This window comes from Pan troglodytes, chromosome 16 (assembly GCF_028858775.2).
Source record: "Pan troglodytes isolate AG18354 chromosome 16, NHGRI_mPanTro3-v2.0_pri, whole genome shotgun sequence".
In the NCBI taxonomy this organism is placed as follows: Eukaryota; Metazoa; Chordata; class Mammalia; order Primates; family Hominidae; genus Pan; species Pan troglodytes.
Window position 1 is genome coordinate 91,709,488 of NC_072414.2, and position 72,089 is coordinate 91,781,576.

Below are 72,089 nucleotides of genomic sequence, written 5' to 3' on the forward strand. Positions count from 1 at the left end.
TATATTCTTATTAGTTTAATTATAGCATCAGCTGCATAATTATACTACTGTAATTATCAATCACATTTTAAATTTATTTTTAATAAGCTTTTAATTTTTAAAGTTTTAGATTTACCAAAAAATTACTAAGATAGTACAGAGACTTATATACAGCCCACATCAAATTTCTCCTATTAACATTTTTCATTAATATGGTACATTTTTTACAATTAATGAGTCAATATTGATCTATTATTAATTAAAGCCCACACTTTATTCAGATTTCCTTAGTTTTTCTCTAGTATCCTCTTTCTGTTCCAGGATCCCAACCACAATAATATATTACATTTGGTTGTCATGTCTCTATAGGCTCCTCTTGGCTGTGACAGTTTTGCTGGTCTTCATGTTATTGATGACCGTGATAGTTCTGAGAAGTACTTGTTAGGTATTTTGTAGAATGACCCTCAATTGGGATTTGACTGATGTTTCTCTCATGATTAGACTGAGGTTATGTGTTCTGGAAAAGACCACAGTGGAAAAGGACCATTTTCATCACACCATTTTAATGACATGTTATCAACAAGGCATATCGCTGTTGATTTTCACTTTGATTACTTGGCTGGGGTAGTGTTTGTCAAATTTCTCCACTGCAAAGTTACTCTATTTTTTTTTCAATTTTCATATGGTGTATTGGTCAGTGTTCTCTTAGAGGGACACAACTAATAGGATAGATATACATATATATAAAGGGGAGTTTATTAAGTATTAGATTACACGATCACAAGGTCCCACAATAGGCTGTCTGTGCCGAGCTGAGGAACAAGGAGAGCCAGTCTGAGTCCCCAAACTGAAGAACTTGGAGTCCAGTGTTCAAGGCCAGGAAGCATCCAGCATGAGAGAAAGATGCAGGCTGGGATGCTAGGCCCGTCTCTCCTTTCATGTTTCTCTGCCTGCTTTATATTCGCTGGCAGTTGATTGGATGTTGCCCCCCAGATTAAGGGTGGGTCTACCTTCCCCAGCCCACTGACTCAAATGCTAATCTCCTTTGGTAATACCCCACAGACACACAGGAATCAACACCCTGCATCCTTCAATTCAATCAAGTTGACACTCAGTATTAAGGATCACATACGGCAGTCTTTGGAAAGAGGCCCCTATGCACAGCCCATACTTAAAAAACAAGGAGTTATGCCCCATCTCACTGAGGGCAGAGTATCCACATAAGCTATTTGGACTTCTTCTGACCAGAATACTTGTCTATTTTTCCCATTTATTTATTTACACATCATTTATTGTTAGTATGAATTCATAGTTATTTATACTTTGAGTTATAATACAATACTACTGTATTTTTGTCTGTTGCTCAAATTGCTATAGCTTTTGTTGAGAACTCCTTCAGTTGGTTTCTTTGTCCCCGACATACCCCCATCACTGAGGGTTTTAGGATATTTTGAGGTTTAGGTTTGTTTGTTTTGCTTTGCTTTAGCACTTCCTTACTTCAGTGCTCCCATCCTCCCCACCCTCGGAGAGCTTGTAATATAGTTACATCCTTTTGTCAAATTCTGCATTCTATCCAGGTATGCCTTTGACCTTTAAATAATTGATTTTTTTCAAATTTGCATATACCAAGGAACAATTTTTATGTTTAATAGTTCAATTGGTTTTGACAAATACATAGTATTATGTATCAAAAATTACAGTATCATATAGAAGATTTTCTGTACGCTAAACAATGTCCTGTGCTTTACCACTCTCACCCTATGTTGAAACTCTGGACACCACTGATCCATTAACTATCTCTATAATTTTGCCTTTTTCAAAATGTCATGTAAACTAAATAATGCGGTATGAAGCCATGGCCTTTGCAGCCTGGTTTATTTATTTATTTATTTATTTTTGAGATGGAGTCTCACCCTGTTGCCCAAGTTGGAGTTGCAGTGGTGTGATCTCAGCTCACTACAACCTCTGCTTCCCGGGTTCAAGCAATTCTTCTGCCTCAGCCTCCAGAGTAGCTGGGATGACAGGCACACGCCACCATGCCCGGCTAATTTTTTGTATCTTTAGTAGAGATGGGATTTCACCATGATGGCCAGGCTGGTCTCGAACTCTTGACCTCATGATTCACCCACCTTGGCCTCCCAAAGTGCTGGGATTACAGGCGTGAGTGCCCAGCCCAGCCTGGTTTATTTCACTTAACAATATGTACTTTAAGACTTAGCTATGTGCTTATGTGGTTTGATAATTCCTTACTTTTTATTGTTGAATTATATTCCGTTGCATCGAAATATAATAGTGTGTTTATTTGCCTAATGAAGAATATTTTAATTGATTCCAAATTTGGCTATTATGAATATAGCCACTATAAACATTTACCTGTAGGTTTTTGTGTGGTCATGTGTTTAAAAAACATTCAGTAAATACCCAGAAGCATGACTGCTGGGTCAAATGATAATACTATGTTTACCTTTATTAGAAACTGCCAAGCTGGGTCTTCCAAAGTGACTGTATCATTTTACATTACTATCAGCAATGAATGAGATTTCCTGTTGTTCCATATCATCAGCAATTTGTATTTTTGGTTTTTTGGAAATTAGCCGTTCTAATAAGTGCATATCTGGTTGTTGTTTTAATTTGCACTTCCTTAATGACAAATTATTAGAGTGTATTTTCATGTGCTTTTTTGTCATCTGTATATCATGTTGGGTAAGAGGTCTATTCAGATCTTTTGCCCACTTTTAAATTAGGATGTTTGTTTTTTTAGTGTTGACTTTTAAGAAGTATTTGTATATCCTGAATACCAGTCCTTTATCAGATTTTTGCTGTGCAAACATGTTTTCCTGGTTTGTGGCTTGTGTTTCCATTTTCTTAACTTGTCTTTTGCAGAACAGGCACTTTAGTTTTAATAAAGCGCAACATCAAACTTTTCTTCCACAAATTGTGCTTTTGGTATTAAAGCTAAAAGCATAACCAAACTCATGTTCACGTAGATTTTTCTCAGGTATTTTATTCTAGAATGTTTATAGCTTTATATTTTACAGTTAGATCTGTGATCTGTTCTAAGTTGATTATTGGGACACGTATAAGGTTTGTTGTTAGGTTGTTTTTTGCATACAGATGTATAACTGCTTCAGCATCATTTGTTAAAAATATAATTCGTTCTCCATTGAATTGTCTTTTCCCCCTTTTTAAAGATAGCTGACTGTGTGTGCTACTTTTAGACTCTCTCTTCTCTTCTGCTGATCTATGTATCTTATTTTAACCAATACCACGCTGTCTTGATTATGGTAGCTTTATACTAAATATTAAAACCAGGTCGCATGAGTCTTCAAACTTTTTTTCTCTTCAGTATTATCTTGCCTATTTTAGGTCTTTTTCTTTTCAACATAGACTTTAGAATCAATTTGCTAAGAGCTATTAAATACAATTTTTATTTTTATTGCTTTTATTTTGAATCTATATATTCAGTTGACATCAAACAACATTGAATCTTCCAATCCATGAATATGGAATATTTCTCCATTTATTTAGATCTTCTTTTAGTCTTTTATCATGTTTTGTAGATTTCTACATATAGACTCTGTATATATTTATACATAAGTAATTCATTTTTTGGTGCTAATGAAAAAGTTTTTGGTGCTATTGTGATTGTGTCATTCTTTTTTAAAATTCTGAAATGTTTGTTTATGGAATATAGGAAAGAAATTTATTTCATATATTAACCTTGTATCATATTGACCTTATTGATCTTGGTGGTATTTTTATTTTTTAACATTTCTTTGGAATTTTCTCCATAGCCAACCATGTCATCTACAAATGAAGACATTTTATTTCCTTCCTTTCCAATCTATAAACGTTTTCCTTCTTTTTCACATATTACATCAGCTATTTCTTCCAGTAAAATGTTGAATAGGAGTTGTAAGAGAGGGCATCCTGGCCTTGTTTCTAAACCTAGCAAAAACACTTCCAGTTCCTCACCATTAAATACAATGCAGGATTTTTTTGTAGATGTTGTTTATCAAATCAGTTACTTTTTAAGATGACATAACGCCTAAGAAGCTATGAATTCAGGTGAGGGATATTATTTATAGACATTAATTCCAGTTAATTTTTCTGAAATCATTCCTGTTATGATTTACCTCAATTTAGAAGTTATGGTTTTAGTAAACATAGATCTTGATTTACTTATATGTGGAAACATTAGCAAAAACAAACAAAACAACCAGGGAACTGGAGGTTGAAAAAAATAAAAGTAAAACTGGCAACAAACTAGTGGTATCAACTTTGGAAAAGAAGGATCGGGAAAAGTGAAGGAGGCTGAGATGAGATAACCCTTAGCTAGCTGATGAATGTTGATGGGAAGAGATTGGAATTACTCTAATTTGCTATAACCACAGTTGAGCTAGAGGGAGTCAATATCAATAAATCCTAAAATTAGAGATGGTCTAAGTATCGAAAGAAATATTACATGCATACAAAAATATCTCTAAACATATATATTATTCTCAGTAAAGCAAGATATCAACAAAACAATCAGGGAAGTAATCTTGGAAAGTTTCTGGAAATTAAAGGAAGGTAAATAAAAATTCACTGTAAGACAATTCTCAAAAGAAGATTTTTACACGGCCAACAAACACATGATAAAAAGCTCAACATCACTGATCATTAGAGAAATGCAAATCAAAACCACAGTGAGATACTATCTCACACCAGTCAGAATTGCAATTATTAAAAAGTCAAGAAGCAATAGATGCTGGCGAGGTTGTGGAGAAATAGGAATGCTGTTACACTGTTGGTGGGGAATGTAAATTAGTTCAACCATTGTGGCTGACAGTATGGTGACTCCTCAAGGATCTAGAACCAGAAATACCGTTTGACCTAGCAATCCCATTACTGGGTATATACCCAAAGGAATATAAATCATTCTACTATAAAGACACATGCACACGTATGTTTATTGTAGCACTATTTACAATAGCAAAGTCATGGAACCAACCTAAATGCCCATCGATGATAGACTGGATAAAGAAAATGTGGTACACTTACACCATGGAATACTATGAAGCCATAAAAAGGAATGAGATCATGTCCTTTGCAGGGACATGGATGAAGCTGGAAGCCATCATCCTCAGCAAACTAACACAGGAACAGAAAATCAGACATCGCATGTTTTCACTCATAAGTGGGAGTTGAACAATAATAACACATGAACACAGGGAGGGGAACAACATACACCAAGGCGAGGGGAGGAAACTTAGAGGATGGGTTAACAGATGCAGCAGACCACCATGGCACACGTATACCTATGTAACAAACCTCCACGTTCTGCACATGTATCCCAAAACTTAAAGTAAAATTAAAAAATAAAATTAAAAAAGGAAACCCTAAAAGAAAAATTTCACTGTACACCACCAAATATTATTATTACAAGAAGTATGCTGTCTTTTTTTAAAGCCCATTAATGGGCAAAACCTCCATAGGGACTTTCATAAATTTATGCAAATTTTAATTTATCAGATTTATTTTTCCCAGAAGATCTTAAACTATTCAAGCATGAGCTCTACTATTTTGTCATTTTTCAAGAATATCTGGCCTGTATATGCACCGTATTTTCAGCATAGAACCTAATACTGATTTATAATTGATGCTTTAGTACTAGTATTCATAACACAATTATTAAAATATTGAATTTGAACTAAAATTGGTAACATGTCTAAAACATTTGGAAGCATGTTTGTATTAAGTCAGATTTTCATTTGCAGGCCATTTGCTCTGAAAATCACTGGAAACAGAGACATTTCTGACAGCAGAATCCTATAGTGGGTGAAGGGAATTTCCTTATATAATTATATTTGTAAGATATCAAATGGAAAATGAGTCCTTTTGCGTTTCATTTGTTATCCTGAAAGCCAACAGCATTGACTTCAAAATTCTGTAGACTTTGAAAACTTCCAAACCCTAAATGATCAGCATTCCTACCTGACATATAAACAATAATAACACTGAAGAATCAGATATATTGTATACTCAGTGAAAAATGAAAAATAAAAGCTGTAAGTAAAATCAATGATACTATGCTACATTGAAAGTAAAATCTTACAGGTGAACTTAATGAGAAACAGCGACAAAAAACCCTCAAATCAACATTGCATTTTTATACTTAAAGCTCTGCATGTTTTTCTAAATAAGACTAATCCACCAATGGTGAATTTTTTGAGGCATAAAATGAGTACAATGGCCATGCCCAGCCTAGCATTTTTAAATTATTCAAAGTATTGCCAATAATTAAAGACAATAATCATAAACTAAAGTCATAGTTTCAAAGTTTAAGGAAATTAGGTTTTAAAAGTAATAAACTATTTACTGATAGGGAGAATAATTAATTCAATTATTTCTGTCTTACTTTACTGACAAGGAGAGAGACGTCAATGAAGCCAAGTTTCTTTTACAAAATTACAGGCAGGTGGTTGCTTGGCCAGGAGGATAATCTAAATTTCTTGATTCATATCAAGGATTGTTTGCTTTTTCCTCTACTACAAAGTTTATTTCAAAGACAGTTTGTTATCCCTTGTAATTCTACTTGGAACTGAGTCCATTTAGAAGAAAAGTGAATTATACTTATCATGGCTTTAAAATAAACACTGAGTGTCATACCACTGGTAGTTTATACAGTATGATTTGAAACTCAATGCCAACTTTAAAACACAATTTATTAGACAATCAAAAATGACCAAGGATTTCAGTGGAGATATACAAATAGGGCTTTGTGTTAAATAAACGTAAGGCAATGTGAATAACAAAAGCTTCACTTACCATGATGGACAGATTTATTACTGGCAAGAATCAGATTATTGAAGGGAGCTTATAAGGGAAGCCTATAGCTATCTGAATTTCCTATAAAACTCCACAGCAACTAAACAAAAGCTGATGGAAGAATTTAAGTTGAACTTGGATTAAATTTTTACATGTATCCTAATGTCAGCAACAGGATTATGGAAATAAATGTTTGTGGTTTTCAGTTTTCTTAGTAATTTAGAAATATGCCATTTTCTCCTTTGGATTAGTGAGGAAATAGAGTGCATTTTCTGGATATTGTTGTAATGTATCAACAACATTCAGCAGAAGCTCCAGCTTTAAAGACCACTATTACACACAAAGGCAGAAGGAAGCCTCTTGCATACTGAAGGTTCTAGCTGGTGATTATACACACTTCAATCCTCTTGACATGAATAACCACCCTCCATGAGAAGGCACTCCTACTGGAAGCTCACATTGACGGTGTCAGAGGAAAGTTACGCCTAATGAGCAATTCAGAGCCACTCAGTTAACTCTTTTGTCAAAAAATGACATGCCCTAGTTTGATCCTCCCTTCATCCAACAAAACTTAGTACTAAATAGCATGATTTTAACAGGGATTAATGTTTTAATCTATAGATATAGAATAATTAGCAAAACAACAACTTGAGTTTTGTTCTATTAAATATATTAAAGACTGAATACAATTTTCTTAATGTCTGAAATAAATCTGGAAACAACAACCAATCTAGACATCTGCTTAGTTTGTAACTTAAGTAAAAAGTTTAATTAGAAATTAAATAGTTGGACAAATCAAAATAGGGTAAAAATATGGAAATAACTATAATTAATTTGGAAATATTTGATAGCAGAGGTGAATGGTGCTTACTCAAATAAATCTGCACTAGGAGGAGGCTTTACTTTGATGGATAAAATAGGAGCAAAAAATATGCCTAATATTGAATATCAGCAATTAAATTTCAAATATTTTTATAAAATGATTAGTATGGTGCTATCAATATAAACTGAAGCATGTATCTTTAAATAACTCCGGAAGAATGGATACATTTTAAAGCCTGAACATGGCATTATTTGACAAAACAAATAATGTATAGAAATGGACTTATTTCGTTTGTAGCAACTCAGCATAATTCTATCTAATAAGAGGTGTATAGAGGATAAATAAATGCAGAAATATCACAAAGCAAAGTAACTTCCTAGAACAAAGCCAGTTTTTTATATTATTATTGAAAATAATAACGAAATGAAGATATATATATAATCATTTGTGTATATATTTTACATTATTAGTGATTATTTAGGAAAGGTCTCACAAATGTTTTAGGATCTAAAAGTACTTTATATCCTAAGAGAGGCTATCATGTTATAGTCAATCAATATGCACTCGAATAAGGTGGACACATTTGGCTGCAGTACCATGCAAATAATAATAATCATCTCCCCTTGGAACAAGACATGGTTTTTCATGTTTTCCTTTCATCATATCAGAGCCTGAAAAATGCCTGGACCCCTAACAGACACATTCAATAAATATTTGTTGAATGAGTGAAAAAAATATATGCTCTATCATATATTCTCCTTAAATTTCAATACAGTAAGAAGAGTTTAGAAGGGTTAGCTTCCATTATTCTCAATTAAAGATACCATGTGGCCTGTATGGCAGAAATGTCTCTTCAGAATATTTAGCCTTTGATTCCATAATGAACTCAAAAACAACTTTTATGTTAATGTCTGAAATCAGGAACTCTATTATTATAATTGTATTTCAGATTAGAGTTCAAAGTCTACTTGAGGTGTGATTGTCTGCTTAGTATCCAGAATCAGAGCAGAATCAAGATTCCTTGTCATGTCTCTGACTGGAGAGGAGGAATTTTCTAGTCCCTGTCAACTGAGGGTACAGCATTTATTCCTGGGCCTATGTAGGCAGCTTAGATTCAGCTTTTTGCTTGAAAACACATACAATAAAACACAACAATAAAATCGTATTGCCTGGCCCTGCAACAGGAGCACTGACATCCAAGCACCTGGAGGATCTCAATACATGCAGAAATGCACTTGATAAAATTCAACATTTGTTAGTTATAGTTATAAAGATCTTAGCAAATCAGAAAGATAAGGAACACTTTCAAGTTGACAAAACCTACCATGAATATAATACTAAATTGTGAAAGACTGATGAATACCCCTTAAGGTTGAGAACAAGGTAAGCATGTCTGTTCTCACCATTTCTATTCAACATTAGGCTGAGGTCTTAGTGAAAATAATAAGGGAAGAAAAAGAGATAGAGGCATGCAGACTGGGAAAAACAAAACTGTCTTTATTAACAAACGTTATAATTAGCTATTTAGAAAATCTCAGAAAGGCTACAAAAATACTAAACTGATTTAAACGTGAAATTTACAAGGTCATAGAATGCCAGGTCAACATATATATATATTATATATGTCTATGTATATATATATGTTTGTATATATATAATCACACCCTTGTATATGAGCTAAAAATAACTGAAAATTGAAATTAAAAAACATAATACCATTTGCAATATATCAAAAACATGAAATTATTCAGAATAGATCTAGTAAAATATATGCAAGGTTTGTGTGCTGGAAATTAAAAATCATTGATAAAAAATCAACATAAAAATAAAGCAATGGAGAGATACACTGTGTTTATGGAATAAAAGACTAAATATTATTTAAATCTCAATTCTACCCAAAACTGATTTATAAATTCATTTCAATCCCTATCAAAATCCCATCAGGTATTTTTGTTGAATTGACAAGCTGATTCTAAAACACTTGAAAATGCAAACCTTGAGAATAACTAAAACAATATTTTAAAAGAACAAATGTGGAGGATTCATATAGTTTGATTTAAAGTCACACTGTAAAGCTATAGTAATATAAGGTTGCATTGAGGTAAAGTATACAAATTTACAAAATAATTTGGAGCAGAATATAGTGTCTAAACATAGATCCACACGTATGTAGCCAGCTAGTATTCTACAATGATTGATTTTCAATGGTGAAAGAACAGACTTTTTACAAATGATGCTTGATTAACTTGGTGATCATGTGAAAAAAGATGAGTCTTGATCTTCACCTTTCTTGTTATAGAAAATATTAAGTTGAAATAGATCAGAGGCCTGAATGTAACATGTAAAACTCTAGAACTTATAGAAGAAAATATTTGAGAAAATCTTTATGAACATGGTTAGGAAAAGATTTCTTAGATAAGGTGAGAAAATGGGATAAATAATAAAAATAAAAATAGAAAAATTGGACTTTATAAAAATTAAGAACTCCTGCTCTTAAAAAATCGCCCTTAAGAAAATTAAAAGATAATCCACAGACTGGGAGAAAATATTTGCAAATCATAGATCAGATAAGGAATTTGTATCCAGAATATACAAAGAATTCTTACAACTCAATATTAAGAAGCCAAACGATTTGGTTAAAAAAATTAGGTAAAATATTTGAAAAGACACTTCACCAAAAAACAATGATAGCGATGACAAGTAAAAAGATGATCAACATTATTAATCATTAGGGGAATGCAAATTTAAACCATAAGAAAATATCACTATTTATTGGAACATTTAAAATAAAGATAAGGTAACAAAACCATGTTGTGGTAAGGATGAACAACCAAACACTCATATGTTTTTGATGAGAATGTAAATTACTATAGCCACTTTGGAAAACAGATTAGCACTTTCTGTTATAAATTCATACATGCACTTATTGTATGACTGAGCAATTCCATTTCCAGGTTTTTACCAAGGAAAATGAAAATATGTCTGCACAGTATCTGTACATGAATATTTATAGCAATTTTATATGGGACAACCCCAAACCGAAAACAACTATAGTGTGCATTAATTGGTAAATAAATAAACTCACTGGGGCATATCCATACAATGAAATGCTACTTAACCAAAAAAAAAAAAAAAAAAAGGAATGAAGTTCTAGTACATATAAAGACAAGACTTACTTGAAAATGCATTATGCTAAGTAAAAACATTAGTACTTTTCTCCCTGTAATGAACAGCAGTCTGTGAAGAGACACTTTGAGAACATGCAAGCAGCCTGCTTCTCATCCAGCTCTTCCCAACGATAAGTATTCTCCTGATATTTCTTGCCTGAATTATTCTTTACCACCATGGTTGCAAATGGTATTCCCCACCCCACCTCCCTCCACACCGCCACTCCATGACTCTTCCTTTCGCATGTATCAGCTGGCACACTAATTTAAAGAAATGTTCTCTTTTCTCCTCTGCCTATTTATCCATTTATGTATGCATGTATCTGTTTGTTTGCTTATGATAATAGATGAATAATTTTCTACTTTAATCATCGTGTTTTATTTAATCGTTGCAATCTATTGCAGTCCTCATTTATTTTGATACTCAAATTGTTCCTAGATTTGGTCAGCAGGAACCCCTTCAAGCTATTGCCTGTTTCTTTTTGACATGTCCCCATTGTTTTCTTGATCACTTCCTTTCTTTCTGGCACAAAAAGATGTTCCAGTTTCATCATGTACCTTCTTTGTCCCAGCCCTGGAACCAGACATTTCTCCAAGAGGCTCTTGTTCCTTTCAGTAGGGACAGGTATTAAAAACCATCCGTGCACAAAATTTGCTTATGGTTCTTAAGGTATTAGTGCTTCTTTTGTGGGTAGAATTAAGAGAAAAATAATACATATATATGTGTATATATACATACACGTAAATATGTATGTGTATTGTGCGTACATATATATCTGTCTCATACTGAGACTCTAGTCTGTTTGCTTAGCTACATTTGACTTAGTTGCCAATTTCAGCCAGAATTAGGAGAGGGAAGAGATGAGGGAGGAGGGAGAGTGAGAGAGAGAGAGAGAGAAAGAATTCCTCAGGATCACTTATAAAGCAATTTCTAGAAGAAGTGAGCAGGAGTGGTTGCATTTTACTTCTGGATTCTGAGCATTAACTTTTCCCATTCGTGTCTATGAAGATGTTTTCTGTTCAAATGTTAACCTTCAGCTGGGCTTCGATGTGGGGAGGGAAGAGTTTTCAATTCATCTGCACCCATTTGCTTTTCAGTTTCTCCTGCATTTTACTATATCCTAGAAAACCACTACCCAGGTACAGGTACCTGGTGTGTGCTTACTTAGCTTTAGAAATAAAAATTATAGGGTAGAATTGAAAAGATAATGTTTGAATAAATGGCTTAAGAATGCCCAGGCCACCTAAGAGAAAAATGAACACTGTATAGATGATGTTGTCACGCCCACAGATCACTGTGATAGACAAGACTCCATGAACAAACCTTGAATAGTGTGCACCGTTCTGTGGTCAATTCATTTGCCATTTCAAGTTATCCGCCACTCAAAGGATTTAAATCAGGAAGGATTTCACAGGATCTATGATACAGTCTTTTTTAAAACCACTTTAGATAGTCATTTTATTTTCTCATTTTATTTTTAGCAAGCACAGAACAGGTGGGAAACACAGCTTAGTTGGAATGGAACAAAGGCAGATTTGATACTTTTTTAGGAGCTTTTACAATATAATCTATTCTTTAATGGATCGCGTTATGAGAGAAAATAAGATTATAATGGAATAAAAAGTGGTCTAATGTTCATTATTCAACTTAGTGGATATGTTACAAGATTATTTCTAAAATCTTCTGTAGATTAAACTAGATGCCTTTCTTGATTCTGTGACTGGTATTACTCTATCATAATTTCTGAGGCCTTTACTAAGAATGTTTTCTGAACATACTAAAGCATATTATGTAAAAGATAGTGAGCTGTGGTGCAGGATGCTATGCAGCATGGCCCCGGTATGACTACCTCTCCACCGATTTATACGTAGAAGTTACGTGGTAGAAACAGGTTGGCAAATACTGTAATTATTATAAAATGATTTTTCAAAATCTGTATTTGTATCTAACAAAATACTAAAAAAGAACTGTGTCAAAATAAAATGTTAGAATTTCATAAGTCTTTTGTTCCTAGAAATTGCTGAGATGTAAACCTTTTCTCATGAATGCTTTCTCTACTGACTCCTCCTCCCCCTAAGTTGACGAGTACTCTGCCCCTTGCTCTTTGTACTAAACACAGACAGGAGTGAGTGGTGGTGGTTATGATTAAAGCAGAAGATATTTTCACTGCAATGAGATGGAAAAGTATGAGCAGAGCCCTGGGTCGTGAGAATCCTTGATCTGCTTCCTATGACTGTCACAGGCTCCTGAAAAAGTTACATAGTGAGGACACGGTGAACAAGGAGACACTTTTTGTAATTAAGGCTTTGACCCATGTGGCCACCTCACCCTGGCATACTTGGTGACATCACCTTTGAGTCTCAAGGTTACCTCTGTCCCTTGGACCAAAAGCTTAGATACTGTGTCCTATGCCTACACTTAATTTTGACTTTTGGGTTTTAACCACTCTAGGATGAAAAAAGGCAAGTAGCAATTACTTCAAGGAAAAGACTGCTGAAGGAAGTAGAGTTTTCTTATTAAAGCTGGGAGCAGCTGAATTATGTTCACTAAGAATATCCTCCCAAATCTTGTAAGGTCTTGGTTAGTTGAATAGGGGGAAGTTGGCAGAAGGCTCAGCATTAAATTGCACCAGGATAAATTTACTTGTCCTTTTCCACTGAACTCCACATTGATAGCGCAAAGTTTCTATCTTTGACTTGTATCATCTTTCTTCTCTTGATTTCACACTGTACATTAAAATGTACAACTTATTATTATAGCTATTTCCTAAAAGTATGTCATCATTAATCAGTTTTCAACTCAGATGTTATATTGTCAATAACAATTTCCTGGTGGTCCTCTGCAACATTTTTTTAAATGACCAAAATAGTCATATATCCCAACGGATGTACAATTTACAGCATTGTGCATTCTTTTTCTGGACATATAACTGTATAATCTGAGTTATGAAAATCAAAGAAACTAATATGTGAATTTCTATCATTGAACATTTTAAATACTTGTATTCAAGATAATATCACAGATTATATACGCAAATTAATGTAAATTCGCAGTGGACAATATTATATTGTCAAAATCACACTGACACAGACTCTCAGAAGTAGAAGCTTCCTATCAGAAGGTTAATATTTTCTGGATATAATACAGCAATAATAAAAAGCAAGCTCTGGATTAGATAGAAATCCAGGGATTTAAATCCTGGGGATTGTGAATCTAAATTTATGTTAAATGTAAGTACATGCTATTGTGAGACAGTTATTCATGTGTTCCTTGCAATTCTGCATATCTTACAAGTAGGGACACTGACTGCCCTTTGAACTACCTCATCATGGATATTTGCACAGTAAGCCCTGGAAAGCGGAGTGTATTTCTCCGGAGCAAAGACCAAGTTGGCTTGGAGCCTTAGAGATTGTGATAGTGTCTCCCTGCCGAGAAGAAGCAGGTGTGCCTCCTGTTATAAAAGCTGTGGGTTCCCTAAACTCAGGGTTTCTTTCCTGTAATCAAACTCATTGTGTCAGCATGTGCCATCTGACCGTCTTCATACTGACTTGTGTAAAGTGGGCTTGGAGAACCAATGCAAAACGTGCTGGTATTCCGGCTACTGTTACTGTTGTGAGAGAACTGTATCATCTTCTGCCATCATTCCTGAATCTGTGGTTGGATAACTTGCAGGAAAGGTAAAAAAATCTCAGAATATTCACATTTTATATGTGCGTCATACTGAAAAATGTGTGAATGGACATGGCAGAAATAAACATTTGGAAAAGTTTCCATTAAAGGGTTTGCCTAGATTCAAGGACCTTTTTCACTAGATTTAAATTTGAACAGGCCGGGCACGGTGGCTCACACCTGTAATCCCAGCACTTTGGGAGGCCAAGGCAGGTGGATCGCCTGAGGTCAGGAGTTTGAGACCAGTGTGGCTAACGTGGCGAAACCCCGTCTCTACTAAAAATACAAAAATTAGCTGGTCATGGTGGCGGGTGCCTGTAATCCCAGCTATTAAGGGGACTGAGGCAGGAGGATCACTTGAACCTGGGGGGCAGAGGTTGCAATGAGCCAAGATCGTGCCACTGCACTCCACCCTGGGCAACAGAGTGAGACTCCGTCTAAAAAAAACAATTTACTAGCCTAGCCAACATGGTGAATCTCCATCTGTACTAAAAATACAAAAAAATTAGCTGAGCATGGTGGCAGGCACCTGTAATCCCAGCTACTTGGGGGGCTGAGACAGGGGTATGGCTTGAACCTGGGAGGCAGAGGTTGCAGTGAGCCGAGATTGCACCACTGCACTCCAGCCTGGGCAACAAGAGCAAACCTGCTTCTCAAAATAAATAAATAAATAAATTGAACACTATCAGTAAACTTTCTAAGGGAAATGACTATGAATAATTGCATTCCTGAAAAATTTACAATGCTCAGAAGCAACTGTTTCACTTGTTTTTTTTTTAATTTGGAAACTATTTTTATATGTTTAGTTATGCAACATTTCTTTCTTTCTTTCTTTCTTTCTTTTTTGAGACAGAGTCTCACTCTGTCGCCCAGGCTGGAGTGCGTTGGCGCAATCTCAGCTCATTGCAACCCCTGCCTCCCAGGATCAAGCCATCCTCCCACCTCAGCCTCCCTAGTAGCTGGGACCATATAACTTTTTACTTTTCTGTTATCTCAGAAGAAAAAATATTTCTACTCATTTTCTTGCCTGAACATTTCATTCCTTTCTTCTTCTCTCAGACCTCATTATTTTCTCTTTTTTGCCACATTCTCACTGAGGTGCTAACTCACTTCTGCCAAGTGTTTTTAGAGTTATACAACTGGTTCTTCAAGCATTAGGCCATCATCTACTTTCAGGTTAGATAAGACTATAATTTATCATTCAATTTGGTAAGACTCTGATGAGGATTTTTTAAAAGAGAGTAGTTGGCATATTAATATGGATTAGTAAGGGCCAGGCATGGTGGCTCATTCCTGTAATCCCAGCTACTTGGAAGACTAAGGAAGGAGGATTGCTTGAGCCCAGGCGTTCAAGACTATAGTGGAGCCAGGATCGCACCACTGCACTCCAGCCTGAGTGACAGAGCAAGAACCTGTCTCAAAAAAAAAAAAAAAAAATTCAATCAATGGAATAGTACAAAATGTTAGAGAGCAGCATGGAGAGAGTAGGTCGCCTCGTCTCGTTAATCCAAGCACAACAGTCGAGGTCCTAGTAGGGAACAGACAACACACTGAGTTTTCATTTAAAATGTTAATAGAGGAACGATTTATAAAGTTGTGGAGAAGGTGGGGGAAAACAAAAATGGAGCATGCAGCATCTGGTGTGAGCAACAGAGCAACTGTAACCATCCCTGAACCTAAAGAGGGAAATAGAAATGGAGGTTTCAGAACCCAGACCTGTGGCGACACAGCTGAGGACAGGCCTCCAGGAAGAGCTGGGTCTTTCAGACAGGAACAGTGCCACTGCCAACCCAGAGCCTGGCGGGGACAGGGTCAGAACCACCAATGCCTCAGCTCCTATTTCCTCCACACTTTCTCCTCCTGGTGGTGCTAGACAGAACCAGAGCCAGAGGATTGGAAGCCGTGACAAACCATCCCAGGAGCAAACAGGAAGGGTTGGATCCAGGTAGAGAATGGACGTGGAGGGGTAAAGAGAAGGCACTGGAAGCATCAGCCGAGGGGAGCTTTCAGGAAGATACTCAGAGAGCTTGGTGTATGTTCTACTATTATTATTGTTGTTGTTGTTGTCATTGTTGTTGGGTAATATGTAGGGACTTGGACCTGAGTCATGCTTTAAAAGCTTAAAGGCCAGAGACTGGCTTGAGCTGGAGAGTGCAGAAATATTTTATTTATTTATTTATTTATTTATTTATTTATTTATTTAGAGACAGAGTCTTGCTCTGCCACCCAGGCTGGAGTGTAGTGGTGCGATCTCAGCTCACTGCAACCTCGGCATCCTGGGTTCAAGCAATTCCCGTGCCTCAGCCCCCATGTAGCTGGGATTACAGGCGCCCGCCACCACACCCAGCTAATTTTGGAATTTTAGTAGAGACAGGGCTTCCATCATGTTGGCCAGGCTGGTCTTGAACTCCTAACCTCAGGTGACCCCCAACCTTGGCCTCCCAAAGTGCTGGGATTACAGGTGTGAGCCACCATGCCTGGCCAAGAAATATTTCCTTAGGAGTGAAATGCTTCAGTATCTCCAGAAGTCTGGGCAGAAGTTCAGTCACGTTTTCTGTGGGCTAGATGTTGGCCTCACACAAGAAATATGGTTGAATTTATCTTTACTAAAAGGAATTTTACCCAAGGAGGTGATTGGAGATAACTGTAACAGAGGGACGACCTCTGGCAGCTAAGGCTTGAGGCCAATTCATAAGCATCTTGCCAGATATGGGGGCTGAGGGTGGGAGTGGAGGCTTTGGTGGATACCATCAGGGGTGGGTTTCCCAGGACCTCACATGGCCAATGGCAGAGTTGGTTTTGGACAGTTGCCTCAGCCAGAGGATCACATTGTCTGATGACAACTCTGCTTACATAAAACGTTATCTTTTCTCATTCTTACAACTTCATTCCCTGGGCCCAAGCAGTAGCCAGTGAGTGTGACATAAGAAGAGGCAAGAGAAAGAGATGTTGACCGCACCCCAGCTTCCCACTATAGGTTTCCCAGACTCAATAAAGATAAAATGGTGAAATGATAATTTTACATTGACTGTGTTTTGATTTACAAGACTGGATTGGAATATTTAGTCTTTCAGAATGACACTATAAATTCATGCCTGAGCACAACAAAGACAGCTATACTATCTACCTGAGATTTCATCTAGAATTGGTATAGAATAGGTCCACAGACCTCTTTTAAGGATAGTGATATGGGAAGAGAAAGCCATCTTGTAACTTCCCCTCTAACAAGTCCCATTCCTTCAATAAAGTGTAACATTTACACGAATATATTGTAAATTTGCATTCTGCCTTCCCTGACTTCCCACTCTGCCTACAATCATGCTTAAGTTTCCCACATTCTAAAAATCTTCCCAACTGTTGACACTGGTAATGCATTTAGCCATCAGTTTCAGCTTCTTTTCTTTGTGAAATACTTGAAATAGTAGCTTTCGGTAGTATTTCTAGTTTTATCTTTTGAAACTATTTTGATTTAATTGTTTTAATATTTTCATCTTTAAGTCACTTTTAGAATTACTTCTATATGAGCATCACCAGTGACTTTATATTACAAAATGTAAAACAAGAAACAAAAAACCTGGTGGAACTCCTGAAGATCTCCTTCCTGGAGAACCTTGATGTGTGTTATCTAAGATGGTTTTTTAGGCCAGCTGCATTGATAATCGTCTAACTCCCCTTACCAAATGATGAACAACCTGGATTGATCCTCTAAATATTTTGTTTTTTGCCTCTTTAATTTTCTTTATTCTTATCTTTGTATTAGATATTTTTCTGGAAGTTTTTTCTTAAGTTTCTAGTTCTGTAATCCTTTTCTTTCTTCCACTTATTTCTTCAGTTATTCTCGTTGTTGCATAAAATTTTAATAAAATTATACATACATTTTAAAAATAAAATCAAGTGATATGAAAGATTAATAATAAAAAGTGATCATTGTTCATCCTTTAAACCATTATGCTCCCAGGGATAATAATACTAACTCTGATAGCTATTTTTCTGGTCTTTATTGCCATCTGTCTAAATAAAATTGATTGTTGTGGTATCTTGACTTATTTATTTTAGCATTATATACTGTCCTCTGATTGTGGATTAGTGATAAGGTTAAACAATATTCAAGTGATTCAATAAATCAATTTTAGCATAATCTTGACTAGCAAATATTATTTGTTTCAGTTAGTATATTATTTCCTTTTCACTTTGGTACAACTTTTGCTTTTCCTAGAACTAAAAAAAATTCTACTTTTTGTTTCTCATTGTTTTAAACATAGTTTTCTAATTACCAACCAACCCTTGTCATACTTCAAATGATTGATCTTCCCTACATCTCATCTGGATGTCGCACAATCATTTTTATCGTTAATAGCAATCATTTTATCTTTCGTTTTAGAATTTTGTATATATGGTTAATTTATACTATCAAACTGAAATTATTTAAGAGAAGAATCTTATCATCATCATCTTTGACCTCTTCAGTGTTTAGAAAATGCATGTTACTTGAATTTAAATGAATTTGATTAAGTATATGCTATATTTGCAAAGAATGTGTTAACCTAAAAATAATTGATGAATTATTTCATGAAATTGCTTATACAACAAATGTTATTTTAAAATTTGTGGTTCTATTTTAAATAATAAATACATTTTAGTGTATGCAATATGAAGCCATTCATAATAAAAATGCAGTTATCAAGGCTATGAAGAAATAAAATATGACATAAAAATTAAATATTCTACAAAAATAAATAAAACACATTAGTAGTGATTATTAATTTGTTAGAAGTAATCTTGACTCCTAGTTCTCAGAAAATTATCTCCGTGCATAAACAATAATGTGTTTATTGATATGCTAAAACAATTGCTTGACAAGAAGCCCCTTAAGTATTTTATTATTTTAAATACAAAGTGAGTGATTTAGTTTTGAGAAAATTAATGATCATTATTCTGCAGTTACTTTTGCATTTGTTATTATAAAGTGACAGTTGTGACTTAGAAAACTACTTTTTAGTGTAGATGTGACTAAATTTATTTTTGGTCACTAAATATGTGAGTCAATATAGAAAGTTAAATTTAATAAAGTATTCATTTGTTTTACTTCAATATCTTAATACCATTACTAGATAGTGAGACTTGTATTATTGTGATAAAAGGTTGTTAATATTTTGTAGGGACATACACATTGCCTAACATCACCCATCTTTATTTCCCATGATCCTCTATGGTTATGTCGTGTTAGTGGTCAATCTAATCATTAGAACCTGAATACTAAACTTCATTTAGTCACAGTGTTTTGTTTTTAACTCTTTTTAAACATTTTCTTACAACATAATTTGGAGTTATTCAACTTGTCAGCGACATCTTTATCAATATGTAAGTTGAAATCAGCAAACATTTCTTATGAAAATCTTTAGAATAAAAGCGAGGAAAGAAGTAAAATGCCCTGTTTGTAATCACTGGTATAGATGTCCGCACCGATGTCATCTGAAGTGTATCTTAGTGCGTTTTTAATCACTGGTGTATCTACTTACCTTTTCCCCATCATTAGTATTAAGAGCACTTAGCTATTTACTTTTTAATTTTCTGTAGTTTCTCAGATCATCAAGAGAGACTAAAGTTAAGTATTTGGGGAGCAGAAGTCAAATTAACCTAAATAACTTTTTTTCTACTTTTCCTTGTAATAATATATCAGATTGTCAGTGACCAGATTATTTATGACAATCAATTGTAAGAGAAGAATACCACGTTAGTTTGGCTTGAAAGATAAATGTCAAAAAATCTTACAGAGTCATTTGTGCAAATAACTATGTAATTAAGATATCCAAGAAAATTTGCCTTAATATTTAGAGGTTACTTAGTAAAAATCAAGAGGGGAAAAAAAGGATGCAAAGTCTAGCTGCTGTTCTTAATTTCACTGGTGCACCATTTGCATAAGTTTTATTAATTTCACAATGGCAATTACCATGGGAAGAGTACTTAAGAGCTGCACATAACTGAAGCATTAGATGTTATTTCCTTTTAGCTGTTGTTCAAAATGAGGGTGGTGCCTTTGTCAGTTTAAATTCCTGTAAGTATGTAACTCCTAGACTATGAGTATACATTTTGTAAATCCTTGAAAAGTATAGTAATTATATTCATTGTTATGTTACTACCAGTCATTGCAATTTATAAAAATTCCCTGAAATAATACATAAAGTAAAAATTTTACAGTATCAATTTTAGTGCGATAGTGAATAACATGTGTCTGATGCCTAGAAAGAGAAAAAAATCATAAATACATATCAAGTTAGGTGAATCTTTGGTGAGAATTACACAAGGTGGGAAATAGAGTGGCAGTTAAGAGACTCGGGTAAGAAATTTAGTTACAAATGGAACTAGGAGCTTCTCGGTGGAAAAAGAAGTAAGCAAATGTAAGGAATACAAACCCTGGAAAATAGCAGAAGGGAGAAAGATTAAACTGATATCTATTAGAGCAGAAATCTATAGTAAAATGTGGGTGTTCTGATGAATAAAAGGAGATTCAGAATGGAAAGAAGAGCTAAAGGAACTGAATGCTGGATTGTTGATTGCTGTTTATTATGATACCACTGGCTTCTATGCGGAGCATGATTTCTAGGTGGCAATACTTGATGTGAGGGGATCAGGTAGAAGAAGTTACAGCAGATGACCTCTGATCGAATCTTTGAGGAAGGAGTAACTTGGTTCTGAGGCTGCTTCAGAGATGTTCCAAAGTCCTTCAGGGCAAAGTACTCAGCAAGCCAAATCACCATGCACTGGGTATCATTTTCTAAGCCTAAGAGCATTACATGTGTTCTTTTTCTAGTTTCAAATTTATTGTCTGATTTATTTAAATATCCCATAACATTTGAAATAAGGGTCTCTTTTTAATATAATGAAACATTTCAGTGTATATGTTTATGTGTATGTATTATATTCAATATTTTATTGACATTTTCCTTACCTGTTTGAATATTTTGTGTATTTGATCTTTCATGGCCTTAGAGAGGGAAGAAAGTCTTTAACATCACTTTGGGTCTGTCTTTTCCTGTTTGTCATTTCTACAGTTAATGCAGTTCTTGCTTTACGCATGTTGAAGCTGTGTTATTTCATACATGAAGTTTCACAAGAGATAATCCTATGTTATAGCGTTTTCCTTTTATACCATGTTTCTCATAAAATGCCCGTCTTTAAAGTTGGACATCTGAGCAATAAAATATTGTAATCCTTTGTGTAAACATGTCCAGTATTATCAGCAATTGGATGTATCCAGATTGTGGTAGTGTGAAAACATGGTTCCTAAAATATATTATAGTAAAATAGGAAGAACAAAGTTATATAATACTTCCTTGCTAATTTTATTCAATATTTGGATACCAGAAGTATTTTGTAGTGTTCATAAATCACTGCACAATCTGTTTCACATTTACCAGTTATGTCCCCCATAACTTCTCTACACATCCAGACTTTTCTACACATTATTACATATATGCTATATATGCTATAGTCTTATTAACTAAGCATATTTGATTTCAAGATGCCACTTCTGATCACTATACATTGGCAAAAGATTAAAATATTGAAAACTCTCTATGTATTTCTATAGTGGAAGCACAAACATAAATTTTTATATTAAAATGCCCTGTAGGTATCAAGTTATTAAATCTTCTTTAGAAAACTTAAATTTTATCTCACTGTCCCTCTAGATTATTCTATTTTACTGGGGAAAAACATAAATCCTTATTTTTATCAGCCTTTTCATTTGCTTTACATACTTTTTGGGTGTAGGTGTTGTTGGTAGGGGAAGTTTTATTGGTCAAAAAAGTTTGGGAAATGTTGCATTGCTCATAGCCTTTATACCCCTTCTTGGAGACTTAAAGTTAACATTAGCATATTTAAGACCATAAGAAGTCTATTTTACTGCCTTTGTGATATTTTTTGACATCTAAGGAACACAATTTGGTAATTTTACTGTAGATACATTTATTTTAAAAGCAGGTTCAGGAAGGCTATATAACTTCTTAATGCCAATGAAAGATCAACTTTTGTTGTAAATTCACATAAACAGGAATATTCCAAGGGCAAGCTCCTTCTGTGGTCACTGTGTGTGTTCCCTCCCAGGGATCCTGCTAAACCACATGTTCTATGGAAATGGGGGCACATTGACAGGTTTGCATTTTCCACCTTATACTTCACACACTGCTGGAAATGCAAGCTTCTCTTTTTGTGGTTCAAGTGATTAACACATTTGATTTTATGTCTATTGTCTTTCTAGCTCTATTTGAAATAAAATATTCCTATTGCTTATGAAACTGTCTATAATGCTAAGCCTTAACTGTCATCATAAGAACAACTGTTGTGGTAAAGTAAGCAGTGGACTTCCCATTAGACAACAGAGGTTTAGCGTCTGGCCCCACCACTGCTGAAATATGTGAGGTGTGAAAAGTTGTTTCAATTATGTGACTCTGCTTCCTTAAATGTGAAATTGAGGTAATCATATGCATAAGACTATTCTTACAGATTTAATTGTATGACCCTTTTAAGGAGAAAAGCATTACTGTTTTGTCATTTTGCTTTCTATATTTAACAAAATATCTCCTGTTAAATGTTTGGAGGTTATACAAAAGTTTTAGCTGCTCACATCAATTTGTTGCCCTTCTGGAGAGTTAACGCTATTTTGTAAAAGATATTTCTAGAGAAATCTCGCTCTGCAATTAGAACTTGCTTTTTGAATAGGTCAAGATTAGTGTCATAGAATGAAGATGTAAGAATTTGAAAAGGTATTTGAAATAACCTTGCTTTTCATTGTCTCTCCTCCTACCCATTCCATTGCTGAGAAAATGGATGACTAGAGAAGCTAAAAGAAGCTAAATTACTTGCAACAGGTGAGTGACGACCTGGACATTGAATCCAGAGGCCCCTAATGTGCTACTCTCCCAACTTTCTTGTAACCAACCATTTGAATTATTCACAGGAGTAAGAAAATGGCTTCTCTGCCCAAAAGCAACTCACGATTCTGCCAAGTGACCTGAAATGCCAATGCAGATGATCTCTGACTTACCCTGGTTTGAATTAGGATTTTTTTACTTTTATGTTGGATTTATCAGGACATAATTCCATCCTCAGTGGAGGAGCATCTGGACTTAAAATGGTTCAACTTACAACTTTTCAGTTTTACAATGGGGTTTTCAGGGTATTAAATGCATTTTCAACTTAGGATATTTTTGATTTCCAGTGGATTTATTGGGACATAGCCACATCATAAGTCTAGAAACATCTGTCTTAGAAACTTGAAGGCTTTGTAATCTTCAAATATATCTTAATGAAATTTAAGTATCTTTGAAAAAATAATACTTTAGTGAATATTCATCTACATCCAATTATTTTTAATGGTATTAGACAGACAAGGAGAGCCATAGCAAAAAAAAAGGGATACTAATAAATTATATTTTGTGAGAGTTGATAGGGTGGAGATTCATTCTTTTGCTGAATATCTTAAAAATTCCTGTGTAAAATCAAGCGTCTTAGCAGAGCACACAGATCCATTCATAGGCTGGTAATTCTCTGGCTTCATTCCTTTCCTTCCCATTCAGTCTTAAATTCTAGGCAAATTGAATACTGACTTGGTACTTTCCAAATCTGGCATGTATTCTCACATCTGTGTGACTTTTTCACCTTTTGTTCCTTTTTTTTTTTTAATTTAAAAGAATTTTTTAGAGACAGGCTCTCACTCTTTTACCCAGGTGGGAGTGTAGTGGCACCATCCTAGCTCACTGCAGCCTTGACCTCCTGGGCTCAAGAGATCCTCCTGCCTCAGTCTTCTGAGTAGCTGGTTCTATAGGCATGCACCACCATATATATATTTATATATGTAAATATATATTTATATATAATATATATATTTAATGTGGATATGATACCTTTCTATTTTTTCCATACTTCGTATATTGTGAACACAGTTCCTGTCTGGTTATTTTTTCTTTATCATTGCAAACCTAATCATTTTGGAAGTTTAATTCAGGCTTATCGCTTCTATAAAGCCTCTCTTAATCAATGTCTGAATCATTTAGGTCAAGTTAGATGTCCTCTTCCTTGGCAATAACCCATTTGCACTTAATTGCTTTGCATCGTAGTTTCCTCATTTATAAAATGGGGGTATCAACAGTGCCTACTAGGAGTGTTGTAAGGATTAATACATGTAAAGTGTTTCAAAGGGTTCCTGAAAAATAAATGTTATTTTTTATGTTATTTTTATTGTAGTATGCATTAATTACCTGTCCATCTTTTCCATTAGACTATGAACTATTATAGGGCAAAGAATGTTACAAACATCTTATTTAAGTGATTATCATTTGTGTAATATACACCCTGTTCCTATCATAATGTCTGGCACAGAACAGGCAATATTGTTTTTTCACTGATTAGAAAGGTGAATTCTGTTGGGAGAAAGAATGCACCTTTTGTCTATCAGGGTCTCTGTAGTGCAATGTGAGCACTATGAGAACAACATAAGGGTCCTGAAATTCCAAAGGAAGTTGTGTTTGTTTGTCTTTGATGCAAAAGTTGCCAAGAAACAACACTAACTGTGGAAATGTGATGGTATCAAAAACAAGTTTCGTGACTTTATAGTTTTTCTCAGAAATAGCCCTCTCCATAAAATACGTTTTACTGGCCTCATTGAATAACTTATTCCTTTATTTGTATCGTATGTATAAAGAATATAATAGAGACAAAAGAAGATAGTGTAAGATTTGAATCATTTTCCATATGGATTCAAGTCTCCAAGAAGTTAATAATAAATTATACTAATAATAATGACTGAAACTCAATATTTATGGAAAACTTATACACATGTAGATAACAGCACAATTCATGATGTGCTTTGATTGCTCTGAAATGGCAGTTTTCAATAAATATTGAAATTAGGTGATAATCACTAGCATTATGTATTGTTTATCAGCATTCAGATTTCCATGAATAGGGATGCCCTTTTACACATTAACCTCCCTTCAAAGAACTTGGAGAAAAGACCTAATTCCAAATGCAGTAATATTTTTCATGCTTTTTCATTCTTCGTTATTTATTGTAGAAATGTATGCATACTCTTGGGATAGTAAGAGAGTTCATTTTTACCCAGTCATGTCTAAAATAACTCTGAGCTAAAAATATTCTCCCTGATACATAATGCAAATAAGCCTACCATGCAATTTTCATGGTTGATTCTTTGAAACTTTTGTAAAACTTAAGCTCTAAAATATTTGGAATCTTGTGGCAGTAAAAATAGTGGGAACATCCTGTTTTACATACTGCTATAAAGTATTCACCAGAATGATGTTTTTCTGTACTAGAAATACTTTCTTAGTTTGATTGCCTGAGAGAAAGAGAAATCTTTTTAAAAGAAAAGAGAGAATATTTTTAGTATTTTAATAACAATTAAAATTTTTGCTTCAAAATTCATTAAATAAGTGTTTGGAGTAAATCTTATAACTAGAACATAGTCCTGAGCATTAAACAGTCATTTGCAAAGGGGAAGGCAAGTGGGCTGATAAATATGAAAAAAAAAAAATCTTGAGGACTACTAGCAGATTCCGTTTTATAGACACTTGAGAACAAAACTATAGATTTTTGAAGGTGAATTTTCATCAAAGAAAATACTTTGAATACATTATGTTACTGGAATTTAAACATGGATTATCTTTTAGTCTTGAGGATCCATTTTCTGAGATGGTGATGGGAAAGATGTTGGTTGTCAAGTGGAATCTCAGCAGTCATTTTCAGACAAAGTTAGAGAAAACAAGTATGGAAGATGCCTGATTCTCAAAGAGTCATCCAGTCTTGGGATTACCGCCTACGTCCATGGAAGTGAAAGTCCTCTTTTTCTTTGTACCACTTACTGAGATAAGTGATGAGTCTGCTGCAGTTAATTTTATTAGTTACATTCTATTCATTGGTTATAACTACATATATACTCCGCCTCCCGGGTTCATGCCATTCTCCTGCCTTAGCCTCCCGGGTAGCTGGGACTACAGATGCCCACCACCGCGCCTGGCTAATTTTTTGTATTTTTAGTAGAGACAGGGTTTCACTGTGTTAGCCAGGATGGTCTTGATCTCCTAACCTTGTGATCCACCTGCCTCGGCCTCCCAAAGTGCTGGGATTACAGGCATGAGCCACTGTGCCCGGCCGGTTATAACTATATTTTAAATATACCTGGTTTATAAGAATTTAACCTATATGCCATACCATAGTTATTGCTTCAGAAGCCAAATGTGATTTTATTATGGTCATAAAATTATTTTAGATACCCTCATACCTCTTATATATCTGAACTGCCCAGGAACTTTCATGATTATAATGTACTACATAGATGATCACTCAGCAGAGAAGTCTACCTAGATTTAGCAAAAAATGTATTGAGATTGATATGGTTAGTCTTTGTGTCCCCACTCAGGTCTCATCTTGAATTGTAATCGCCATAATCCCCATGTGTCAAGGGAGGGATCAGGTGGAGGTAATTGAATCACGGGGGTGATAGTGAGTGAGTTCTCACAAAATCTGATGGTTTTATAAGGGTCTCTGTCCTTCACTTGGCACTTCTACTTCCTGCCACCCTGTGAAGAAGGTGCTTGCTTCCCCTTCACCTTCTGTTATAATTGTAAGTTTCCTGAGGCTTCCGCAGTCATGCTGAACTGTGAGTCAATTAAACCTCTTTCCTTTATAAATTGCCCAGTCTCAGGCAGTTCTTTATAGCAGTATGAAAACAGACTAATACGGAGATTAATCTTAATTTTTCCTTTCATAAATGCTGAATGCTGTTTCTAGATTTGTAAAAGTGCAGTGTGCATAAGCTGCCTCAGTGTGACACTTTCCTTTTGTGAGACTAAAGAAATTGAGGTACTACTATATGGTACCTCAGAATTGTCATCAAGAAGTTTTGAAAGCTAACTTGAGTGCATTTATTTGATGCTCCTCCTAGCTGAAATTAGAACACGTATAAACTATTATCGATATTTCATTAGGGAAATCTTGAAATATATGATAAATTAAGTTTGTGAAATTGTTCTGAAGCAATGAATGAACTCTCTAGATTAACTCTACTAGGATAAAATAAAATATTCCTATTTATTTTCATTCACAAAATAGTTGTTCTCTAGATAATCAAATATCCATAACAATGATGAACCCAGAAAGTTTTTATTTTACCTGATATGTATTCTAGTTAGTTCAAAGTTCAGTAGAAATCTTTCTTTTTTTAAATTTTTGTACACAAAGTTTAACTTAACCTACGGAAATGTTAAGGCTATTTTTACATTGAACTTCATTTTTTTTTCTTTTTTTGAGATGGAGTCTCACTCTGTTGCCCAGGCTGGAGTGCAGTGGTGCTATCTCAGCTCACTGCAAGCTCCACCTCCCGGGTTCAAGTGATTCTCTTGCCTCAGCCTCCTGAGTAGCTGAGACTACAGGCCTGCGCCACCATGTCTGGATAATTTTTGTATTTTCAGTAGAGATGGGGTTTCACTATGTTGGCCAGGCTGGTCTCGAACTCCTGACCTCATTATCTGCCCACCTTGGCCTCCCAAAGTGCTGGGATTTCAGGCGTGAGCCACCGTGCCCAGCCTGAACTTCAATTTTAATACCACTTGGGTCTTTATATATTTTAACTAGTATGAATCTTATGTTTTTCTTACTTAAAAGCATCAATAAAATGCATTTTAAGATTAGCTGCCTGTGCCTCATAAGGTTTTTATGCATGAAATCTGGTCAACACAGCGGGAACATAAAACTCATTATTGGCACTAGTTCAGGTCTGTTACATTAACTGGCCCCATCACAAAGCACTCTATTTTTTGCTTACACATTGAATAGTAAATGAAGGTTAAAGTTTTAAATAGTGAAGCAAGATATCTGGCCATTTCCAGTGTTTTCTTTTTACTTTTCTTTTGAATCTTAGAACAAACCTGCCAGATAGGTATTACTTTTCCTCCAAAAAACTGAAAAGAAGGGAGGTAATAACTTATCTAAGGTAATAAGTCAGCACCTATGTATTCCCCAACCAACCCCCTCTCACTTACTCTCTCTTCCTTTTTTCCTTTATTCCCTCTTCCTGATTCACTTGTTAAATACCTACTGTATGCTGAGCATTTTTATTGTTCCTAGGGTTTCAAAGATTTGGCACGTTCCTTCGTACACAAGTCGCTGGAAGATACCAATATTCAAATACAAACCATAAACTAGAATGTAGTATGATAACACAGATTCATGCACAGAATCCCCTGCAAAGAGGAGTAAATAAGTAGCATTTTGAGGGTTGTGGTGGAAGAATTGGGGAAAACTGCGTATAGGAGACTTTGCCATATAAGTAAAATAATAACAGATTTTCAAGACAGGAAAAAAAGACAAGGCGAGAAAGGATATTCATGACAAGGAGAATTCAGAAGCAAATTCACAGAGGCATAGATTAAGTTATATATTTAGAATAGCACAATTGCCCCCTATACATTATGGTTGGAGCACAGAAAAGAATGGAAAAAAAAATAGTCTAGGCAGAGTGCACAGAGCTAAGTCATGAAGATCATGACGATTGTGTATAACAAACAAATGAGTGATTGGATAACTCTATACAACATCTTCACAAATGGAGTCACTGGGAGGAACTAAGCTCAGATTCAGCACATGCAAACACGTACATGCACAGGGATAGGTGAGTGCTTTTCTACTTTAATATGAATTTGAATATTAATTGGAGCATTCTTTCTTGATATTGGACAGTTCTTCCTATATATCTGGTCCAAAATAATCCATTTATATTACAAGTTTTCCCCTTGTATGCATTTAAGTTTAAAAATTCTCTATAGACAAAGGGAGACAATTTAAGATTTCAAACGAATATGGCTAGAACTATGTCTTAGAATTGCCTACCATTATAGGATACTGTTTTATAGACAATAAAGTACTCCTAGACAAGAGCAATGGGTTGGGGAAGAAGTAGCGTATTCCAAGCTCAGTTGGTCAAATACATGGCTAAGTGTTTTTAGATAAGTAAAGTTTCACAGCTCTTGGAAAGGACTGTGCACAATTAACAGTTAATAACAATGTACAGTTGACGCTCAAACAATATAAGCGTTGGAGGTGCTAGCCATCCACGCAGCTGAAAACCCAAATATAATTTTTGACTCTCTCCACACTTAACTGCTAATTGCCTACTGTTGACAAGAAGCCTTTCCAATAACATAAGTGGTCGATGAACACATATTTTGTATGTTGTATGTATTATATACAGTATATACAGTATTCTTACAATAAAGTAAGCTAGAGAAAAAGAAGAAAATGTTATTAAGAAAATCATAAGGTAAAGAAAATATATTTGCTATTAAGTGGAAGTAAATCATCATAAAGGTCTTCATCCTCATTATCTTCATGTTGATTAGGCTGAAGAGGAAGAGGAAGAGGAGGTGTTGGTCTTGATGTCTCAGGGCAGGCAGAGGTGGAAGGAAATCTGTGTGTAAAGCGCCTGCACAATTCAAACCCATGCTGTTCGAGGGTCAACTGCATTCTTGAAAATTGCTAAAAGAGTCCATTGTAAGTGTTGTCACCACAAAAAATAGTAAGTATGTGATGTCATGCATAAGTTAAATCAGCTCAATTTAGCCATTCCACAATGTATACATTTTTGAAAACATAATGTACACAATATATATAATTTTGTCAATTAAAATGGGTAAATACCTTAATTAATTTAAATAACTGTACACAATCTCATAGACAATTTGAGGCTCACCATGGTGGACTGGAATTGAAAATCTCCTACCTTATTATCAATCTCTTCTATTAGAAGGAGAAGGAGAAAAGAAGTCTGTTCTTATTTTTATGTCTGATATTTTAAATTTTTTTTCTGTCCTTTTCCATTCTCTTAGGGAGACTAGAATATAGGCAGTATATTAAACAAAAGTCTTCTTCCTAAATAAAAATTATTATTTCTCTAATGCAAGCCATTGTAAACAGAATTGTAGGTGCCAGTAATGAGCCTGAACATGTTGCTCTTCTCCAGGGAACAATCATTAAAAGTAATTAAGTTGGTCTTGGGGAAGAGTAGGGTAAAATGGGAAAGAGAGCTTTACATTTCTTCTCATATTACTTTATTTTCAAATAAATAAAGTCACCTGGGTGACAAGAGTGAAATTCTGTCTCAAAGAATAAATAAATAAATGAACAAACTGGAAAAAAAAACCCACACATGGGAATACTTTCTTTACTGGCAGAATCTTGCTAGATATATGCTAAATAATATTCTCTTTAAAAGGCTCCAGAAATAAGACATAAAATGGGAGAAATAAATTCCAAAAAATTGCTGTGCCAGTAAGAAAGTTAAAAAAAACAAACCAACAAAATATCCAGAAGCCAAAAATAAGATCAAAGCACATACAAGATGATGAAATATATTCTAATATATCCATACTTCCCTAAATATAAATGGACTACACTCTATGGTTGTATTGGTGGAGAAAAAAGCAAATCCATCTACAGGAGATTTACAAAGACACTTGAAAAATGCATGGATTTGTATAAGGTGTAAGGAAGGGATCCAGTTCCAGCTTTCTACATGTGGCTAGCCAGTTTTCCCAGCAGCATTTATTAAATAGGGAATTCTTTCCCCATTTCTTGTTTTTGTCAGGTTTGTCAAAGATCAGATAGTTGTAGATATGCGACATTATTTCTGAGGGCTCTATTCTGTTCCATTGGTCTATATCTCTGTTTTGGTACCAGTACCATGCTGTTTTGGTTACTGTAGCCTTGTAGTATAGTTTGAAGTCAGGTAGCATGATGCCTCCAGCTTTGTTCTTTTGGCTTAGGATTGACTTGGCAATGTGGGCTCTTTTTTGGTTCCATGTGAACTTTAAAGTGGTTTTTTCCAGTTCTGTGAAGAAAGTCATTGGTAGCTTGATGGGGATGGCATTGAATCTATAAATTGTCTTGGGCAGTATGGCCATTTTCACGATATTGATTCTTCCTATCCATGAGCATGGAATGTCCTTTCATTTGTTTGTGTCCTTTTTTATTCTGTTGAGCAGTGGTTTGTAGTTCTCCTTGAAGAGGTCCTTCACACCCCTTGTAAGGTGGATTCCTAGGTATTTTATTCTCTTTGAAGTAATTGTGAATGGGAGTTCACTCATGATTTGACTCTCTGTTTCTCTGTTATTGGTGTATAAGAATGCTTGTGAATTTTGCACATTGATTTTGTATCCTGAGACTTTGCTGAAGTTAGTTATCAGCTTAAGGAGATTTTGGGCTGAGACGATGGGGTTTTCTAGATATACAATCATGTCATCTGCAAACAGGGACAATTTGACTTCCTCTTTTCCTAATTGAATACCCTTTATTTCTTTCTCCTGCCTGATTGCCCTGGCCAGAACTTCCAACACTATGTTGAATAGGAGTGGTGAGAGAGGGCATCCCTGTCTTGTGCCAGTTTTCAAAGGGAATGCTTCTAGTTTTTGCCCATTCCATATGATATTGGCTGTGGGTTTGTCATAAATAGCTCTTATTATTTTGAGATACATCCCATCAATACCTAATTTATTGAGAGTTTTTTGCATGAAGGGCTGTTGAATTTTGCCGAAGGCCTTTTGTGCATCTATTGAGATAATCATGTGGTTTTTGTCTTTGGTTCTGTTTATATGCTGGATTACATTTATTGATTTGCGTATGTTGAACCAGCCTTGCATCCCAGGGATGAAGCCCACTTGATCATGGTGGATAAGCTGTTTGATGTGCTGCTGGATTCGGTTTGCCAGTATTTTATTGAGGATTTTTGCATCGATGTTCATCAAATTAATTCAAGATGGATTAAAGACTTAAATGTTAGACCTAAAACCATAAAAACCCTAGAAGAAAACCTAGGCAATACCATTCAGGACATAGGCATGGGCAAGGACTTCCTGTCTAAAACACCAAAAGCAATGGCAACAAAAGCCAAAATTGACAAATGGGATCTAATTAAACTAAAGAGCTTCTGCACAGCAAAAGAAACTACCATCAGAGTGAACAGGCAACCTACAGAATGGGAGAAAATTTTTGCAATCTACTCATCTGACAAAGGGCTAATATCCAGAATCTACAATGAACTCAAACAAGTTTACAAGAAAAAGAAAACAACCCCATCAAAAAGTGGGCGAAGGATATGAACAGACACTTCTCAAAAGAAGACATTTATGCAGCCAAAAGACACTGAAAAAATGCTCATCATCACTGGCCATCAGAGAAATGCAAATCAAAACCACAATGAGATACTATCTCACACCAGTTAGAATGGCAATCATTAGTAAGTCAGGAAACAACAGGTGCTGGAGAGGATGTGGAGAAATAGGAACACTTTTACACTGTTGGTGGGACTGTAAACTAGTTCAACCATTTTGGAAGACAGTGTGGCGATTCCTCAGGGATCTAGAACTAGAAATACCATTTGACCTAGCCATCCCATTACTGGGTATATACCCAAAGGATTACAAATCATGCTGCTATAAAGACACAAGCACATGAATGTTTGTTTATTGTGGCACTATTCCCAATAGCAAAGACTTGGAACCAACCCAAATGTCCAACAATGATAGACTGGATCAAGAAAATGTGGCACATATACACCATGAAATACTATGCAGCCATAAAAAATGATGAGTTCATGTCCTTTGTAGGGACATGGATGAAGCTGGAAACCATCATTCTCAGCAAACTTTCACAAGGACAAAAAACCAAACACCGCATGTTCTCACTCATAGGTGGGAATTGAATAATGAGAACACATGGACACAGGAAGGGGAACATCACACACCGGGGCCTGTTGTGGGGTGGGGGGAGGGGGGAGTGGGGAGGGATAGCATTAGGAGATATACCTAATGTTAAATGACGAGTTAATGGGTGCAGCACACCAACATGGCACATGTATACCTATGTAACAAACCTGCACATTGTGCACATGTACCCTAGAACTTAAAGTATAATAATAAAAAAAAGAAAAACCCATGGATTTGAAATGTTGACAGTGACAGCACAGAAAGTTCAAGAAAATATTAAATAAAAAAATTGAAAGCCATGATAGCAAAAGTAATAACAAGTACCTTTGACATCATTTTTTACTGCTTCTGCCACTCTATCTCCTATAAGTCACCAAGGCCTGTGTTAAATGTCTCTTAAATGTTTCTTGTTTGGGATGATTAAAACCTTTTGGAAATAGTGACGATTATTGTACATTATAAATGTAATCAATGCCACTGAATTGTACCCTTAATAAGGCAAAAAGGGCAAATTTTCTGTTGTATATATTTTACCAGAATAAATTTTTTTACAAAAAAAAATAAAAGTCTTAATTTAACCCTCTCTCTTAATCCGGGAAAATTCTCCATTAGTGAATGCTCCTTCCATGGATAACTTATTACTTCCTAACTGGTCTTCTTGCTCTCCCTGTTTTGTCCTTCAACCCCTTATCAGCAAGGAAGCCAGAGTCAACCTTATGCCATTACCCTGTTTAGTAAGGGCCCCCGACCATCAGTAGTTCTACTCTGTCAGCAGGTTAAACTCCAAACTGATTAATACGGCTTCATCATCAGCCCGTTCATTTTCCATACCCTGCAAATCTTTGCACACTCATCCTTTAATGTATCCCGCTTGACATCTTGCCTTGAACTGTGTTCAGCTCTGCAAACACATGCTTTCTTTAAAATCAAGGCCTTTTTCAGGCTCATCCTTCTATTTAGAACACCCTTTCCCTTCCCCATCTTCCGTCTTCAAGCCAACCTCTCCCATTTCTCTTGCTAATCCTTTCCAAGTCTTCAAATTTTGGCATAGGCATCCCTTCCTGCAGAAACCTTTTCTGGTTCCCTAAATATAGTTCAGGTGCATATTTACCTAATACTTGCACTCACTGCACAGTATTAAAATCATCTGCCTGTAAGTCTGTATATCTCATTATATTATAAGCAGTAAGGTCAAGAAATATGTCTGTTGTATCAAACATTTAACGTCTGGGTTTACAACTATGTTAAATAATTGTCGAGTTACAATGAAAATGTTATTTATTGTTTTGTAAACAATACAAGAAAATCTCCTGGATGATGATAATAATTGTGTCTATTACTAGATAGTACTAAATAGATACAGTGTCACAACTATGGAATAGTCTACAATTGAGGTTAAAGGTTTTTTGTTGTTTTTGTTGTTTGTTTGTTTGTTTGTGACAGAGTCTTGCTCTGTTGCCCAGGCTGGAGTGCAATGACACGATCTTGGTTCACTGCAATCTCCACCTCCCAGGTTCAAGCGATTCTCATGCCTCAACCTCCCGAGTAGCTGGAATTACGGGCGCCTGCCACCACATCCAGCTAATTTTTGTGTTTTTAGTAGGGACGGGGTTTCACCTTGTTGGTCAGGCTGGTCTCAAACTCCTGACCTCAGGTGATCCACTGGCCTCATCCTCCCAAAGTGCTGGGATTACAGGCGTTTAAAGTCCTTCCTGGTATTGATCAATAGGTAGAAAGATGATAAATTCTAAATTGTTTCCCCTTAACATGACAGTTTGTTCGGTGTACATTTATTTTGAAATGCTATCGAAAATTTTCTTTAAACTCGTTCTACACGAGATGTTAGTTAAAAACAAACACTAAATTCATGTTAAACCTGCGTTTGTTTTTTTTATTTCATAGTTATCTAACATAGAATAAAAAGGATTAAATATGAGGGGATCAGAGCAACAAAAATCTTCATAATCTAGAAGCTAAATTTCCCATGAAAAGCTGAAAAGCTTTTAAGGAGAGAAAAGCAACACCGAAGGATACCAGAGTCAGAGACAACGTTAAAAAAAAAACTGGGGCCAGGCACGGTGGCTCATGCCTGTAATCCCAGCACTTTAGGAGGCCAAGGTGGGCGGATCATGAGGTCAGGAGATTGAGACCATCTCTCTGGCTAACACGGTGAAACCCCGTCGCTACTAAAAATACAAAAAAATTAGCCGGGCCTGGTGGCTGGCGCCTGTAGTCCCAGCTACTCGGGAGGCTGAGGCGGGAGAATGGCATGAACCCGGGAGGCGGAGCTCGCAGTGAGCTGAGATCGCGCCATTGCACTCCAGCCTGGGAACAGAGCGAGACTCTGTCTCAAACAAAAAACAAAAAACAAACAAACAAAAAAATTGATCTGACATTCCAAACACATGAGAAATTAGTGAGAGAAAATTAAAAATTAATGCAACAAAACACATTCTGCTACAGTCCAACCTCCCTAGCAACAATTTGCACCATATGCATTTTATATTCCATACCTTGACTGTGAAATTTAATTAAAAATAATTATAAATACAGCTCCTTGAGGCTACTGAGGATTTCACAGTTTGAATTTTATTTTCACAAAATATCATGCATCACTAATGGTCTTGTCAGAATTTGTCTTCAGAAGAAATGACAACTCATCCAGTTCAAATATATCCAAGTAAGCTAAATTTAGATGGAATGACCTGGGAACCTTGACTCAGGGTTCAGTCAATATATAAAGTGAATAAACTGAAAACTGTCCCTGTAGTTCCAAATTTGGCCTTGATGTTCATTCATTTCAGGCGGAAGCTCTCAAGGGAACACAGCAATAGAGCTATCTTCAGCACTACTGAAGTGTTAATTCTGCAAGAAAATAACTGGATAAACAACAACAGTAAAATGAATGAATGAATGAATGAATGCCGGATGCAATAGTAAAAAGTATTTTAGGGACAGAGAAGGGTTAACATAAAGATAGATTCATTTATCCTATTAAGTTTTGGTTCCTATTTTTTCTCTTTTCTGTGTCTTCTTTTGACCCCAAAGTAAGCTTGCGTGCAAAAACGTCAGTGAGTAAAGTGGATGCCTACACTAAAAATGCGATCTAGTTTGTTTCCTCGGCATTATTTGGAAAAATTGCAGTCCATAGTTTTTATTCGACATTATCTTAGATTTTCTATGAAATGGGGGAAAAGCCTCATTCTGATTCCTCCACTCACCACCCAGAAGCACTCAGTAATTTTGTGAAAATGTAATTGATTTATTTTTGTTTACTTGATAAACTCAGCGCTTTAGCTGGGAGGATGTCAGACTTAAATGCAATTTTACAGTCTCTTCGAAGGATACAGTTAGTCAAACATCAGGCAGCTAAAGTATCTGTCTGGCTCCTGAATGTCTTCAGGACGTGGAAGTAAGTGCCCTGGTTATAGGTTTCTCCAAATGAACATTAGGAATATTTCCTTTTCTCTACGTCCATGTTGAAAGTTTTTTCTGTTTTGTTTTGTTTTGTTTTTACTTTTTCCTGGCATTATATACTGAACTCCAGAAGATGAGGATGTGGATGGTTGAGATATGCTTTTGGAACTTGGAATTAATAAAGGCAGATGCTAAATTGCTGAAAGCATTAAAACCTGACACTGCATGTTAAATCATTGTAAGCAAGGTCCTAACAGAGCGTTTGTGATTCGTAAAATAAAAATTTAAAAAAAAATAGTGTTCTGGGCTCCCTGGATATTTTACATCAAAGAGGAGGAAATGAACAACAAACAGCTGAAGCATTTGTCTCTCCATATTGTAGCTGCTGGTAATCTTCAGCGCTGCAGATCATGCCAAATAAGGTGGAAAATCTGTGTACTTTCTGAGTACTCTTTAAATTATTAAATATTATTTTAATGTTGTCACCAAACATGTATACAAAGAATTCATAAAGAGGCTGTTTTAGAATTAAATTGTTTTATCAGTTTTATGACTTTAGAATTATACTGAATATATCTACATGCATATATATATGTATTTGTATATATATATAAACCTTGTGTAAAAGTATATTTAGGAGAAAATCTTCACTTTAGATTTTTCTAATATCTTAGTTGGGGCATTGTTGGGAGCCAGCTCCCCAAAATCTGTCCATAAACTGGCCCCAAAACTGGCCATAAAAAAATGTCTGCAGCACTGTGATATGTCCACAATGGCCCTAACTCCCAAGCTGGAAGGTTGTGGGTTTACGGGAATGAGGGCAGGGACCACCTGGCCTGCCCAGGGTAGAAAACTGCTTAAAGGCATTCTTAAGCCACAAACAAAAGATGAGCGATCTGTGTTTTAAGGGCGTGTTCATTCGGCCCATCCCTTCGTTTCCCATAAGGGATACTTTTAGTTAATTTAATATCTATAGAAACAATGCTAATGACTGGTTTGCTGTTAATAAATATGTGGGTAAATCTCTGTTTGGGGGTCTCAGCTCTGAAGGCTGTGAGACCCTTGATTTCCCACTTCACATGTCTATATTTCTGTGTGTGTGTGTGTCTTTAATTCCTCTAGCGCCCCGGGGTTAGGATATCCCTGACCGAGCTGGTCTCATCAGGGCATATTATATGCCATCTGAATATTTATTTATTTTAATTATTATTATACTCTAAGTTTTAGGGTACATGTGTACAACGTGCAGGTTTGTTACATATGTATACATGTGCCATGATGGTGTGCTGTACCCGTTAACTCATCATTTACATTAGGTATATCTCCTAATGCTATCCCTCCCCGCTCCCCTGACCCCACGACAGGCCCCAGTGTGTGATGTTCCCCACCCTGTGTCCAATTGTTCTCATTGTTCAGTTCCCACCTATGAGTGAGAACATTCGGTGTTTGGTTTTCTGTCCTTGCGATAGTTTGCTGAGAATGATGGTTTCCAGCTTCATCCATGTCCCTACAAAGGACATGAACTCATCCTTTTTTATGGCTGCATAGTATTCCACGGTGTATATGTGCCACATTTTCTTAATCCAGTCTGTCATTGGCCATCTGAATATTTAAACACGGTGTTTTATTTTTCGTTTATGTCTCACTTTATTTTGTGTTTACATCTTAGCAACATTTCTTTCAATACTTCCCAAAGTAAGTGATATTTTCTGAGAAATGAATATGGATGTCAGTGAAAAGACTAGAGGCCTGGAGTTTTAGTTTGGGGACTGCCACCAGTTATAGGTGTGGCCTTGGTTTGTCACTTAAATTTTCTGGGTGAACAACGTTTCTTCATCTGAAAAATTAAGAGTGTTAATTAAATTAAGTGATTCAAGGTCCTCACAACATCTCTATCTGAATGACAATGGATGTGTATACTTAGAGACAAGTATGAGACTTTCATGTAAGAATAGCAAATAAGAGCAGTGACAAATAAGTGAACTAGATGAAATAAACTAACAAAAGTAACAATATATTTTCACATTGTCACCTTTGATTTTATGATGATTTTGAGAGAGCTCAGGAGCAGGATTCTATTTTACAGTAAGCAAGAATAAGGTTCACTAAAAATATATGACTTTCTCAAAATTACCGAAAAGATTATTCCATAAAACAAAGTGAATACTATCTTTTGACTTCCAGACAAGGTCTATGCACAACTCATAATTGTAGGTCTACATATGGTAGGCGATTCTTACTACAACCATTGTTTATGACAGTATAATAATAAGCTAATATAATTGTGCATAAATGCATGAGAGAATGATTTAGATTATCATTGACAGAACACTGGCTAATTTTATCGATGTCTACATTGGCCTGGAGCGAATAGGTATTTGGTCTGCTTTGTTTTTAGATCCCCATTTAAACTTTGAAAAGGGGGCATAAAGCTTTCTCTGGTTAATTATGAAAGTCTTCTATGACAGTTTACTTACAAAGAATAGTTAAGATGTGAATTTAATAATGAGGTGCAGAAAATATGGTAAAGCATCTGGATCTCTGCCTCCTTGAATCTAGATAATGATTCGGAAAACTGAGATTTTAAAAAAATTATGCCATCAAATATCATTAAACACCTAGAGGCATGTGTTATTGAACCAGGTCTTATATCCACTACACTGGACCATATGTTTTCACATAAATACCTGCTTAGCTACATTACGATAATATTTGCACACATTTTAATCACATCCAAATTACATAAAAACACAATAAGATGCACCGGGTGAAGTAAAGCAGCGACGATTACAAATGTTTGCATGTTAATGGCCTCTTGTGTTTGACATAATATTCAATTTAAGGTTGGAAGTAGATGGGAATGGGGACATTTCATTTCAAGTGATTTTTTTTTCTTCTTTTTTCGTAAACATGACAGAGTCCTTTAGCTAAATTTGAAGGAGGGCTTTTCCAAATACAGGAAGCAGCCTGAGACATGTTTCACCATTGGTTGCAGAAAAAATTGGATGATGTCAATGATGAGAGGGTTATCAAAGATGCAGAAGAGGAAACGGGTTATTGCTATAGGATCACAACCCTCAAAACTGAAGGTGAACTTTTTAGAATGCTTTACAGTGGAAGGGCGCTGATGCAAGCCTGGCAGCCATCTTTGTGAAGGTAAAGCAGAGAAACAGACAAGGAAGCAGGGTCAGGAGTGTCTTACCCTTCATTCAAGAATTTTACTTAAAATCTCCCCATGTCAGTAAGGCACTGCACATTTGCTCTCACCTGTGTCTGCCATCCCCATGTTCAGAGCCTTTTAACCCCTTGTCAAACCTTTCCAGAGAGTAATACTCCCATGCCTGCTTGCACCGAGCTGGGAAGTAAAGTGTGGTATCTGGTAGCTACTTAAAAGATCTTCAATCAACCCTGTTTTTAGCTCCATTTCACACTCCTCCCATCTAAGGAAGCTGGTTCTCCACTTTCTGAGCCTTCTTGGGGTTTAGCAGTAAATAGAACTATATCTTTCTGGCAACCTGAATATAGGGTTACATTTCCCCTTCTCTGGCCTACTGAGTCAGTTACTACCATACCAGATTATAAAATTTTGTCGATGTGGGTTTTCTGCCTGTTGTTTCCTTTTCTACACTCTTTGTCCTTGTAGTTTATGCCAAAAAAATTCCATTACATACATTTTATTGGTGTTTTGGGAGGATGGGGAGATAAATGTATTTAAGTGGAAGTTCTCCCCACTTTCTCTTTCATCCTCTCCAATCAGACCTTCATCCCCACAAATCCACTGAAATACCTTTGTCGAGGTTACGTACGTCTTACTTGCCATTTCAGGGCATTTGATGCTGTTGGTTATCTCTTTCTTGAAATACTTTCTTTCTTTGACTTCTTAGACACACACACTGTACAGGTAGTTCGTCTGATTAGTTGCGTCTTCTTGGTCTCCTTCACCGTGTCCTTCTTCTCAAGAAAGTCTGGGTACTTATGGGCTCAATTCTAGAACATCTTCTCTTCCAATTCTAAACATATTTCCTGGTTGAAAAAATCCAGTCCTCTAATGCCGAGTGCCATCTCTGCTGATGATTGCCATATTTATTCGTCTAGTTCTGACATCTATCCTGAGCTCCTGATTGTTTTATCTAACTGCGTACTTAACATGATTCTCCAGATGTCTAATAAACATTCAGAAAAGAACTCTTGAACCCCCATACTTCAACCTCCAATCTTCCTTATCTCAGTACATAGCATCGACACTCACTCAACATTTACACATTCATCTCATCAGCAATCTCCTTCCTCCCTGCCTTCAATATATAACCCAGATGCAATCACGTTTCCACCATGGAACCAGCCACTGTCATGCACTCCTGCAAATATTGTCATCTTTTCTTCTTATTTCTCCCTTTTTTTTCTCTACCGTTAGTTCTCAACAGACAGAGATGGTTTAAAAACTTATATTAGTCTCTGTATCCATTCATACTCAAATCACCCCAGTAGTGCTGAATCTCTCTGATCTGCTCTCTCTTGGCTTCTCAGTTCATCCCCATCCCTCAACCTCACTTACTGCAGTCTAGTCACACAGGCCATCTCGCTTTCCCTCCATTGAGCCATGCTTGTTCCAATATTGGGACTTTTTGTAATCACTGTTTATCTCCGACCAGAAGATACTCTCTGCTGCTTATGAACCACTTACTCCCTCATAACATGTAGACATTTTCTCTCAATTGACACTTCTTCAAGGAGCTTTCCTATGATCAAATCTACCTCGTTTACAGTCCTTTCATTTTTCTCCATGCCACTTATCATCTCCTGATGTTCAACATATTTACTTGTTTATTTTCTATTTCTATTTCTTGAATGTAAGCTCCATGAAGGGCGAAGAATTTTTCTGTGGTCCTTACCATTCCATCCCCAGTACTTAGAACACATGCCTGGCAGGGAGTAGACATTTGTTGAATATAAGGGTGAGAGAAGAAAAAATGGAAGAGAGGAAAGCAGGAGGAAGACCTGTATGCTCCAATCCACTCTCTCTAACCTTCATCTAGGAGGGGATGTGGATGTCTGAAATATAAGCAAAGGTTACATGGGTTGACCGGAGCAATGGTGGGATATGATCTTTATAAACTTGGTGTACTCTTTCATAAATTGATATAGAAGAGAATTCCACTGATGTGTGGTTTTCATAGCCTGTCTTCAGTTCTTGCTTGACATAGATATATCAGCAGGCCTAGCATAGTGCCAGCCACTTCAGGGAAATGTGAACCTTAGCCGGAATTAAGGTTGGACTCCCAGGTCAATGGCTTGGGTGAAGGACTTAGCAGGTGCTCACATTTATTAACGAAGAGAGCTTCTTGGAGCTTGAGCCTGTTCTCTGCACTATCACTGACTAAGACAAAGATCTCACTCATAGGTAGAATCTGAAAAAGTTGATCTCATAGAAGTAGAGAGTAGGATGGTGGTTACCAATGACTAGGGTGGTTGGGGGGTGGGGGAGTTGAGGAAATGTTGGTAAAAGGATATATAATTACAGTTAGGGGAAATGAATTCAAGAGCTCTATTCTACATCATGGTGACTATAATGAATAACACAGTGGCATGATCGTAAAATCTCATGAATTATTCTTCTACTCACTAACAATTTTATGATGTTTAGGAAGAAAAAAAGTTTTTTATGATTTTAAAATAAATCAAGATCTGATCAGAAATGTTGGGCAAAACGAGGCAGGATCCAATTCTGTAGAATAAAGCTGGTGAATAAAATGGACCTTTGTGAATTAGAGAATATTGTCTGTAGCCTCAGGGATGAAAAACAACAGTAGAAAATTGCAGCACTATGTGTAAATGCATGATGATTCCTTGCTGCACTGAGCTCATGATTCTCAAGATTTCAACTAAGTCTTCTCATTTGAAAGTACAAGAGAAAAGGAATATTTTCTAGGCCTCTTCCAAGTTTTGGTACAGCCGGTAGGTGGAAATCTTTCTAGTGTTCCTCAAGGCTGCAAACAGCTTCACAGGAAGAGAACATCGTTAGTGCTAACTAATCAGGACCTACGATGAATGCATTTGGTAACCAAAGTCAAGAAAGGTTTACTCAACCGACTTGAAGAATGGATCCTCTAGTAGAGATACAAAGAAATTGCCACATCTTTTTCTTCCCTTGAGATATAACTCTGGAAAGCACCCCTGTCACCTTTACTTGAAGCCTCTCATTACTTGCACATTTTCTCCCAATGTTAGTGAGAGAGAGATTTCCATGCACCTTGGTTAGGATGACACTTCTACATAGAATAACAATAATTAGAAATCTGAGCAACAATTTCTTTAGAGATCAAAGCAATTTCTTTAATTGCTTTATGACCCAGGATGCCAACTGAATGGAGCTAATGCCTCTTCTATCAGGAACCAGGACAATTTCCAGATAATTATATAAAATGTGCTATTGTAAATAGTGCTGCAATAAACATACATGTGCATGTGTCTTTATAGTAGAATGATTTATAGTCCTTTGGGTATCCCATCAATGATAGATGGGATAAAGAAAATGTGGTACATTTACACCACAGAATACTATGCAGCCATAAAAAAGGATGAGTTCATGTCCTTTGCAGGGACATGAATGAAGCTGGAAACCATCATCCTCAGCAAACTAACACAGGAACAGAAAACCAAACACCGCATGTTCTCACTCATAAGTGGGAGTTGAACAATGAGAACACATGGACACAGGGAGGGAATACCACACACCAGGGCCTGTCAGGAGGTCGGGGGAAAGAGGAGGGAGAGTATTAGGACAAATACCTAATGCATGCGGGGCTTAAAACCTAGATGACAGGTTGATGGGTGCAGCAAACCACCATGACACATGTATACCTATGTAACAAACCTGCATGTTCAGCACATGTATCCCAGAACTTAAAGTAACAAAAGAATAGGCCTTTCAAAAAACAAACAAACAAAAAATGTGATCTACACCTGGTAATTCCAACCAGCATATTAACCCTAACCACAGAGAATATCCAACACGACTCTAGAAGGTGGAGACCTGGGTAGAGAGCATGGCTGCCTCCAGGAGTGAATGCCCAGGAAGCTGGGCATTTAAGGAGATCAGAATTAGTGGCTGGAATGGTGATGGAAAGACTGTATCTATATATTTTTCTTTTTTTTTTTAGCAAATAATAGGCTCAATAATTTTAAACATTAAATTTTTATTGAGACTAGACAATATGTTCTCTTCCTTACGTAAGCCATTCTCTCAAATATTCTTCTGCAGGAGTACCGTAAATAATGTACAATAAGATTTTTCTCTTTTTCTTTTTAATTTTGTTTTAACAAAATACTGCCTATTAGACAATGGGGTGGTATAATAGAAAACAATCCTCACTTTGGAGACAGAAGATGAAGGTTCAAGTCCTGGCTATGATATTTACTTGTAAGCCTTGAGAGAGTCACATAATTCCATGAATTTTCATTGCTTAGTAAAATAAAAGAATACTTATTCCCATGTACCTCTAGAGCTTTGTAAGGATAAATTAAAATGGAGTATGTATTATCATTTATAATTTTATAGATTTACAAATGTAAGTAGTTATTAACTTTATATTTTAGTTCTTTATATAGAATGTCAGTTCATATTATTGAAGGAAAACATAATTTTTTTTTCCATTTATTAATACAAGATATGATATTCAATATTTTACTTAAAAGTACAATAACAGTCATCTTCTCAAACCACATGTATTTACTAATTCTCAACTAATTAGGAGATGTTGATAGAGATGTTTTTGATCAATGGTTCCTGTGTATGTGTGTGTGTGTGTGTGTGTGTGTGTTTGTGTGTATGTGAGAAAGACATACAGACAAGTGTACTGTGATGTCTTCAAGAACTGGTTCAGAAATGCTGAAAGCTCTGGGGAACTCCGTAAGCCCCAGGAGTTGGTACTGGCCTTGCTGATAAAGAATGGTCATGCTTGACCTCTTTCACCTTCATTTCTGTTCCTCTCCTAGCTCTCTGCTCCCAGGGCACTTGGAGAAATTGCCTTTCTCTCCTATAAGCTCTTCTGGGGCAGGGCAGGATTGTGTCATATTCACAACCATCCATTTGCCAGGAATCAGCACTGATTGGCAACTCAGAAATGTGAAGCTTAACTAAGTAAAGCTGAACTCACTGGGTGTCTTTCTTCAGTTTTCTTTGTTGGTTCCGCTCACTCTGCTCATTGCTTCAGTTCATTCTGTACACTGACATCAAAGTGGCTGCTTAAATGCAAAATTTCATCATGACAACTCATGGCTAAAAACCCAACTTCACATGCTCGGCTTCTAGGTTTTTCGTTATCTAAATGCATCCTGCTTTACTGGACCTATTTCTCACACTGTTGTTCTCACCTGTTATGCTTTCTGTTCATATTGTAGGTACTTGCAATTCTAAGAATTGTGCATGGTCTTTTATTTCTCTAGATATTTGCACATGCTATGCCTCATGCATGAATATCTTTCAGTCTCACCTATGAGAATTCGCTCTTCACTTCAGAATTTTCAGAAATTTCCTTGCAGTTTCTCTAACCATAATGTTTTCAGGGAAGACACTGGAAAATATTTGGCAAGCTTGACACCGTTATGTCTTCTCATATTGAAAGCAGACATGACTGATCCGTCACTACAGTCTTCACAAGTTTCATGTTCACAATACATTTAAGCACCCATTACCAAATATTAACATCCGCATATAAACTAAGCTCTGTTAACCTAGCCAGGCATATTAGTCAGTTCTCACGCTGCTGATAAAGACATACCTGAGACTGGGCAATTTACAAAAGAAAGAGGTATAATTGGACTTACAGTTACACTTGGCTAGGGAAACCTCACAGTCATGGCAGAAGGCAAGGACAAGCAAGTCAGGTCTTAAGTGGATAGCAGCAGGCAAACAGAGAGCTTGTGCAGGAAAACTCCCCCTTACCATCAGATCTTGTGAGACTTCCTCTCATGAGAACAGCACGGGAAAGACCTGCCCCCATGATTCAATCACCTGCCACCAGGTCCCTCCCACAACACGTGGGAATTCAAGATAAGATTTTGGTGGGGACACAGCCAAACCATATAATTCTGCCCCTGGCCCCTCCCAAATCTCATGTCCTCACATTTCAAATCCAATCATGCCTTCCCATCAGTCCTGCAAAGTCTTAACTCATTACAGCATTACTCAAAAGTCCATAGTCCAAAGTCTCATCTGAGACAAGAGAATTGCCTTCTGCCTATGAGCCTGTAAAATCAAAAGCAAGTTAGTTACTTCCTAGATACGATGTGGGTATAAGCATTGGATAAATACAGCCATTCCAAATGGGAGACATTGGCCAAAACAAAGGGGCTACAGGCCCCATGCAAATCTGAAATCCAGCAAGGCAGTCAAATCTTCAAGCTGTGAAATGATTTCCTTTGACTCCGTGTCTCACATCCAGGTCACACTGATGCAAGATGTGGGTTCCCATGGTCTTGGGCAGCTCCACCCCTGAGGCTTTGGTGGGTACAGCCTCTCTCTTGGCTGCTTCCATCGGCTGGCATTGAGTATCTGTGACTTTTCCAGGTGGATGGTACAAGCTGTCAGTGGATCTGCCATTCTGGGGTCTGGAGGATGGTGGCCCTCTTCTCATAGCATCCCTAGATGGTGCCCCAGTAAGGACTTTGTGTGGGGGCTCTGACCCCGCATTTCCCTTTCACACTGCCCTAGCTGAGGTTCTCCATGAGCCCCCCACTCCCACCCCGGCCACAGCAAACTTTTGCCTGGGCATCCAGGCATTTTCATACATCTGAAATCTAGGCCGAGGTTCCTAAACCTCAATTCTTGACTTCTGTGCACCTGCAGACTCAACACCACGTGGAAGCTGCCAAGGCTTGGGGCTTCCATCTTCTGAAGCAAAGCCCAAGCTGTACTTTGGCCCTTTTTAGTCATGGCTGGGGTGGCTGGGATGCAGGGCACCAAGTCCTTAGACTGCACACAGCACAGGGACCCTGGGCCTGGCCCAGGGAACCATTTTATCCTAGGCCTCTGAGCCTGTGATGGAAGGGGCTGCCATGAAGACCTCTGACATGCCCTGGAGACATTGTCCCCATTGTTTTGGGGATTAACATTGGGCTCCTAGTTACTTATGCAAATTTCTGCAATCCATTCATAAAATGGATTTTCTTTTCTAACACATTGTTAGGCTGCAAATTTTCTCAACCTTTATGCTCTGCTTCCCTTATAAAACTGAGTGCCTTTAACAGCACCCAAGTCATCTCTTGAATGTTTTGCTGCTTAGAAATTTCTTCTGCCAGATACACTAAATCATCTCTCTCAAGTTCAAAGATCCACAAATCTCTAGGGCAGGGGCAAAATGCTGCCAGTCTTTTTACCAAAACATAACAAGAGTCACCTTTGCTCCAGTTCCCAACAAGTTCCTCATCTCTATCTGAGACCACATCAGCCTGGACCTTATTGTCCATATCACTATCAGGCTTTTGGTTAAAGCCATTCAGCAAGTCTCTAGGAAGTTCCACACTTTCCCACATTTTCCTGTCTTTTTCTGAGCCCTCCAAAGTGTTCCAACCTCTGCCTGTTACCCAATTCCAAAGTTGCTTCTACATTTTTGGGTATTTTTTCAGTAATGCCCCACTCTACTGGTACCAATTTCCTGTATTAGTCCCTTTTCATGCTTCTGATAAAGACATACCTGAGACTGGACAATTTACAAAAGAGGTTTAATTGGACTTACAGTTACATGTGGCTGGGAAAGCCTCACAATCATGGTGGAAGGCAAAGAGGAGCAAATCACATCTTACATGGATGGCAGCAGGCAAAGAGAGAGCTTGTGCAGGAAAACTCCCCCTTATAATAACCATCAGATCTTGTGAGACTTCCTCTCATGAGAACAGCACAGGAAAGACCTGCCCTCATGATTCAATTACCTGCCACCAGGTCCCTCCCACAACACATGGGAATTCAAGATGAGATTTGGGTGGGGACAAAGCCAAACCATATCACCAGGTTTCAGAAGATGAGAGGAAACTCACCCAGCACTTACTCTTCTGGATAGCTTCTTGCCTGGTAACCTCAGACTGAATGTGTCCTTCACAGGCCCAAGCTCCTCTCAAGATGGCCCTTTCCTTACAACTGTCTCATGCTAGGTTCCAGAAACTCCTCCTCTAGCCTGTTCTGGCCAAGACAGTAATGGCTCCACTGTCACTAGAATAGGGCACTTCACTAACCTCTGTTATTTTCCTATACACTGTTCTTCCCTTTGTAAATAGGTTCTTTATTCAATCTTCTGCAATTACCTTTATTTGTTTGTGACAGCTGCTTTCTGCTGGTAAACTGACTGACACAGTAGGACTTTTGAAGCTACCAGTTTAAATAGCAATATAATTTTCATAATTAAGTGGGATTTATCCCTGGGATGCAGGAATGGTTCAACATACACAAATCAATATATACTATCTACCACATTAAAAGAATGAAAGACAAAATTAATATGATCATTTCCATAGATGCAGAAAATGTGTTTGACAAAATTCAACATCCATTCATGATAGATACTCTCAATAAGGAACAGAATGAATGTACCTTAACACAACAAAGGCCATATCTGACAGTCCCACAGCTAACATCATACTTAACAGTGAAAAGTTGAAAGCTTTTCCTCTAAGATCAGGAACAAGACAAGGACGTGTCCGCTCTCACCACTTTCATTTAACATGTTACTGAAAGTCCTAGCCAGAGCAGTTAGGTAAGGGAAAGAAATAAAAGGCATCCAAATAGGAAGGAAAAAAGTTAAATCATCACTGCTTGCAGATGATATGATCTTATATAGAGAAAACCATAAAGACTCCACCAAGAAACTGTTAGAACTAATAAAGAATACAGTAAAGTTGCAGGATAAAAAAATTAACATATGTACCCTAAAACTTAAAGTATAATAATAATAATAAATAAAAAATAAAAAAATTAACATACAAAAATAAGGATGTTTCTACAGTAACAAGGAACTATCTGAAAAAAATTAAGACTACAACCCCATTTACAATAGTTACAAAAAATTATATAAGAATAAATTTAACCAGGGATATGAAAGATCCACACACTGAAAAGCACAAAACATTGATGAAAGAAATTGTAGAAGACATAACTAAATAGAAAGCTATCTCGTGCTCATGAACTAGAAGACTTAATATTGTTAAAAGTTTATGCCACCCAAAACAATCTACAGATTCTGTGTAATCCATATCAAAATTCCAATGATATTTTATAGAAATAGAAAAATCAATCCTAAAATTTGTGTGGAATCTCAAATAGCCTAAGTAACTTGATCAAAATGAACAAAGCTGACAGCATCACATAACCCAATTTCAAAATCTACTCTAAAGCTATAGGAATCAAAACAGTATGGTACAAGCATAAACAAATAAATACATCATTTTTGGTCAATTTATTTTCAATAAAGGTGCCAAGAACACACAATGGGGAAAGAATAGTCTCTTCAATAAGAGGTCATAGGAAAAGTGGATAACCACACACAGAAGAATGAAATTCAACTTTTATATTACACTAAATACAAAAGTCAACTCAAAATGGATTAAAGACTTAAACCTAAAACCAAAAACTATAAAACTACTAAAAGAAAGTTTAAGGGCAAAACTATAGAACATTGATATAGGCAATAATTTTTTTAGATTTGACCTCAAAAGCACAAAGCTAAAATAGACAAAGAGGATTGCATCAAACTAAAACGCTTCTGCATGGCCAAGGAAACATTCAACAGAGTGAAGAGACAACCTACAGAATATGAGAAAATATTGGCAAACCATGAATATGGTAAGGAGTTGATATCCAAAATATATAAAGAACTCAAAAGTAAGAAAACAAAATACCTGATTAAAAGTAAGCAAAGGATGGGAATAGACATTTTTCAAAAGAAGTTATACAGATAGCCAACAGGTATAAAAATGCTCAACACCACCTATCACCAGGGAAATGCAAATCACAACCACAGTAAGGTATCATCTCACATTTGCTAGAAGGGCTATTATCAAAAACTTGAATGACAACAAGTATTGGTGAGAATGTGAAGAAAAGGGAAACCTTTTTAACTGTTTGTGGGAATGTAGATTGGTACAGTCATTATGGAAAACAGTATGGAGCTCCCTCAAAAATTAAAAATAGAACTACCATATGATCCAGTAATTCTACCACTTGGATATATTTCCAAAGGATATTAAATTGGTATGTCAAAGAGATATCTGCACTGTCCTGTTCATTGCAGCACTATCACAAGAGCAAAATAGATTTAGCTATTTAGCTGTTAGAATCAACCTAAGTGTTCATCAGTGGATGAATGGATAAAGAAAATGTGATATATATACACAATGGAATAGCTTTAAAAATGAAGGAAATCTTGTCATTTGCACCAACATGAATAGACATGGAGGACATTGCATTACGTAAAATAAGCTAGGCACAGAAAGACAAATACCACATGATCTCACTTACACGTGGAGTATAAAAAAGTCCAACTTATAGAAATAAGAAATAAAATGGTGGTTACCAGAGGCTAGGAAATGGAGGGACTGAGGACACGAGGGTCAAAGGGAGAAAATTTCAGTTAGGGGAAGTAAGCTCAAGAGCTCTATTATACACCATGCTGACAACAATTAATGCAAATATATTGTATATTTGAAAATGGCTAAGAAAGTAGATTCTAAGTGTTGTCCCCACAACAGATAAAAATGTGAGGTAAGGTATATGTTGTATAGCTTGATTTAATCGTTCTACAATGTATACATATATCAAAAACATCATGTTGTACAACATAAATATATATAATTTTACTTGTCAATTAAAAGAGATACCATTGGTTGTTTCTGTACATATGTATATGCGTATTTGTATAGTTTGGATATTTGTCCTCACTCAAATCACATGTTGAAATATAACCCCCAATATTGCAGGTGGGGCCTGGTGGGAGGTGACTGGATCGTGGAGGTGGATTTCTCATGAACAGTTTAGCACCATCCTCTTGGTGCTGGCCTCTTGACAGTGAGTGACTTCTCAGAAAATTTCATTGTTTAAAAGTGAGTCACCTCTGCCTCTCTCTTGCTCCTGCTTTTGCCATGTGATGTGTCTTCCCCCGCTTTGCCTTCTACCGTTAGTAAAAGCTCCCTGAGGCCTCTCCAAAAGCCAAGTAGATGCTGGTGCCGTGTCTCCTGTAAAGCCCGCAGAACCTGAGCTAATTAAACCTATTTTACTTATCAATTATTCAGTCTCAGGTATTTCTTTATAGCAATGCAAGAATGGCCTAATATACATATAAACATATATGTTTATATATTTTTTTACATTTAATTGTGTTTATATGTATACTATACATAATTATTAAAATATAAAATACTTTTTCTGATGACACAAATGTTACTTCAGTGTGCAACTCATTGGACTAACTTGGGAGACTAGAAACCACAGTTCCTGCAGTGAATAATTATCCTTTTATTTACATTTGCCAGTCTTTGCAAAATGTCACTCTTTTGGATTTGTGCTTAGCCTGAAATTTTGCTCAACATGGGTCATTCCATTCCTGAGATATTTTTATGCTTTAATGTTTAGTTGTCACCTTTCTTCAATTTGAATTTCTTTGATTTGCCCACAGCCTTTTCCCCTTGAACATACTGTCCTTAACAAAGGTTGCACACAGCAGTTACACTTCCACTTTAAAATGTACAGTTATCCTAAGTGAGTAATAAAAGTGACAGAGGTCTCTTTCACCTCTACAATAAAGTCCTGTCATTGAAACATGGAGAAAGTTTTTAGAATATATGCTTGCTTTCTTATTTGAGAATATTCAATGCTTTTACAAAAAGAAAATAAACAGGAGTGATACAACTGATAAAGAATGTTAAGCATAGATAGTGAGAAAGCTATCTTACAATAAAGAGAGAGAGAGAAACCTTATAGGATGTGTTAAGTCTGGGTATGAATAAGCAAGTAGTTTTTGCTATGTAGGCAGAATTCAAAAGAGATGTTAGCTAGATGATGTACGATGATAATCTCTAAGAATGTTAAAGATAGAAAGAATAAATGGGTTACGTGATGTAACAAATACAAGACTTTCTTCTGAAAAAAGACAATATGAAAAGGCCGAATCATAAGACATGATTCTCTCAATTCACAGCTATTTCTAAATTCACTGCCCATTGGTAGCACATGCAGTAGTCCCCTGATGGCTCCACATACACTATGCCCAATAAATACAGACACAACCCACACCTGTTCAGCAAGCTAACTGGTGATGTCATCTGCAGTCGGGAATACTTGCCTGATTATCTCAAATACAGCAAGTGTATTCTGTTGCCCCAAGCATCATCTACTGGCCCCCAACATCAGCTGGGAAGGGTGATGAAGCAGAGAGAGAGAGAGAGAGGGAGAGAGCATAAATATGGTAATGCGTTAATCTAAAATCTATAATTCAGGGAGGATGGCCCTTCTACCTGCTTGGATCCCACCTTACCTCTTTTTTCTTTCTTCTTGTTTCTTGCTATGTATTTAAAATAGATTTGATAAGTGTGTGATTGAAGAATATTAATTTTAACAGTGAGCTTTTCTCTCCCATGACCTCTGAATAACTTTCCTAGAAGTGTCCTGCGAAGCTACGATTGCATTAATTTTCCTACATGACTGTTGCAAAAAAATTCTAGTCTTCTACTTGAATTCTGTGAGATTATCACTTACTGGGATCATGTGATGTATTTTTAAGATGATTGGATAATGCCATTCATCCATGTGGTTATCAAGCCTATTACTTGAATCCATGTATTCTTCTAGGCCAAGTCACTATGCTGACAGCATTTGTGATGGTTAATTTTAGTCATCACCTTGACTGGTTTCAAGGAATATACAGATAGCTGCTAACACATTATTTCTGGGTATGTCTGTGAGGGTGTTTCTGGAAGAGATTAGCATTTGAATCAGTAGACTGAGTGAAGAAGATCTGCCCTTACCAATCCGTGTAGGGACTAGATAGAACAAAACAACAGAGGAAAGGTGAATTTGCTGTCTCTTCTGGAGCTGGGAGCTTCTCCAGCCCTCAGACAACAGAGCTCCAGGTTCTCAGGCCTTTGGACTCAGACTGCATTACACTACAGACTTCCCTGGTTCTCCTGCTTGCAGATGGTGTATTATACGACTTCTCAGTCTCCATAAGTGGGTGAGCCAATTTCCGTAGTGTATCTCCTCATGTATCTCTATCTCTTTCCATTCTTTACACCTATTTATCTAATCCATCTGTATCACATTAGTTCTGTTTCTCTGGAGAAGCCTGATTAATATGCCATCCTATTCAATTAAAGTAGTAGGGCTCAAATTTGGTTGCTCATTGGAATTACCCCAGGAGTTCTGGAAACCAAGTTGCCTGCTTTTAGTGCTATCTGGGGGTAACATACATAAAAGGGTTTCAATTGAGCCATGTCCCTGTTCCTCTTACCTTGACTTCCATAAGCCCAACTGCACCATTCACAGCAAAAAATAAGAATGCTTGTCCACCTCTACTACGAAAGGAGCTAGGATGAAATTGGGAGCCAGTGGTCAATCTCATGGTAAGTACATTCAGGATTTTGCACAGTTGTACAGCATTTGCAACCACCAGCATTTTCACAAATAAACCTTCATTGCGTCATCTGTCCTTATTGATTCCCAACTGCACATATGTGCAAAATCTTTTTAAAAAGTTTAAAATAATGCATGTGCCGATATCATTTTGACTAAAAAATGACATAATAAGGCCATTTCTGTATTGCCAATGTTTTTTATTTTTTTCTGCTGCTTGTTTTATTTTTCTTGTAACCAGACCAATCTCTTGCATAGTCTCTGTTTCTTATGTTATTTACTTTTTCTTCTGTAAACTTGCTCTCACATGACTTTTATTCACTGCTTTTCATAAGATTTTGTACTTTGTGACTTGCAGGATATTACTTAAATAAATAAAAGCAAAACTTATAAACTCAGGAAATCAAAGAGCTTTTAGTCCATTCCAGTTTTAATTTATCTTTGTAGGATCTGACATATGAAGCTTTACTAGCAAGGGAGGTGACTTAATGTAAACCACATGGATTTTGGAAATTGAGGTTTGAATCTTGGTTTAGTTAGTCTACAACCTTGAGAAAGTTATTTATGTATCTGCAAAACAAGGCTAATAATACCAAACTTTCAAGGTCATTGACATGCATACATACATACATTCATGTCTATGTTTATCTATCTATCTATGTCGTATTTGGAAGCAAATGGTAGCTACTAATAGCTTGCCAACTCTGGGTTAAAGCGAGATTGATGACTGGGGTGATGGGTTGGTGAAAAGTAGGTCTTGTCAATTATTTTTTAGACATAATTTCACTATTATTCTAAGTAAAGGGCACCAAAATCTCCAAAAGGAGAATTCGAAAGGAAGCATGGCAGGCAGGATGTGGATTTGAATATAATATACCCACATGACTTATGACTAAAGGCAGGTGACCTTTTATAGCTTTTAATATTGCAGATAAAATTACACAGCCTAGTATCTTGCAAATTTGTTATTTAAAATCTTAATGTGTCTGAATGATCCATTTTATTTTGAAGATTACATCACTTCAACTTTTTAAAAAAGTACTTATTGCAGGATACAAAAGAAGATTAAGATGTGGTTCTTGGCCCCATTGAATTGTAATTGCAATAGGAAAACAAGCTATGTACAGGTGAAGTAGTTTAGATAGTGCTACAAGATGGTATCTGATTTCAAGTTTGTGATTGACAGATAAGTACAGATAAAGTCTTTGGAGAAAGAGATCAATGTGGGCTGGAATTGTCTGAGAAATTTTGCTAAAAGTCAGGTGACTTGAGCTGGCTTTAACATTTTGAGGTTAAGGGACGGAGGGTATGTTCTGATGTCAAATGATTTGAACTATGGTTTCCTATCACATAGGGATTCATTAAATTGTATTTCACTTGCTCTATTTTTCTTAGAGTTGCAGGGTTATTCATTTTTAATGTCTAATTTTCAGGCTGTCACATCAAAGGGAGCTATTTAAGGAATATTCTGTGGCTTTAGTCCTGAACACCTTGCTCTATCAGAAGCGCCACATAGCTTCTCATTTGTAAAACTTGATGCATGTACAGGGAACTGATTGCAGTGTCAAGGTACAAAAATTATTTCAATTTAAACTATCTTCACACTGAGAACCAAACTTTAAGATGTCTTAATGAAGAAAAACCCATGCGACCGCCCATCCATTCCTAGGTACCCTCTGCCTTCAAATGCCCTCCTCCCATTTACATATCTAATTCTTCACTGGCAGTAACAGATCACTGCACGATTTTTGCTGGAGGAAAGAAATAGTAGGAGCTTTTCTTAAAGCACATTTATGTCTCTGAAGGTTTGAAGTCAAAAACTAATGTTATGAAGAGAACTGATTTTATACTTACTCTGACTGAAATTAAAATGAATATTGGTTATATCTGGAGGGATTTTGTGAAACAATGCCAGTGGAAGAATGAGAAACTGAATATACACATACACATAACACTTTTATGATTGAGATGGCATGGGGGCCATTGAAGCCGAGTAAGAAGCTGCCAAACCCATCATCTTGATTGGCTTTCGTCTTAAAGGCACTTGGTCTGACACCATTTCATCGGGGAAATGCGTACTCTATGTGCCAGGGAACCAAAAATTAAATCTCCTTTCTTGTAGCGGAATGCTTTCTCTTCAGTCTAGCCTGAATCTGAATCTGGCTTCTAGGGCAAGACTGAAGATACACTGGAGTTAAATATTAAATATTATTTTAAAAATTTCAATGCAGACTGAAACTAGCTCACTTCTGTCCTAGTCAAGAGAAACAAAACGAAATAAATACACAGCAGTACTGAGAGTAATATGGGCCCAGGGTTTACATGAGCGGCTCAGAGATTTCTGGAGGACTTCTGAAAGACAGGAAGTTAATGAGATTCTATTTATGTGAGTTTCCTAGGGCTGCCATAACAAATTACTACACGCTTGGTGACTTAAAACAACTGAAATGGATTCTCGTGCAGTTCTGGAGGCTGTTATACGAATAAAAGAGAACAGAGTTGCTAGTTGTCCAAAATTTGCCCAGAAGGGAGCAGAAGAAGTAGGGAAGATGGATACTATTGTCAAGGGTAGGGCCTCAGGAGGTTTTAAGCTTCATGTGATCAACTGAGTAAAGCAAAGTTGTAATGGAACAAAAATCAGGGAAATCATTGAGGTTTTGTGGATGAATAATTCTATTTCTTTCCAACTTCCCTTTCTCTTCCCTCCTTTTGGCCCATTCTGAGGTAAAAGCAGTCAGAGGTGCCTTTACGCCTGACCTTCTTGCTAGCTACGGCCAGCAAATAACACTCTCATGTAATAAACATTCTTCCTGAGTAGGATTAGTCCTTTGATTTATTATGATTCTCTGGCATTTTAGGGCAATCTTACCTGCTCTCCTGCTCACCTCAAGGTTGTCTTGACATGCCTGTCTGCACATAGAGTTCAGAGCCAGCCTGCCCACTCAGAAGACAGACCTGCTGATGATGAAATCATTCACAACTGAAACAAAATCTTATAAAAGCTACGTGTGTCAGTCATCTAGTTCTTTCACATGAATATAAATAGAGAATCAAGGATCATCAGACACATGCAGCTCTCACTCAGGATTTAGATAAAAGTCATTTCCTTGGAAAAAAAATGATTTCTACTTTATCTGTATCGCTCTTGAGTTCAATCAGTAGAACATTCATGAGAAGTCCACCCCATGATCCAATCACCTCCCACCAGGCCCTACCTCCGACATTGGGGATTATTACAATTCCACATGAGATTTGGGTGGAGACATTGATCCAAACTGTATCACCTGCATACACATTAATTCTTTTATTACTCGGAGCTAGAGTACCAGGAATGAGATTGCTAGATTGAAGGGTATATCTAGTTTTAATTTTAATAACTGTTGCCAGGTTGCTTTCCAAAAATGCCATAACAATTTATGTTTCAGCAACAATGTATTAGAGAATGCTTTCCCTGAATCTTTGCCCACAAACATATTAACACATTTCGTTTTTAATCAGTTTGATGGGTATAAAGTGGTGTGTTGTTTAATTTGCATTTTTCTAATTACCGACAAACTTCAGCACCATTTTCTGTTGGTCATTTGGATTTGCTCCTCTGTGATTTGCTGTGTTAATTGGATTAGGTTTATTTGCATATGGCAGAAAAACCAAAAACAACAGAGGCTTAAATTGGATAGAAATTTATTTTTGTCCCTTGTAAAAGTATTCTGGAGGAAGGGAGTGCGGGATTGGTATTGTGGCTTTGCAAACTAATCAGGGACCCGGGCGTCTTCTAGGACTGCATTTTGCTGTCCTTAGGGAATGGCTGTGGTCCTCAGCCCCATGTTCCAAGATGGCTGCTAGAGTGCCAGGCATCACACCCTCATTCCAACCAGCAGGGGAGAGGCAGGCACAAAGGAGGTCACACTCCTTCCCTTTAAGGAGTCTTCCTGGACATAACACACAACACTTCTGCTTGCATATATTGAATCAGAATTTAGTCACATGGCTATACCTAGCTGCAAGGGAGGCTGGGAAACATGGTCTTTCAATTAGATAAATGGCAACTCTGAGTAATATCAGAATTCTATTACTGAGAAGGATGGGGGTTGGGGGAATGGCAATTGAAGTAAGTACCTAGAAATCTCTGCTAAAACTGCCTTCCTTTTGCCAGTTTTTTTTCCATTTGGCTATTTGCCTTTTTTTTTTTTTTTGGTCAATACAGATGGTCCCCAATTTACCATGGTTCAATTTAAGGATGTTTTGACTTTACAATGGTGTGAAAGTGATATGCATTCGATAGAAACTGTACTTAAATTTGGAATTTTAGTGTTTTCCTGTGCTAGCAATGTGTGGTACAAGACCGTCTTGCAATGCTGGCCAGCTGCAGTGGCCACAGCTCCCAGTCGGTCACTCAAGTAGGAGGGTAAAGAACTGATACTGTGGCCGGGCGGGACGGCTCACGCCTGTAGTCCCAGCACTTTGGGAGGCCGAGGCAGGTGGATCACGACGTCAAAAGATCAAGACCATCCTGTCCAACATGAAACCCCATCTCTACTAAAGAAATACAAAAATTAGCTGGGCATGGTGGCATGTGCCTGTAGTCCCAGCTACTCGGGAGGCTGAGGCAGGAGAATCATTTGAACCTGGGAGGTGGAGGTTGCAGTAAGCCGAGATTGCGCCACTGCACTCCAGCCTGGAGACAGAGCAAGACTCCATCTCAAAAAAAAAAAAAAAAAAAAGAACTGATACTCCACAGTGGACTGCGTTGCCAGATGATTTTGTCCAGCTGTAGGCTAATGTCAGTGTGCCGAGCGTGTTTAAGGTAGGCTAGGCTCAGCTATGATGTTTGGTAGCTTAGGTGTATGAAATTCATTTTCAACTTAACGATCATTTCAAGTTACAATGAGTTTATGTGGATGTAACCCTATCTTAAGTTGAAGAGGCTGTGTATCTGTATGTGTGTGTGTGTTTATATATCATTTCTTTGGAGCTTTTTGGATTTTGGAATTGTAAACAAGAAATTGCGACCCATATTATCACCTCTATTTTACAGAGGAGGAAACTGAGACACAGAAAAGTGAAGTAACCCGCCTGGGGTCACACAGTAGAGGTCTAAGTCAGGATTCAAAGCCAGCAGTCTGGCCCAGAGCTCCAAATCTTTGGCCTTACAATACTTTGCCACCGCAACGGCGTGATCGGTGACAGGCCCACTGTCTGTCCTGGGATGGGTCAGCTGAGCCCCCATTCTGAGAGTGAGCCCTCTGGCTGCTTGTTGCACACTGGGCTCTGGGTTGCAGGGCTGCAGGCCCCCTCACTGGCTGGCTCCTGGGAGCGCTGTCCTCCCACAAAAAGCCAGCCGGGCCTGAGGGCTCAGGGCTCACAGGTCCATGGAAATCAGCCCCAGGTGACTCCTTCCCACCTCTGCCCGTGAAATGTGCCTCCCAGGCTCCAGGTTTCCCCTGGAATACGGGCCCATGGTGTTCCCAGTGCTGTACCTGCAGTGTCTGCTTTGCTCTGAGGCCATGGCATTATTGACTTAAAATAAGCTGCTTGGGCTTTTAAAAAACAAAGAATCTGCAGACTCTGTAGCCCTTTTCCTTTCCAGCTGTGCTGGGGAGCATGGCAGTGGAGAGGGTGGGCAGGCCGCTTCCTGTTGCGTAGGTCAGGCCCCCCCAAGCCCGCCCTGCTCCACGCTCTGGCCCCTCTATCAAGAGCTATTTCTCATTTTTTCCAAGCATGGGGTTCAGGTGTCTCCATCCTCCCAGGCCTCCGGCCCCCGGCCCCCTGCCCAGGGATGCCTTTTATGGGACCATGTCTGCCCTCAACTGGGCCGCCCTCCGAGTTCTCTCCATTTTATTCCCCTGATGCCTGAAGTGGTGTTTGTTTGTTTTTGTTTGTTTCTGGAGATCCGAATACACAACACTTGGGGTTGAGGTTTTTTTTTACTTTGCTGGCTGGAGTCTACTTCTCTAAGGGTGGAGGAGGGAATGAAGAAAAGTCCTGAGCACATTGCTTTAGAAACCTAATCTAGTGTGGTCAAGTGGAAACTCAAGGGCAGTCTCTCTTGGAGGAGAGCGAGAGGGACAGGCAGACAGGTCGTGGGGCTCCCTCTTCTGGGCCTGCCGAATACAACCTGCTCCGCCCATGCCTCACTTGGTCCTTGCAACCCAGGACTCGTGCTTTTTCTCCCCCTAGTTAATTTAGTCCATTGTTTTTTATTCTCCATAGAATATTGGTTTTGTAACACTCAATACAGTTTAATATATACCATTTAGACAAAAGTTCCACCTTACGAAAGATCAGCAAAAATACATCAGCAAAGATATAACTAGTGCATTTATAAAATACATCATAACAAGGAATCCAAACGATCACACACAATAATCTTCACGTTTGACATACTGGTTACAGCCTAGGAGAGCTCACTAAATGCCAGTGTCTTTGGCAAGTGATTCATATCTGTAAGCTGTAAACCCAAAAATATCTGAGACAGGTCTCAATCAATTTGGAAGTTTATTTTGCCAAGGTTAAGGACATGCTTGGAAAAAAGGCACACAAAACCACAGGAACAATCTGTGATCCGTGACTTTTTCCAAAGATGATTTTGAGGGCTTCAGTATTTAAAGGGGAAAAGCGGGCTGGAGGGGAACGAGGGAGGGGACAGTTGCATTACTGAATCCACATGTTGCAAGAAAGAAACAGGTAGGGGAATGGTCAAAAATGTGTTCAATTTTTCTTTCTTTTTATTTTTTTTGAGATGGAGTCTCACTCTGTCGCCCAGGCTGTGCACTGGCGTAATCTCGGCTCACTGCAACCTCCGCTTCCCAGGTTCAAGCGATTCTCCTGTCTCTGCCTCCTGAGTAGCTGGGATTCCAAGTGAATGCCATCATGCCCTGCCAATTTTTTGTATTTTAGTAGAGACAGGGTTTCACTGTGTTGCCCAGGCTGGTCTCGAACTCCTGAGCTCAGGCAGTCCACCCGCCTCAGCCTCCCAAAGTGCTGGGACTACAGGTGTGAGCCACCACACCCGGCAACATGTATTCATTTTGTGGTCAGTAAATTAGCACTTTACCCAAGATAAAGTGAACATAGGGTAGCTACCTGTGGAGATATCTGGCCTTTCATCTGTAGCAATCTGCTTACGAACAGAAGGAAAGGCAGTTTCTTGCACGGCCCAGCCTTCAGCTTATTTTTTTTCCTTTCGGCTTAGTGAATTGGAATCCCGAGATGTTATTTTCCTTTCACAAAGCAGTAACACTGATCAATCCTAACACCTCTGAAATGTTAGTTCTTGATCAGATAAACCCAAAATAAATCAACAAGAGTACTGAAATATGACGAGGATGAAATCCAAAGTTTTTGAAAGGGGCAATGTTTAATAATAAGGAGAATGTTGAATTGGGAGCTAGTATATTTGGGTTCTTGTCTTTTTCCTGATCTTGGGCAAGTAATCTAGGATTTACTAATCCTTCACTTTTATTTATTTTTATTTTTATTTTTTATTTTTTGAGGCGGAGTCTCGCTCTGTCACCCAGGCTGGAGTGCAGTGGTGCGATCTCAGTTCATTGTAATCTCCGCCTCCCAGGCTCAAGCAATTCTCCTGCCTCAGCCTCCCAAGTAGCTGGGACTACAGGTGTGTGCCACTGTGCCCAGCTAAGTTTTGTATTTTAGTAGAGACGGGGTTTCACCATGTTGGCCAGGCTGGTCTCAAACTCCTGACCTCAAGTGATCTACCCGTCTCAGCTTCCCTGGGATTACAGGCATGAGCCACCATGCCCAGCCTAAATCCTTCACTTTTAAAATGGGAGAGTTGGCTGGATGTTTCCCTATGGTCTTTCTAGGTTTAATTTTCCATGCTTCTAAAATCTTCCACGCTGGTTCATTTTAGTGTTGCAAAATGCAATCTCTAACAATTCTAACTTGGTAGTTGGGGTGAATCCAGCTCTGCCCACGCAAATCTGCTCAAATAGTCGTCTGTCTTCTGAGCCGCGAGAGAGCTCAGTCCTCAAATTAACAAACTGTGATGAGAGGCTTCATGAGGCTCACAGCTGGTTCTCCACTAGACACAAACTCAAGATAAGTAGTTTTAAAGGTCTCAAAGTCATGGTTTGAACTTCCTCACAGCTGGGGCAAAAAGGGACACACCCTAAGTTTCTCAATTCTCACTATGTACCACCTCACAAATTCCATCCCCAGCCTCTTTCCTTACCCCTCACTAAGGTTCTCAAGGCTTCAATAAGCACCTACTGTATGCCAGGCTCAGGGCAAGGAACAGATAGCCCTGTCCTCAGAGGGCTCTCAGTGGAGGGGAGAGTTTTCTAAACCCGTGTGGATATTCCAATTCCTGGGGCATGAATTAGTTGAGGGAGCTGCCCCAGCATCCTACAAAATGGACTAGGATGGGGTAGAAAACAGCAAAGGTCAACATCATATGTGGCGAGGGCAGGCCTTTCTTCCTTTCTTCCTTCCTTCCTTCCTTTTCTTTCTTTTCTTTCTTTACTTCAGATGGAGTTTCGCTGTTACTGCCCAGGCTAGAGTGCAGTGGCGCGATCTCCGCTCACTGCAACCTCTGCCTCCCAGGTTCAAGCAATTCTCTTGCCTCAGCTTCCTGAGTAGCTGGGATTACAGGTGCCAGCCACCATGTCCGGCTACTTTTTTGCATTTTTAGTAGAGATGGGGTTTTGCCATATTGGCCAGGCTGGTCTCAAACTCCTGATCTCAAGAGATCCACCCTCCTTAGTCTCCCAAAGTGCTGGGATTACAGGTGGGAGCCACTGCGCCCAGCCGGCGTGGTTTCTTTAAAGATGATTCTACTCATTGGTGTGGACATGAGTCCTGAGACATGAGTTCAGAGCAAAATTGAAAGCTTAACCCAGAGAGTTAAAGAGTTAAAGCTTAACCAGAGAGTTAAGTTTAACTCTCATAGTTTAAAAACAATTTTATTAACATATTACGTGTCAATTTTGCGAGACCTCATGTCCTTTTTGAAAGAACTGGATATTCATAAACAAACACACAGAACACTCAGCAAACAGACAGCTGCTAGTTTGGATGCACGTGCCTAGATTTCTATTTGGGCCTATTTCTCAGTCTGCAAAAGGCCAAGTTTGCAGGCCTCTTTCCTAAAAGAGAATCCCCACTCGAGGCCCTGAATGCCATCTCTACTAGAAAAGGCAGAGCTAATCTCCATCAGGCCCAAAGGGTTGAGCCTTGAGCCACAATCGCTCAAGCCCCCAACTAGGCTGCTGCCCTGACTGAGCAATACAGTTCAGAGAACTTCTTCCAGTGCTGAAACAAGTCACTTTGGCTGTCTGTGGCTCCTGGAATTGCCCTGCTATGATCTGAAGTGGGTTCACAAAACTGTTCAATGAACTCAAGGCTTGTCCACACACCCCTCGCCTGGAAAAACCATTCCCTTCTCCTGCTTACCCAGATTAGCTCAGATGGGATAAAACCAGCAGGTTGGAAGCAGGTCAGTGTTCCTGGGCCACACACTTGTGTATGGATGGGAGGCAGCTGTGGACATGATCCAAAGGGAGAAATTTCAGGACCCAGAGACCAGCTAATGGCATCTCAGCACCCTGTGAATTAACCCACGGAGGGGCTACCTTCTCAACAGGTTTTTCAACTCAGCCCTAGGTAAAGGTAAATGGGAGTGTAGCCGTGTTGATGGGAACGTGTGCATCTTAGCACACCAGATGAGCATAGTCAGATGATGACATCTATACTATGGCAAACTTCCATTTCTCAGGAATTGTACTTGGATGCAAGCACTACTTTATAGAGGGGAGTTGTCATGAGCCAGCCTAGCAGTTGTGGGTCCCCTCCTTATTTCTTTTCCATCACCTCTGTCCCTTTGGCACCAGGTCTCATCAGTCCTTCCTGCAATTGCTCTTCTGCCAGGCCCTGCCTGTCTTGCTTCGGCCTCTCACAAGCACCTGCCAGGCCTTCCCATGTCTTCTGGTGGCTCCCCTCTATATTCCGTCAGGAAAACCCTTTTCCTTTTGTCTGTTGGAGGAGTCCTGGCTTCTTTTTCAAGACTTGATTCAACTAGGGTATTCTCTGCAAACATCCCTTAGCCCTCCAAGAACATGAAAGGCCCCTGCCCTAAACTCCCTGTGAAAGGGTGGGCCACAGAACATTGGGTATGAGGGAGTGACACAGAAATGCAGCTGGATGCATTGGCTCACGCCTGTAATCCTAGCAATTTGGGAAGCCGAGGTGAGCAGATCACTTGAGTCCAGGAGTTCGAGACCAGCCTGGGCAACATGACGAAACCCTGTCTCTACAAAGACATACAAAAAAAAAAAAAAAAAAAAAATTAGCTGCGTGTGCTCACCTGTATTCCTAACTATTCAGGAGGTTGAGGTGGGCGGATCACCTGAGCCCAGGGAGGGTGCAGTGAGTGTGATCACACCACTGCACTCCAGCATGGGCAACAGACTGAGAACCTATTTCCAAAAAAAATAAAAAATAAAGAAAAGAAATGCATGTGGCTGCTGTTGCTGGGGGAGGTTGTGGCTCTGTGTCCTCCAGGGAAGGGGACCCAGCACAGAGCACTCAGGTACAGGCTGGACAGGCCAGGACTGCACGGCACGCAGCCTGCTATGTCAGCTGGCCCCAGATGAGCCCCATGCATTACAGACAGTTAGGAAGCAAAGCCTTCCACCAGGACGCTGGACAACTCATGACACACAGACTATGCCTAAGGCCGACAGCTGTGGGAGGAGGCCTGGCCTGGAAGAGTAGGCTGTTACTTGTCCCTCCTTTGTGATGGGAGCTGACACTGACAGAGGAAGCCATGGCACCTTTTCCAGCTAGCAGGAGGGTGGCCCCATTTCAGGCCTGTTGTTCTTTTTTTTTTGAGGTGGAGTCTTGCTTTGTTGCCCAGGCTGGAGGGCAGTGGCATGATCCTTGGCTCACTGCAACCTCTGCCTCCTGGGTTCAAGTGATTCTCCTGCCTCAGCCTTCCGAGTAGCTGGGATTACAGGCACCCGCCACCAGGCCCAGCTAATTTTTGTATTTTTAGTAGGACAGGATTTCGCCATGTTGGCCAGGCTGGTCTCGAACTCGTGACTTCAGGTGATCCGCCTGCCTCAGCCTCCCAAAGTGCTGGGATTACAGGCATAAGCCGCCGCGCCTGGCCCTGAGCTGTTGTTCTTGGCATTCTGAACGCTCCGTTTGTCATCTGCACAAAGCCCAAGTCAAAAATGTCAGGTATCATTACGGATGGCACCTAGACTAGGCAGATACTCCCTTTTAGTGTCCCTTCCAGAGGCCTGTGCTGTCCATCCGTCATGGCCTCAGCCACTACACCTTCTACAGTCACTTCCAGTACAACCCTCTGCTTTCCGCTCTACATCTCCAGGGCTCAGCCTGGTGCCTCAAACATAAACACATGGAAAGTTTGTTGACCCACAACCGACTGACTGTCCAAGTGACTGAAAACAGAGTTTCAGAGCTTCCTGTTGCTTCAAGAAATTCCTACCAGGAAAAGCAGGCTTTAACACAGAATCCTCCCCTGTATGCAGTTGCCTTTTCAATTTTTTTTTTTTTTTTTTTTTTTTGAGATGGAGTCTCGCTCTCTCACCCAGGCTGGAGTGCAGTGGCATGATCTCGTTTCACTGCAACCTCCACCTCCCGAGTTCGAGAAATTCTCCTGCCTCAGCCTCCCAAGTAGCTGGGATTACAGGTGCTCCCAGCTAATTTTTGTATTTTTAGTAAAGACGGGGTTTCACCATGTTGGCCAGGCTGGTCTTGAACTCCTGACCTTGTGATCCACCTGCCTCGACCTCCCCAAGTGCTGGGATTACAGGCGTGTGCCACCGTGCCTAGCTGCCTTCTCTATTCAGTCGTCTCAATTGCAGGGCCCTTCCCTGCTCCCCAGGTGGGCTGGGTTAAGAAGCCAGGACAGAGTCTTCAGTGAGCCCTGAAGTGGGTTCTTGGCTCCCAGGTCTGGGTTCTTCTATGGTGAATTATCCTGGCTGTCAGCTCCACCTTCCTCCCTGAGAGGTACTCGGACAGCCTTCTTTTCCTATTGCCCTGGGAGAAGTATTTGCTTCATTTCCCCCCCCCCTGGAGACCTGAATTTATTCTTTAATGGAAATTTAAGCACTTTGAATTTCATCTGGCTTCTGCTTTATTATCTTAGGGTTAAATGCTAATTTCTGTTTTTAAGAAAAGCCTTTAGGTTTTTTTAAAGTCTTGAATCCAGTCCCAGTGCAATCCAAAAAGATGGGTTTATTACATCAGGATCACGGACAGACGAGATTTTTGCCTTAGAAGGAAGCTAAATAGCATCTGGTTCACCCTCTGCATTTTGTTAATTTTAAAAAATCTCAGTTCCTCTTATTTCCCATGCCCAGCATTCAGAACTGGATCCAAGTTTTGGGGACATGAAGCTTATTATACAATTTTGGGGATAGGTGTTGTCCTCTTGATGAGAAAGAGACAAAGTTACAGACAGAATTCAATGCAGGGCCTTGGACAGGGCAGCTCAGGTGAGGGACTGCAAGCTTAGGCTTTGTTGCCTTCACAGTAAACCCGCCTCTGCAACAAGCATGTTCTGTGGATGCCTTGGGTGCTTCCTGTACATTCCTGTGTCATTTTACCTTCAACACCCGAACAAGAAATATTTCCTGCGTAGGTACTTTACACATATTACCTTGTTATCTCCAGGTAGTGCTGTGTCCATTTTATCATGTCTGTACATAAGGTAGGTACTTCATTCCCCCACAGGGGAAAAAAAGAGCTTACCGTTCCCAGTAATTCCAGGAAAAGGCATGGGAAGGGCTCCCATTGTCTGCCTTGGGTGATGTCGAGCTGCCTTAAGCTGACGGCTTGACAGTGGGGGTGAAGGGCGGTGACTCCCCCAGGGAATAGCAGGACATTGGAATCAAAGTGGGTGGCTGCTGGCTGCAGAAACAGAGGCCTGCGGTCCCCAGGGTTCCAGGCCAGTATGCACTCCATGTGCCCTGAGGGTTGGATCATTAAAGTTGGTGAAAGGCATTTGGCTAGGCCAGGGGCGGTGGTTCACGCCTGTAATCCCAGCACTTTGGGAGGCCCAGGCAGGTGGATCACCTGAGGTCAGGAGTTCGAGACCAGCCTGGCCAACCTGGTGAAACCCTGTCTCTACTAAAAATACAAAAATTAGCCGGGTGTAGTGGTGCACGCTTGTAGTCCCAGCTACTTGGGAGGCTGGGGTGGGAGAATCACTTGAACCTGGGAGGCAGAGGTTGCAGTGAGCCAAGATCGTGTCATTGCACTCCTGTCTGGGCGACAAGAGGGAAGCTCCCTCTCAAAAGGAAAAAAAAAAAAAAAGAAAGGCATTTGGCTGAGTCTTTGCTAGAATGTGGGAGGGCAGGGCAGGGGCAGGGCTAAGACAGTAACTTCAAGATGACTTCACCTGAGGTGGGGTGGAAAGTGCACTGAGTTCATCCAGAGACAGTAACTTCAAGATGACTTCACCTGAGGTGGGGTGGAAAGTGCACTGAGTTCATCCAGCAGCCTTAGTTGTACTTTCAAGGTCAGCATTATCCTCCCTGGCAGGCGGGTGAAGAGAGGCTCCGTGGCTTGTCCTGGCCCAGCCCTTCCGTGACAGTGCCTTTGGCCTCATGGACTGAGGTTTCAGGAAGTTTGCGACCGTGTCTGCGGGTCTGGGCGCTCATGTGACACGTGGAGGACGTCCTGCCACATGCTGTGGAAACACCCTCATTTGTCTCCAGCGCTGGGGATTGCCCAGGGAAGAGCCACCTGTTGTCCATTCCCCAGGCCTTGTAATACTTTCTCTAACTGTGCTTGGGGGTCCTGGAATTTGTGTGAGAAAATCCATGGGTCCACATCTGGGCTGTCCGGGCAGAAGGGCCATCCGTACCCCTCCCTCACTGTGATGGGTGGCACTGCATCCTCTGAGGACTCGTACGTTGAAGCCCCGTCCCCTGTACCGCAGAACTGGTCCCACTTAGGTTGTTGCAGATGTAACGAGTTAAGACGAGGCCATAGGGAGTAGGGTGGGTCCCTGATGTGGTGCGACTGGCGTCCTTATAAAAAGGGGAAATTCGGACCCAGAGACAGGCTCGCACGTAGGGAGAACACCGAGTGAAGATGAGGGCAGGGATGGGGCGAGACCTACAGGCCAAGGAACACAGAAGATTGTGACAACCACCAGAAGTTAGACGAGAGGCCTGGAGCAGTCCCCACTCAGGGCCCCCAGGAGGAACCAACCCTGCCTCACCTTGATCTCAGACTTCTCGACTCCAGAGCTGTGACATGATAAATGTCTGCTGTTGAAGCCTCACAGTTTGTGGTACTTCATGGCGATCCCAGGAGATTAATATATGCACATCACGCAGCCCAGGACCCCAGCAGGCCTGCAGGCTCTGGCAGCAGCTGTTGGAAGTGGCCCGTGGCCTGCCCGGGGGAGACACTGACAAGGCCTCCCAGGCTGCCATTAGCCTCCTCCGGTCTGCCCTGGCTGACTTTTCCCCCTTTCTCTTTTCCCAAAACAAACCCCAGCCCTCTTGGGACTCATTCATTTCTGTTTACCAGAAACTTAGCATGTAACAGTCTCAGAGCTGTTAAAAGTGCCGCCTCTTCACTGCAGGGTCCTTGCCTCAAGTTAATTAGCCTGAGGAAATTTCCAGACCCTCCCTTTCCAAAAGGCTGTTTGGAAAAAGCCCTCCCTGGGTGACCTCTGGCAGTGTGAGGGGCTGAGGGCTACCCTCCTCCCTGGGAGCAGACAGCTCTGTCACTTCCCCATGTGCATCCTCCAGTCAGTGACTGGACATCTCCAGGCCTCAGTTTCCCCACCTGTGCAGCGGAGGGCTGTTAGGAGGATTAACTAGAACACTGCGGTGCTTGGTGTGTAGAGAGTCCTCTCCATGTGTTGGTTACTAGACCCTTTGTTCATGTTGTTTCCATAGAGAATAAAACAAAACAGGAACACATGCTTGGGGGAGGGAGGGTGCAGGAAAGGTTGTCCAGTTGCAAGCGTGAGAGAGATTTATGTGTGTCATTTTGAGCCTCTGAAATGGCAGATCCCTCCAGGGAGGGACAGTCCCTGAGCCAGCATCCCCAGCACCCCCAAGGAGTTAGAAAGGCCAAACCTGGAGTGCCGCCCAGGAACACTGCAACAGAAAATGCATTTTAACACCCAGAGATTGGGGGTGCCCCATTACAGAGGCACTGCTTTACTGCTGGGGCCACCACCCATGCAAACTCTTTGCCTCAGAAAGACCAGCCCAGATGCCTCCCTCCAACAGAGCCAGCGTCCCTGGCTGCCCTCTGGTTCTTTCCCAGGGGCACTCCTTGCATTGCTGTGACACTGCCGTCACTTGCACCCCAATTCATTGCTCTTTGCAGACACTTCCCTCCCCCAGCAATGTGACTGAGGAAAGAAGGAGGGTTCCATGGTGAATATGAGGGATGGGGCATGGCATATCTGGGAAGGAAAGGGGGACCCCCGACACCCCGTCCCAGTTCTCCAAAGCCCTCGGAGCCTGCAGAAGAGCTCTGCACGAAGGAATAGGATTGGCAGAGGGACAGAACCTCTCTGTCAGGCAGAAGTCAAGTTGAGTGATGGGCACCCACCTGGACAGCTGAGACAGGGTCTCAATGTCTGACCAGGCTGAAGGGGAACTTGGGAGGGCTGGTCCTTAGCAATGGAAAGGTTGGCGTGACACTGAACTCTGCCTCTTGAAAGCCCGACCCCACCTATGGGAGATGGCAGCAGTAGAGGTCACCAGCATTGCTTAGAAGTAGCCCCCTGCAGACCTTCTCTCTCCCCTACCCCCACCCTGGGCACCAGAAGGGTAAGCCCGCAAGAAAGGGCAAGGCCAGCTCAGGATCAAAGCTCAGCCTCCTCTCCAGCTCCAAGACCGTGGCTCTGGCTGGCATGGGGAGGGGAGATGAGTTTCAAATGGAGCTTGAGAGTGAATATTTAACCAGTGAACGGGATGGAATCCTAACTCCTACAAGCAGTAACCAAAAGAAGTCGAAAGCTTATGGCTCCCTAATAAGGACTTAGGGAGCTGCTGCCCAGTGGGAAAGGGGGGTTCTGCAGTTGAGAGGTAGATGCTGGAGGAAACCAAACCATATCGTGTATAAACCGCAGGGGAGAGACTCCTCAACCATATGGCTCTGCTGACGCGTGGTGAGGATGGAATGGATGAGGATGCAGGCCCTGTAACTGGATCAGTAAAAGGCCCCACCACTTGGAGCAATGAACCTTCTGTTGAGCTCCTTCACCCCCTGTTCTTCCTGCTCAATCAACTCGTAGGCCTCCATATAGTCCTTTCTTTCAGCCTGAAGAAAGGTGTCCATTACCACCCCCAGTGCCCCTTGCATTAGTCAGGGCTTCCAGTGAAACAGAACCAATAGGAGATTCATATAATAAATAATTGGTTCCTGTGACTGTGGAGGCTGACAAGTCCCCAGATCTGCAGTTGGCCAGCTGGAGACCCAGGACAGCCGGTGACGCGGTTCCAGCAGGTCCAAGACCCAGGAACAGCTAATGCTTAAGTTTGAGTCCAAAGGTTGGGGGGGCTTGGAGAGGGTGACAAATGTCCCAGCGTGAAGGCAGTCAGGCAGGAGGCGTTCCCTCTTACTCATGGGAGATCAGCCTTTATGTTCTATTCAGACCTTCAGCTGATTGGCCACTTTCTCCCTCTCCTTGTGGTCCTGTCAAACTCCTGGGAAGGTGGTGAACACTTGCCCTCCTACTTCCTTGCCTGCCTCAGCTCCTCGGCCCACTCCACTTGAGCTTCTGCCTCCTGCACTGTCACTGGGCGAGTGGCTGATGGCTCATTGACTGCCAAGTCCAGTGGACATGGGCAGCCACACCTTACTTGACCTCTTTGGGACTCTCAGCCCTGCTGGCCTTGTCCCATCTTCAGTCCCTCCCAGGGGCTTCTGAGGTGCCACCGTGCACTGCTGGTGTTTTCACAGCACTGACTGCCACTTTCTGGCTGGCCCCTTCATCTTGTTTGCTGACTCCTGGTCTTGTGTTTCAGCCTCTAACCCTGGTGTTACCAGAGATGTTGTAGGTTCTCTTTCATCCTTGACCTTTTCCGTGGGGTGGGTCACATCCTTTCTGCCCACTCACCAATGGCCCTCAAACCTGCCCCACATCCTTGACTTCTGCCTGTGTTCCCAACCTGTCTCTCCCACTGTTTCTGGACATTTCTGTCCAGATGCCTCAAGACACGTTGACACACAACCTTCCCCAAACAGAACCCTTTATCTTCCCACTCACACTCCCTTGATATAGCCTATGGCCCCAACACCAGCCGCACACCGTCCTATACTTCTCCCTCTCCTCATGGTCAATGGTCCACAGACGCTGCCGAGTGGACCTCTTAATCCCCGTCACATCCATTCCTTCTTCCTCATCCTTATCAACACATCAAGCTGTCCAGCACCACTTCTTGCTTCCTTTCTAGCCTCTCTCTCTCCCATTTTCCCACATTGCTGGAATGATCTTGCTAAAATACAGTTTAGTTGTATCTGCCCTCACCCCCAGCTCTGGGGGCTATTACACAGAGCTGCTCATCATTTGCTGTAATTGTCATGCCCTTTCATATATCTATGGCTTAGCTCATATCATTCCCCTAGCCCAGAATTATTCTTTACCCTTTCTGCCTTATCACAAACTGCCTGGAAATAATAAAGCTTAGAGCAGGGCGAAAAATATAGAGAACAGAAGAATGATAGAGAAAATTAATGAAACCAAAGTTGGTTCTTTGAAATGATAAAAAAAAATTTGACAAACCTTTAACTAGACTGCCAAAGGAAAAGAAAGATTCAAATTACTAAAATCAAGAACGAAAGAGACAATTCCATCTGCATATTTTTCAAATATAGACAAGTTGATCTTATAATTCATATGGGATTAAAGGAGCCCAGAATAGCCCAAACAATCCTGGAAACAAGGTTGGAGGATGCACAGTTCTCTAATTCAAAACTTACTACAAAGCAACAGTAATCAAAATTGGCACGAGAATAACCATATATATCAGTGGACTAGAACTGACAGTCAAAAAAAGTCCTCACATTGAAGGTGTCAATGGATTTTTTACAAGAATTCTAAGACCATTAAACAGATGAAAGAATAGTCTTTTTTTTACAAATTATAAATGTTCATCTCTACCACATACCACATACTAAAAATTAACTCAAAATGGATCAAAGATCTCAATATAAAAGTTAAAATTATAAAAATCAGAAGAAAACATAGGTTTGAAAATTTGTAATCTTGGATTAGGCAACAGCTTTGTGGATATGACACCAAAAGCACAAGCAATCAAAGAAAAAACAGATAAGCTGAACTTCATCAAAATTAAAAAAAATTGTGCATCAAATAACACTATCAAAGTCAAAAGACAGCCCACATACTGGAAGAAAATATTGCAAGTCATATATCTGATAAGTGTCTAGTTTCTAGAACATAAAAAGAATTCAAAGAATTCATACAACTTAATAATAAAAAGACAACTCCATTTAAAAATGGAGAAAGAAATTGAATAGGCATTTCTACAAAGAAGACATAGAAATTACCAATAAGCACATGAAAATATATTCAATATCACTAGTCATTAGGGAACTGGAAATCAAAACTACAGTGAGGTACCACTTCACACTCACTAGTATGGCTATAATAAAAAATAATAATAACAAGTGTCAACAAGGATGTGAAGAAATTGGAACCCTTATACATTTGTGGGTGGGAATGGAAAATTGTGCAGCAGCTGTGGAAGACAGCCTGGCAGTTCCTCAAAAAGTTAGATGTCCGGTTACTGTATGATCCAGCAATTCCACTACTAGGTATACATCCAAGAGAACTGAAAACATATGTTCACAC

The 72,089-nt window shown here is 38.9% G+C and overlaps 1 long non-coding RNA gene across 1 annotated transcript; it reads left to right on the forward strand.

Moving 5' to 3' along the window:
* The first annotated feature begins 19,331 nt into the window (after nt 1-19,331).
* LOC134806990 (uncharacterized) lies at nt 19,332-32,571 on the forward strand. The gene is made up of 3 exons (XR_010151559.1): nt 19,332-23,319; nt 29,863-30,013; nt 32,150-32,571. It is a non-coding gene; the product is annotated as an uncharacterized LOC134806990 (long non-coding RNA).
* The last annotated feature ends 39,518 nt before the right edge of the window (nt 32,572-72,089 follow it).